Source organism: Phaethon aethereus (genome assembly GCF_964289735.1).
Source record: "Phaethon aethereus genome assembly, chromosome: 2".
Taxonomy (NCBI): Eukaryota; Metazoa; Chordata; class Aves; order Phaethontiformes; family Phaethontidae; genus Phaethon; species Phaethon aethereus.
In genome coordinates this window covers 31768742-31840830 of record NC_138582.1, presented here as the reverse complement: position 1 = coordinate 31840830, position 72089 = coordinate 31768742, and positions in this window count along the sequence as shown.

Genomic DNA, 72089 nt, shown 5'->3' with positions numbered 1-72089 from the left:
TATTCTTTGTTTCTGTATTATTCTATATTATTATGAAATTTTATTCATATATTTTTATTACCTTTACAGAAAGAGTTGTAGAAAGAGCTGTCAAGAACCTGAAGCTGAAGCTGAAGCAGTCTTATGCCCCAAAATGAAAATTTGTCCCATAGATTAGAGCAAAAGACGATTATATTGTCCCACAGCACTGGTCAAGATTTCAAATGTTTTCCTATTCCATCTTGCAATGTCATCAAAATCTTTAATAAATCATAGAAAAAATAGTGGCTATAAAGTCACTACCAACTGAGGTACTACTGAAGATTAAGAAAAACAGTCCTCAAGACCTATTTTATTTTACCCCACAGGAATAAACACTGAAGTTTTGCCTGGTGTCATGGTTTAACCCCAGCCAGAATCTCGCTCCCCCATGGTGGGACAGGTGAGAGAACTGGAAAAGTAAAATTGCAAAAACACATGGGTTGAGATAAAGAAGATTTAACAGGTAAAGCAAAAGCCTCACACACAAGCAAAGCAAAACAAGGAATTAATTCACTACTCCCCATGGGCAGGCAGGTGTTCAGCCATCTCCAGGGAAGCAGGGCTCCATCATGCATAACAGTTATTTGGGAAGATGGATGCCATAACCCCAAACATCCCCTCACCCCTTCCTTCTTCCTTGTCCCAGCTTTATATATGGAGCATGACGTTGTATGGTATGGAATATCCCTTTGTCCAGCCTGGGTCAGCTGTCCTGGCTGTGTCCCCTCCCAGCTCCCCGTGCACCCCCAGCCTGCTCGCTGCAGGCCAGCATGAGAAGCTGGACTGTCCTTGACTGCTTAGCAACAACGCAAAACATCTGTATGTTAGCAACAATTTCTCATCCCAAATCCAAAACACAGCCTCACACTAGTTTCTGTGAAGAAAATTAACTCTATCCCAGCGGAAATCAGGACACCTGGTTTTCACCAAGGATACCTGGGAGGAGTCATTCACCCTATCCATACTAGTGTCTACTGTAATATTGCACATGGGAATAGGCTGCAGCAATAAAAGCAGTTTTAATCCATAGATCAGTAACTCTCACTTGCCTCAGAACTGCTTTTAGCGAGTTACATCGGCCCCCAACAGCTCTCCTACTCCTGGCTGCCTTCTAAGATCTAGGAGAAAACTCTCCATTGTCTTGAACCTCCAAATTATCTTCATGCGAACACTCCATCTCCGCTAACATTAATAACACTCACCTCTGTGGGATCCAGGCACTTCAGTTTCACAGCAGTGATTCACAAGGCTACTTTGTCTCAGAAAGGTGGATTGAAAAGGTGGACAGAAAGGATGTGCTGAAAAAAGCTGTTTGGAGTCTCTGGAAAGGACTGTGATTCTTCTTCTGAGGAATTTGAGTTAATCATGTGGAGAAAACCACTATGTGGCCATTCTGTGACAAAACGAATTGAAAGGAGTCATGAACCTGCAGTTGACTTTTGTGGGGGAAGTAGACATGGACTCAATGAAAAATCTTAGGCATGGACAGAAGTGTGAGGATGAGATTGGAAGGCCAAGAGGAGATACTGGAGAGAGACCCAACCAAAAGCCAAGGTATGTTACCTGAGTGAGCCCTCCTGGGAAAAGGCTAAGTTGAATATATTTCAGGAGGACTTTGCTAGAGATTTTCATGCAAAAAAGTACAGGTTAGTTTACTATGTTTGGTGGAAAGGACTGACAGTATGGGACCTGGGGTTCACAGGTTTTAAAGAAAGTACTCACTGGGGAGTCAAGGCAAGGAACCAGGCTGGAAAAGGAAAAAAAGTTCTCAGTTTAACAACTAACAATTCACTATTGAATCTATTGATACTATTACATATCAATTCTGCAGTGCTGCAGAAGGCAGAAAATAGTGGTCAATGAAGCTTTCATGTCAGAACAAATAGAAGAAAGCTGTTGCCCTTTTGTACAAGACTAAGTTAATAGTTGTTAACTCCAGTCACATCACCTGTTTTTATTGTTACACTTATTTTTTATTGTTACTGTACGGTATCAAGAGTGAACAGTAAATAATAATAAGATTATGCGGCAGCACAGCGAGAGAGTGCCCCAGCTTCCTCCCCCACCCCCGGCCGGCGGAGCGGGCTCCTGACGAGCGGCAGCTCTGACTCAGCGTGGGCGGGGCCCAGGGCGGCGGCGGCCAAAACCCCTCGCCTGCAAGAGCAGCCCCCGGGAGCGCGAGCGGCCCGGAGCGCGGCGAACAGGGCGTGGCACGTCAGGAGAGCGTAGCCCGTCAGTTTGCGCGGCAGTTCGCGCGGGCAGGACGTGCCGGGAGGGCGTGCGGGCGGGGTACAGTACAAGTGGCCATCGTCCTCCCAGAGGAGACTCAGCCATGGTCGCCACTCGGCTGAAAACCAGGGCCGGAAAGAATGTGGCGACACAGACGGAGCTCCCGCTCAGGCACGCGGCTGTCCAAGTATCCGGCTGCAGAGAGTGCCTGAACCTGTCAGTTGTTCCAGCAGGGGAGGTCCCAGATGACTGGAGGCTTGCCAATGTGATGCCTATCTACAAGAAAGGCCAGAAGGAGGATCCCGGGAACTACAGACCTGTCAGCCTGACCTCGGTACCGGGGAAGATCATGGAGCGGTTCATCTACAGAGTGCTCATGGGGAATATGAAGGACAACCAAGGGATCAGGCCCAGCATGGGTTCATGAAAGGCAGGTCCTGCTTGACCATCCTGATCTCCTTCTATGACCAGGTGACCCACCTAGTGGATGAGGGAAAGGCTGTGGATGTTGTCTACCTGGACTTTAGTAAAGCCTTTGACAGCGTCTCCCACAGCATTCTCCTGGAGAAACTGGCGGCCCGTGGCTTAGACGGGTGTACTCTTCGCTGGATAAAGAAATGGCTGGGCGGCTGAGCCCAGAGAGTTGTGGTGAATGGCGTTAAATCCAGCTGTTGGCCAGTCACAAGCGGTGTTCCCCAGGACTCGGTTCTGGAGCCGGTCTTGTTCAAAAAATTTATCGATGATCTGGATGAGGGGATCGAGTGCTCCCTCAGGAAATTTGCAGATGATGCCAAATTGGGTGGGAATGTTGATCTGCTGGAGCATAGGAGGGCTCTGCAGAGGGATCTGGACAGGCTGGATCGATGGTCAGAGGTCAACTGTATGAGGTTTAATAAGGCCAAGTGCAGGGTCCTGTACTTGGGTCACAACAACCCCATGCAACACTACAGGCTTGGGGAGGAGTGGCTGGAGAGTTGCCTGGCAGAAAAGGACCTGGGGGTACTGGTTGACAGCCGGCTGAACATGAGCCGGCAGTGTGCCCAGGTGGCCAAGAAGGCCAACAGCGTCCTGGCCTGTATCAGAACTAGTGTGGCCAGCAGGAGTAGGGAAGTGATTGTGCCCCTGTACTCGGCACTGGTGAGGCCGCACCTTGAATCCTGTGTTCAGTTTTGGGCCCCTCACTACAAAAAGGATGTTGAGGTGCTGGAGTGTGTCCAAAGAAGGGCAATGAAACTGTTGAGGGGTCTGCGGCACAAGTCTTATGAGGGGCGGCTGAGGGAACTGGGGTTTTTTGGTCTGGAGAAGAGGAGGCTGAGAGGAGACATTATTGCTCTCTACAACTACCTGAAAGGGGGTTGTGGTGAGGTGGATGTTGGTCTCTTCTCCCAAGTAACTAGTGATAGGACAAGTGGAAATGGCCTCAAGTTGCACCAGGGGAGGTTTAGACTGGATATTAGGAAAAATTTCTTTACAGAGAGAGTGGTCAAGCATTGGAACAGGCTGCCCAAGGAGGTGGTGGAGTCACCATCTCTGGAAATATTCAAAAAACGTGTGGACGTGGCCCTTCAGAACATGGTTTAGGGGACATAGTGGTTTTGGCTTGATGGTTGGACTTGATGATCATGAAGGTTCTTTCCAACCTTAGTGATTCTGTGATTCTGTGACAAATCCTTTTAATCCAGGAAGCCTAAGCACAGAGAGAAAGGGAGCAGGGAACTGCAGGTACCTTGCCTTGAAGGCTGTACAGTGTCTTATTCAGGCTGCTAATGTGGATGGTTGATGTCATTATTTTCTGCCCAAAAGTCCTCATGAAATCCGGCTGTATTATATTTGAATTGGTTAAACACAGTCCTAAAAGTGAAGTAATTCAGAATGGAAAGTCTGAAAAACTTAAAATTAACTTGCTGTTAGGGAGGTTTTGTGGCTAAAGTAGTTCTGAGTCTAAACCAAAAAGTTTGGACTTCAATTTGGATTTCTTTTTTGCAATTTTATTTATCTGATAATAATTAATATCACTATTATAGTATAATGAACAGCATATAGTATAATATATACCCCGTGTGTGTATATACAAAACAGTACAATACATACCATATATATGTTGTATACATCTGCACACACATGTAATATAATGTATATATGTATATAATAAAAAGAAACAGTATGATTAACTCACTATTCAGAACAAATGATGGTCTTTACTGTATTTATGATTAAGAAATCTTGTAACTACATCCATCTCTGTTTTGTCAAACCTCAGCTTTGCAACTCTAAATCTTTCTCTGGGCCCACAAGGCAGAAATTTTGCCATTGAAAGATTTTTCCATGCCTAATAGAGGCATGGAATAGACAGGATATTACTGTTTGAAATCATTAAGAAATGGCTTATTAAGGTCCTGAACTTCTGTGATCTTGATTTATGTGATCGAGTGAAAAAGAGAAACCTGTGAGTTAAGGGCAGGCTCGGTGCTAATCAGGGTGTTCAGATGAGAGTGAATACTGCAGAGATGTGAAACTCCATTATATTCTGTTGCTTTTACCCTGTGAGAGTGTCATTATCTATCATGCACTTTCCTTTATAATCACTTCCAGTCACATCTACTAATGTTTTTTGGTTTTTTTTCTTTTTTAAAATATCCCTTTCTTGCATAATGCTGATGCTACTTCACTAACCACAGGAAGACACAGCAGTAACAAGTACAAGCTGGTATTTTAACTGTTATTGTAGACCTCTTTCTAGTGAGAATAAAGAGTTGTTACTGGTAGAGGGCACAGGTAACAACAAATCTACACTCTGTCATCACTGTTGGGACAACTGCAGTACTACTGGTCACAAAATAGACTAGTGAAAAAAAAGATGTTTTATACATATACATATGTACACATATGTATATAAATATAGTGACCACGTTTGGGAATGGAGGAAACTGAATAGCTCTTCTGTAACTCCATATTCCACTTTGATTCTGCACAGTATAGCCTTGGCTATATCAAGGATAATCAACCTCTGTCAGTCTGTCATTAATCTCTACAAATGTTCTGCAATTGAGTAATTACTAAGCAATTAAATGCAAACTTCTACTTTTAAATAACAGTAATGTTGTGACACAAACCTATAAAAATAGGAAATTAGAAGATAAGAGCTGCAATAGGTCCTTTACTTACATTAATATGAAGAACCAACAACCATATGAATTAAAGAAGTAGTGATGACTTTAAAGGCATTTTCCTCTAGCTCAAATGATTATTTTTCCTCCATTATTAATATCTAGAGGCTTTTTCTAAGTAAAATATTATTTCCTTTAAAAATAAAAAGCACATATCACTTGCTTACCAAAAATGGCAAACATGGCCTGTTTGCAATTTTTAATTACTGACGGCCTCCCTCCCCCAGTGGAGGGAATAACTTCCAATGTGTTGGAATAATTTATGCCCGTATTCTGTTCCTGTCTTTGAAATTATGACAAGTCTTACAGGACAGCTGATACCTCAGCAATTTCCAGTGAATTTGAGGAGATGGTAAAGTTTTTAATTTCTAAATAACTTTGAAGCATGCTGCCCATTAGCAGTAATAGAAATTACAGTAATTCACAAGTTCTTTACACATCTTACAGTTGGCTAAGAGCCTAAAATTGGATATAGGAGCAGTTTGTGCTAGGCATTTTACAAACATTTAAGAGTCCCTTTTTCAAAATATTTACTGTCCAAGCAAATCAATCAAACAATACATGTCAGAGGATAAGGATAAGGAAAAGTAAACTATACATTCTTGTACAGGTTTATAACTTCACTGACATAAAAAAACGTGAAACCCCCCTTCCAAAGCACTGCTAAGACTCCATATGAAAAATTATGTTTTCATTTGGCAATTAAACTTCAAATGAGATGTAGACCAACTGAATGCGTCAAGAGGACCATAGTGAAAAATTATCTAGGAAAGCTTAAAATGTTTTTTAGCCTCAAGAATGAAGGAAAAATGAAATTATTTCAGACCTCAAGTACATGAAAGACTGCCACAAAAACAAAGAAGGAAACAATCTGTTTTCTATGGCTACTTGAAGCCCTTTTCAGTTCTCCAGCTCTGTGATCATTGTAAACTTCATCATGGTACTCAGGTCTTCCTGGTGCGAGACCTACTGAGTGCCAGCCTGGCAAATCACACCATCTTTCTTTTAAAGGCCTCTGTGAAATGACAGAATAGCTTCTATTTGTCCCATAGCAATTGGATACTTCAAATCAGATTATTGGTGATTACAGAAGCAGAGAAGACATCTAGTGTCAGTTCAGTCCCTTCCTACCTCAAGCACCATAACATAAAAATTCCACTTGGAAGGTTATCTCCAACCTAAAGGAAATATTCAGGACTTTTTTCCTTGTAATATCCTTGGGATGTTGCCCTCAAGATTTTATTGGTAGTAAAATCTGTCAGGAAGAGAGTAAGATTTAGAAGTGATACAGCAACAATTTCTTTTTTTTCAACATATGAACTCATTCATGGCACGTTCATACCTGGTATCGGCTTTTAGTTGCAGTAGCTCTTCGCTGTCTGTCGTGCCTGCTCTGTGTGTGACGACAATAATCATATATATTCTTAACCTTTTTATTTCCTTTGTCTAGGCAAGACTATCTTTTTAACATCCTCTTGTGCCATAAGCTTTCTGTTCCCTCCATCCCCCTGTGCTCTCATGCCACATTTGTCAAGTCAGGCCATTGTCCTGAAGGAAGTGCTGGTTGAGCATGGACAGCCCTGTGCAAGAACAAAGGTTGCCAGCATAACCTGACTGGTCTCACTGCCATTGCCACTGCCTTTAAATTTGTGCTAGGGCCTAGGTGAGAAGAAATCTCTCTGGTCATAGCTACAAGAAACTCAAAAAAATAGGAGATTGTCTTGAGCAGTTAAATGCCTTGCTACAGCCCTGAACAAGGGAACTTCAGAAAACCTTAGCAGTTGTGTGCCACTGAAATCTCTGATGGTCATAAGTGTTTGGTGATTTCAGTGAGTAGCTTATCTGAATACAAAAATAAATTAATGAATAAAATTACAAGAAAAGGAAAACAAAATCCCAAACCCTATTACACTCACTACTGAATGATGCCTTATTAGAAATATTTTCTTTATCTGGTTTTCACATGGGAAAAAACTTAGACTGATTTTTTGCTCTCAAAGCTAAGAAAAAAATTGGACAATAAATTTTTTGGATAATAAATCATGTTTGGATATTAATTAAGGTATCGTAAAAGATGCAACAAATTTATAACAGTCTCTGAGGCCTCAGTAGAAGTCCATGTATCTTTACAATGAAATATGAAAACATAGAAAAATGTTTTATAGTTGTAAGACTATAGCAAAACTAACATAATATTGAAGAATATGTGACAGAAGCTGTATGACTTAAACTTAATTATAGTTTAACAGTAAAAATATAGAAAATATAAAAAATATAGAAAATTCAACAGTAAAAATATAGAAAAAGCTAAAATGATGGAAAGACCCAAAGGGGTCTTTAAAAATAGAATATATTGAAATAGATTGATCTGTGATTATCATGTATATTGGGATAAACACTTTATTATAATTGGTGTTAACACAGAAAAAAAGCAAAGTAGTTTACAGTTTTAAATGGGAGTAATTAAAATGAAGATATATCTGCTTGCTCTTTTAAAACCTTTAAAATTGTTTTCCTATTCCACTGGGAAATTGTTTAGAATGTTGAAAATAAGCTCCTAGTTAAACAGATTTATTTTAATCTTTAGGTAAATTCATAAATAAAAATAAAAGGACAAGCTTCACAATTACTGTGAAAGTTAGTTTCTATGAGTTTCATTAGTGATATGCTCTGTATTCATTTGTGGGGTTTTAGGCTCATTTCCTCTTAGACCAAAATAATATCTATGCAGCTAGCTTAGTCAATAGCTACTCTGATATGTAAATCTGTTTGAATATACTAAGGAATTGTAAGAAAGTTTAGTTTACACATGTGAATATTTACTTGATTTCTTTCTCAAAAAAAACAGTGTTAGGTAAGACAGAATGAAAGTTGTATCTCAAAAAATATATGTGAATAAACCCAACTGAAGATGACCTTAAAAACTAAAAATTAGTTCTGATAGTGTGGCTGAACAGTGTTTTGAACTGTGACAATATTGAGATTTTAGCTGCACTGATTTAAAAAACATAGAACAGAGCAGAGCATGGAATACGGTCTCTGCTACATCATATTCCCATGGCTCATATTTTATAGCCCTATTTGATGATACACACAATTTCCTTCCATTCATAGAATCATAGAATCCTAGAATCATGGAATAATTTAGATTGGAAAAGACCTTTAAGATCATCAAGTCCAAACTTTAACCTAACACTGGCAAGTCCACCACTTAACCATGTCCCTAAGCACCACAGCTACAGGTCTTTTAAGTACCTCGAATGATGGTGACTCCACCACGTCCCTGGGCAGCCAACTTGCTTGACAACCATTTGGGTGAAAAAATTCTTCCTAATATCCAGTCTGAACCTCCCCTGACACAGGGGCTTGAGGCTGTTTCTTCTTGTCCTATCACTTCTTCCTTGGGAGAAGAGACCAACACCCACCTCACCACAACCCCCTTTCAGGTAGTTGTAGAGAGCCATAAGGTCTCCCCTCAGCCTCCTCTTCTCCAGACTGTACAAGCCCAGTTCCCTCAGTAGCTCCTTATAAGACTTGTGCTCCAGACCCCTCACCAGCTTCGTTGCCCTTCTTTAGATATACCCCAGTGCCTCAATGTCTTTCTTGTAGTGAGGGGCCCAAAACTGAACTATTCGAGGTGCAGCCTCACCAGTGCTGAGTATAGGGGCACGATCACTTCCCTACTCCTGCTGGCCACACTAGTTCTGATACAGGCCAGGATGCTGTTGGCCTTCTTGGCCACCTGGGCACACTGCTGGCTCATATTCAGCCGGCTGTCAACCAGCACCCCCAGGTCCTTTTCTGCCAGGCAGCTCTCCAGCCACTCCTCCCCAAGCCTGTAGCATTGCATGGGGTTGTTGTGACCCAACTACAGGAACTGGCATCTTAGCCTTGCTGAACCTCATACAACTGGCCTTGGCCCATCGATCCAGCCTGTCCAGATCCCTCTGCAGAGCCCTCCTACCCTCCAGCAGATCAATACTCCCACCCAGTTTGGTGTCATCTGCAAACTTACTGAGGGAACACTCAACCCCCTCATCCAGATTGTTGATAAAGATATTAAACAGAACTAGCCCCAGTACTGAGCCCTGGGGAACACCATTTGTGTCTGGCCACCAACTGGATTTAACTCCATTCACCACGACTCTCTGAGCTTGGCCATCCAGCCAGTTCTTTACCCAGCTAAGAGTATGCCCATCCAAGCCATGAGTATCCAGTTTCTCCAGGAGAATGCTGTGGGAAACAGTGTCAAAGGCTTTACTAAAGTCTAGGCAGACTACATCCACAGCCTTTCCTTTATCCACTAAGCGGGTCACCTGGTCCTAGAAGGAGATCAGGTTGGTCAAGCAGGACCTGCCTTTCAAAAACCCATGCTGACTTGGCCTGATCACCTGGTTGTCTTGTATATGCCACATGATAACACTCAGGATGATCTGCTCCAGAACCTTCCATGGCACTGACATTAGACTGGCAGTCCTGCAGTTCACTGGATCCTTCTTCTGGCTCTTTTTGTAGATGGGCATCACATTTTCTAACCTCCAGCCAACTGGGACTGCCCCGGTTAGCCAGGACTGCTGCTGATAAATGATGGCTTCTTGAGGACTTCTGTCAGCTCCCTCAGCACCTTTGGGTGGATCCCATCTGGCCCCATAGACTTGTGTATGACTAAGTTGTGTAGCAGTTTGCGAACCATTTCCCCTTGCATTATGGGGGCTTCATTCTGCTTCCCATCCCTGTCTTCCAGCTGTGAGGGCTGGCTACCCAGAGAAGAACTGGTATTATTATTAAAGATTGAGGCAAAGAAGGAATTAAGTACCTCAGCCTTTTCCTCATCCTTTGTCACTGTTTCCCCTGGCATCCAACAAAGGATGGAGATTCTTCTTATCTCTCCTTTTGTTGCTAATATGTTTATAGAAACTGACTGTGTTTTATGGCAGTAGCCAGATTAAGTTGTAGTTGGGTTTTGGCACTTCTAATTTTCTCTCTGCATAACCTCACAACATCCTTGTGGTCCTCCTGACTTGCCTGCCTCTTCTTCCAAAGGTCATAAACTCTACTTTTTTTCCCGAGTTCCAACCAAAGCTCTCTGTTCAGGCAGGCCGGTAGTCTTCCCTGCCAGCTCATCTTAGGGCACATGGGAACTGTCTGCTCCTATGCCTTTAAGATTTCCTTCTTGAAGAACATCCGTCCTTCCTGGACCCCTTTGCCCTTTCGGACTGTTTTCCAAGGAACTTTCTCAACCAGTGACCTGAATAGACCGAAGTCTGCCCTCTGGAAGTCCATGGTAGTGGTTTTGCTGACCCTCCTCCTTACTTCTCCAAGAATCAAAAACTTTATTATTTTGTCATTGCTATGCCCAAGATGGCCTCCAACTGTCACACCACCCACAAGTCCTTCTCTGTTCACAAAGAACAGTTCCAGTGGGGCGTCTTCCTTAGTTTGCTTGCTCACCAGCTGTGTCAGGAAGTTATCTTCCACACACTCCAGAACATCCTAGACTGTTTCTTCTCCACTGTATTGTATTTTCAGCAGACATTTGGCAAGTTGAAGTCCCCCACAAGAGCAAAGGCTAGCGACTGGGAGACTTCTGCCAGCTGCTTATAGAGTATTTTTTCTGCCTTTCATCCTGGCTGGGTGGTCTATAACAGACTCCCATCATGATATCTGCCTTGTTGGCCTTCCCCCTGATTCCTACCTATAAACACTCAACCCTATCATCACCATCATTAAACTCTAGACAATCAAAACACTCCCTAACATACAGGGCTACCCCACCACCTCTCCTTCCTTACCTACCCCTTCTGAAGAATTTATAGCCATCTGTTGCAGCACTCCAATTGTACAAGTCACCCCACCATGTTTCCATTATGGCAACTATTGCATAGTTTTCCTGCTGCATAGTGGCTTCCAGCTCCTCCTGTTTGTTGCCCATGTTGTGTGCATTGGTGTAGATGCACTTCATTTAGGCTATTGATCTGTTAACCTTTTTGGGTGCAGAAGCCCTAATTCTTACATGACCATTCTCAGGCAGTTACATCACTTCTAACACATTAATATCCCTTGTGTCTTTGCTGCCACATGGATCTCCATCCCCTACCTCCACTGGTCCACTAGACCTCGCTAGCACATCATCCTTCAAACTTTGACATGCTGCCCCCAGGCTTATCTCTAGTGAGCCTGGTTTTCTCCTTTTGCCCCTTCAAGTCTAGTTTAAAGCTCTTTCAATGAACTCTGCTAACTCCTGTGCAAAGATCTTTTTCCCCCTTTGAGACAGGTGGACCCCATATGTTGCCAGCAGTCCTGGTGTCATGTAAACTGACACAAGAACAAAAAACTCAGAATTCTACCAGTGACACCAGGCTTGGGGCCAGGTATCGATCTGCTGGCTCTTTCTGTTTCTTTCTCATTCCCCTGCAACTGGAAGGATAGAGGAGAAACTGCTCCTGATCCCTTATCCAGCCAAATCAGTAGGTGGTCTGAGATGAATTTTTAGTGACCTGGCTATATTATGTATTCATTAGGGAGATCTGAGAAGACTGCAAACAAGGAAGTATGGGTAGAGATAAAACTGATAACAAAACCTAAAAATCTATCCTTTTTCTTCTTAACTCATATATAAATTTGCTTTTAAGTGTATGTCAGGCCTATGATACATATTTAATGCTTCTGTGAATTTATATCCAAAAGAGACAGTAAGAAGGTAGGGTAGTCAGATTATAACATTAGTCTCTACATCAAATCTAAGAAATATTCCCAGTGAATGCAGATCTGATGTCCCTGCTGCAATAAATGTTAGTCCCCCAATTATATTTTTTAAATGAAAAAAAATGTGAAACATTAAGAACAGATAGGTAAATCTTTGATTTTAGACCATAACCATTGAAAAAATATGTAACTAACACTGTAAGATAACTTCATGTGAATTACATGAATAACATCACTTTCCTTTTTAATGTTCTCTTTCTAGCAGTTATCAGTTGATACCATTTAGAATTTATTGTTACTCAAATTGGTAAAAAAGTGTTTTTTTCCTCATAAGCTTATTTAGTATTCATATATAGTTCAACATGTATTTATACTCTGCCCAGTCAAGGGAACATTTCTTCTTAAAGAAGACTTTGTTTATCTTGTACATAAAATTCTAGGACCAGGTTATACATAAAAAGTCGGAGACTTAACAGAACTCAGCCATGTGAAGAATTTGTTTTCCCTCAACAGGGTCTTTAAAATCAGAGTTAGTTGATTAATTTTCATGTTTTATGAATTATTCATAATTTAATCATTAAAAACCAAATACAGACAATTCTGAATCTAAAACAATATTACAGAATCCATTAACTGGTCCATCAATGCAATACAAATTCCAAGTTGCAAGAAATACAGTAACATATGTAGAGATTTCCTTGGTTTTTATCCAATTTTCTGTTTCTGCTGGTGGGTTTGCATCATGAAAATAAATAGAAAACTTGTTATATTGCTTTGTTTTGTTACAATTACATAGATACATTTTTGAATTTCATGTTTCAAACTCCAGCAGGCACATATTGCCTGAACTGATTCAATGATAAATTTAAATATTTTTCACTTCTATTTTTGTGTATCTTTTACCACATTTCTTTCATTTTCTCTCTTTTAAGGGTTTGGGTGTTGGTTATCTTTTTTTTTTGACAGAGCAAATGTTATTTAGACAGAAAATATGGCTGTCTATGAAGAAGATATACTTAACACCGTCAGCTTTATGAAAAATATTCAGTGCTTTTATAATAGGTTTAAAGGGCTTCGGGAAAGTGTAGAGATATGCCAGATAGCTTGAAGACATATAGCTCTATAAGCAGAGCAATATGGAGCTAACTTACCCTGCTCCTTGTCACGTATATTAACTCACAGCCAAATCCTTACCTCTGTGGGGAGGGTGCTTACCAGCCCAGGAGCCAGCTACTTCCTGAGGAATTTGCATTGGTATCTGCAAAGTTCAAGCTTTTTTTCGTTAAATTTAAGCATGTGCACTTTAATCTAACTGTCCATAGTGAAGGTTAAGCTGGATATTAGAAGAGGTTTGACTATCAGAGGAGAAAGGTTCTGAAGTGTATTAGCAAGGGGCTTGTATTAGCAAGGCAAGGCAAGAAATCTAAATGATTATAAAATGGAGTTTCATATATTTAGATGTAGCTCCATTGTATGGCTGCCTAAAACAGAAAAAGGCTAAGCTTGATAGCCCAGTAAGTAGCACCTGTATTATGTTCCCAATCACTTATTCAGCCTCACAGGCTAGCATGGATTATCAAATCAACCTTATAGCTACACCTAAACTGTACCTTCACCAAAGCTCCTCTGTGTATTATGAAAAGCATATATGTGTGTCTGTGTGCATGTATGTCTATAAACAAAAATGCAAAAATTATAGATTTTCTATAAGTAACTGAGAAATCACTTTTAAAGGTAAATTCCCTTGCTAGATTCTCTAGAGTTAACTAGGGAAGGCTATTTTGAGTAAATGTGTATTTCACATATGCATTTTAAAGTATAACTGTAGTACAATTGCCAGTTAACATTAGTTCCTTCAGTTGAATTAACTGGGCAAGCAACTGAGTCTAGGGTGAATGGTACATTCTCATTTTCTAGGCCCATAACTTCTTTTCCTTTAATACTTAGCAATATTACTGGTCTTCCTTCCTGCAAAATTAGCATTTGAATATTTGGACAAAACAGTCTGTGTTATATTAATGTACTTGTTTATTAAGCACACTTATCATCAGGGTATGATTTTGATGTGCAGCAGTCTATGAGTTTGACTTCAAAGCATCAGGGTTTGACTGTACTATGTCGTGGTAGTACAGCCAGTTTATGAATGCAGACTAACACAGATGCTGTTCACTTTCCTTAAAAGTGGAATCAGATTTTAGCTGAAATCCTCAGAAAGAATATTTTTCACAGCTTAAACACGTTTGCCAATGGTGTGCTCTTGTTAGCTTTATGAAATTTCATAACGCAAAGGCTGACTGGAAACAGGAAGTCTGTTTAGTAAAGAATATCAAAGTTTTGGAATTCAGCGTTAGTCTTTATTGGAATGTGAGCCCTCTCAAAATAGCCAGAAGACATTGCTACCAATAATTGAGAGTTTAGTATTTCCAGATCTGCCTGGAAGTTAAAGCTCTTGCTCCATGTCATCTAAATCTGACACTTCAGTGTGGTCATCTGATATCCTAGAATCATGTTGTAATAACTAAAATGTGGAATTTTCAGTGTCAGAATGCTCCCTTCCACCTCCCTTCTTCCCTGACGTTATTGGTTGAATTAATAAGCTTATGTTTATGTGTTCAAGAAAGATTCCAGTCCTTATTAGCTAATCGTATACTGATTTGAGAACACATAGGTCAACATCTCTTCACAACTTTTTACCTCCAAACTGATTTTTTTTCTTGAAATCTGCTTCGGTTTTTCTTTTATGTTCATTTATTTAAGGGGAGTTTGTTGGGTTTTTTTCTCAATGTGAGGAAAAAAAAATATGCTAAATTCCTTTCCCAAAGTTAAGATGATGAAAATGATGACAAAACAATAGTGGAAAAGTTTGATTAACATTATTTCTTCAAAAAGAACTTAAAGAATAGAACTGAAGAGATAATTGTTTATCTCTTGTTCTGGGCGAAAAGACTACAAATTACTAAAAAGGGAAGCCTTTGGTTATCTAAGTTATGGAGTTTTTTGCAGTCAGATGCACCCCTGCTCCCTCTCTCTTCACAGAATCACAGAATCACTAGGTTGGAAGGGACCTTCAAGATCATCAAGTCCAACCATTAATCCAGCGCCACCATGTCCCCTAAATCATGTCCTGAAGCGCCACATCCACACGTTTTTTAAACACTTCCAGAGATGGCGAGTCCACCACCTCCCTGAGCAGCCTGTTCCAATGCCTGACCACTCTCTCGGTGAAGAAATTTTTCCTAATATCCAATCTAAACCTCCCCTGGCGCAACTTGAGGCCATTTCCTCTCGTCCTATCGCTTACTTGGTTACTTGGGAGAAGAGGCCAACACCCTCGTCGCCACAACCCCCTTTCAGGTAGTTGTAGAGAGCGATAAGGTCTCCCCTCAGCCTCCTCTTCTTCAGACTAAACAACCCCAGTTCCCTCAGCCACTCCTCATAAGACTTGTGCTCCAGACCCCTCACCAGCTTCGTTGCCCTTCTCTGGAGCCCTTGCTCCAGCACCTCAACATCCTTTTTGTAGTGAGGGGCCCAAAACTGAACACAGGATTCAAGGTGCGGCCTCACCAGTGCTGAGTACAGGGGCACAATCACTTCCCTACTCCTGCTGGCCACACTATTCCTGATACAGGCCAGGACGTTGTTGGCCTTCTTGGTCACCTGGGCACACTGCTGGCTCATATTCAGCCGGCTGTCAACCAGCACCCCCAGGTCCCTTTCCGCCGGGCTGCTCTCCAGCCACTCCTCCCCAAGCCTGTAGCATTGCATGGGGTTGTTGTGGCCAAAGTGCAGGACCCTGCACTTGGCCTTATTAAACCTCATACAGTTGGCCTCTGCCCATCGATCCAGCCTGTCCAGATCCCTCTGCAGAGCCCTCCTACCCTCCAGCAGATCAACACTCCCACCCAACTTGGTGTCGTCTGCAAACTTACTGAGGGAGCACTCGATTCCCTCATCCAGATCATCAATAAAGATATTGAACAAGACCGGCCCCAGAACCGAGCCCTGGGGAACACCACTTGTGACCGGCCGCCAACCGGTTTTAACGCCATTCACCACAACTCTCTGGGCTCGGCCATCCAGCCAGTTCCTCACCCAGCGAAGAGTAAACCTGTCTAAGCCACGAGCCACCAGTTTCTCCAGGAGAATGCTGTGGGAGACGCTGTCAAAGGCTTTACTGAAGTCCAGGTAGACAACATCCACAGCCTTTCCCTCATCCACTAGGTGGGTCACCTGGTCATAGAAGGAGATCAGGTTGGTCAAGCAGGACCTGCCTTTCATGAACCCATGCTGGGCCTGATCCCTTGGTTGTCCTTCATATTCCCCATGAGCACTCTGTAGATGAACCGCTCCATGATCTTCCCTGGTACCGAGGTCAGGCTGACAGGTCTGTAGTTCCCGGGATCCTCCTTCTGGCCTTTCTTGTAGATAGACATCACATTGGCAAGCCTCCAGTCATCTGGGACCTGCCCTGCTAACCAGGACTGCTGATATATGATGGAGAGTGGCTTGGCAAGCTCTTCCGCCAGCGCTCTCAGTATTCTTGGGTGGATCCCATCAGGCCCCATATACTTGTGGGTGTCCAGGTGGCTTAACAGGTCCTTAACTGCTTCCTCCTAGATTAATGGGAGTTTATTGTGCTCTCCATCTCTGTCTTCCAGCTCAGGGGGGCTAATACCCTGTGGATACCTGGACTGGCTATTAAAGACTGAGGCAAAGAATGCATTAAGTACTTCAGCCTTGTCCTCATCCTTGGAGACAATGTTCCCCGCCATATCCAGTAAGGGATGGAGATTCTCCTTGCCTCTCTTTTTGTTGTTAATATCTTTGTAGAAGCATTTTTTGTTACCCTTTACGACTGTGGCCAGATTGAGCTCTAACTGGGCTTTTGCTTTCCTAATTTTTTGTCCTAAATTGTTTCATTTGCAAACAGGTTTTAAGGATCCTAGAGCAAAGTTTATTACTGAAATATCAGGGTCCAACCTTCTTCCACTGTTAGAACTTAAAACAGATATGCTAGCAGTGAACGTAATTACAATGAGGGTTTGAAGGAAAAAGATTTCTCAGTTCACACCTGGCACAGATTGACTCTCACAAAGTTGTATTTCTGTTAACTTCCAAAGAAATGTTCCAGATTAACAGATACAGAAGTGAGGCAGCAGGTAAGAAATATCTCCTATCAGATTCAAAGGCAACCTTTCTGTCTTTGGTTAAAATTATGTTAATGAAGGAATGTAACTGGGACTCTCCTTTGCCATTCTCCTTTCAAACCTGTGTTGGAGTAATATAAGAATAATAGTAGCTTATTATTCTTTCACATACCACAATTTATGCCCCCAGTACTCCTTTTACCTGAACATACCTAAACATTTTGACTAAGAGGTTTAAAGAGTGTTAAAAGAGTTTTGTTTATGGTCTGTTTGTATTAGCAAACAACAAATGAAAGGCCTTTGACGTGGTCCCCCACAACATCCTTCTCTCTAAATTGGTGAAATATGTATTTGATGGGTGGACTGTTGGTTGGATGAGGAACTGGTTGGATGGGCACACCCAGAGGATAATAGTCAATGGCTCAATGTCCAAATGGAGATCGATGATGACTGGTATCCCTCAGGAGTCTGTACTGGGACTAGTATTCTTTAATATCTTCATCAATGACATAGACAGTGGGATCGAGTGCACCCTCAGCAAGTTTGCAGATGACACCAAGCTGAGTGGTGCAGTTGACACACCTGAGGGACAGGATGCCATCCAAAGGGACCTGGACAACCTCAAGAAATAGGCCCGCATGAATATCTTGAGGTTCAACAAGACCAAGTGCAGGGTCCTGCACCTGGGTCGAGGAAACCACTGCTATCAATACAGGCTGGGGGATGAAGGGATTGAGAGCAGCCCTGCCAAGAAGGACTTGGGGGTCCTGGTGGATGAAAAGCTGGACATGAGCTGGCAATGTGAGCTCACAGCCCAGAAGACCAAGCGTATCCTGGGCTGCATCCAAAGAAATGTGGCCAGCAGGTTGAGGGAGATGATTCTTCCCCTCTCCTCCGCTCTGGTGGGACCTTGCCTGGAGTATTTTGTCCAGCTGTGGAGCCCTCAGCACAGGAAAGACATGGACCTGTTGGAAGGGGTCCAGAGAAGGGCCACAAAAATGATCAGAGGGATGAAACAGCTCTCCTATGAGGACAGGCTCAGAGAGTTGGGGTTGTTCGGCCTGGATAAGAGAAGGCTCCGGGGAGGCCTTCTTGCAGTATTTAAAGGGGGCTTGTAAGGAAGATGGGGACAGACTTTTTAGTAGGGCCTGGTGTGACAGGACAAGGGGTAATGGTTTTAAACTAAAGGAGGGTAGATTTAGTCTAGATAGAAGGAAGAAGTTTTTCACAATGAGGGTGGTGAAACACTGGCACAAAATTGCCCTAAGTCATGGTAGATGCCCCATCCTAGGAAAAGGTCAGTTTGGATGGGGGTCTGAGCAGCCTGATCTAGTTGAAGATGTCCCTGTCACTGCAGAGGGGTTGGGCTAGATGACATTTAAATGTCTCTTCCAACCCAAAGATTCTATAATTCTATGATTCTATGAAAGAGGACTTGATTGCTCTAGATGAAATCTTGTTTGTTTATAAAAAACTTACACTGTCCACCTGGCTGGTGACATCAGGTGGCTACTGCAATGGTGGACAACAGATATGGCCAACTACAGCTCTGTCTGGCATTTGGGGCCTCTGGCCTGAATGAGGCTTTGGGAAGAGCAGGGGTCCGGGGTCCGAGGGTGCCCCTCGTTGCTTCCGCCTGCACACCCAGAGCCTTCTCTTCAGAGCTGCTCCTCCAGGCTGGCCCCAGCCTCGTGGTTGCAAGGCCTCATGCTGCAGTGGTGCAGGGTTTTGCATGTCCTTCTGTCCACCTCAGGGAGGTTTCTCCAGCTTGTGGTCACCACCCTGAAGGGCTACCTTCCTCCTCCTCAGTATCAGCTCCCTTCCTGCCAACTCTGAGCTGGAGTGACCCCCAGCTTGGCAGAGGGGCATGTTTTATAAGGCATGAGTCTTGTCCACAAATCTATAGCAAAGTGACAGCGTTCAGGATTTAGCCCAACGCTTCTGCTCACAGTGCTCTTACTCATGATAAGGCTGCATTTGGTTGATTTTGTGATTGCCTACTCAAGGAAGGGCTGGGAAGAGAGGAGCAACATTTGTCGTGATTTTAAAAGGACTTCTACTGCCACCAGCTCCAACAGGAATGTAGCCATCTTCCAATGTTACATTTCATTCATACAGAAAAAGGACGCTAGCCTAGTTTTCTTCCCAGTGACTTAAGCTCTCAGTTTTCTCAGATAAAAACAAGCTCTAAACAAAAGCAGTGGTATGCACATGATATTCCCCCAGCCATGCAGATGACATGTTGAACATGAACAATGGACGCACATATATCAACCTCTCTGGAAGTGTGGGCCGCAGGACCATTGTAGCAGCACATGTAGAAGAAGTAGCAGCATGTTCTCCTGGGGAATGCGCAGGTGCAAAATGCTGTTCTCTGTCTTCAGCAGTTTTTAAATACAGCTCCAAAGTGCGGTCTCATACCTCAGTCCAGGAAAAACTGGATTGTCCCGCTTCTGGATTTGCACTACATTCAGCAAATGAATGCTTTATTCTGACAGAAACAGTAGGAAACTAATCTTTCAGTATAACTACAATTAAACATACCAGCTTGCAGAAAATGAGCTGTGTGAGTGACCAAATAGAATATATGGATGCTTTGCTGAATCAGGTGTTGGGATTTTAGTCTTAAATGTTCTGTTAATGTTTCAGATTAAAACAATACCCACCATCTCTTCCACTCCAGTACAGGAGACAGAAACTGGTAAAGGTATCTCAATATGCTTCCAGCATTTGACAAAATGGCTATGAACAGACATTAACACAACAGGCTAGACTGACAATTTTTTTAAAAGGAATACCTTCAGGAATCACTGACCTTCTGGAATTAACAGTCACCTTCTATATGGCTTCAATGTATTTAATGTTCATCTAAGCTTAGTTTATTATGTCCCCTTCCATTATATTCTGAAGAGCAGCTGCCATATTTTTTATTTTTACTTTTTTCAGTGAGTTGCCTAATCTTCAGAATTGTCATTGTTTCAGTATTGTTGATTTTTCTGTCTGCTGTTTTGCGTACAATTCATCTTACTGTAGCTACATCCATGATCTATGAGGCAAATGATTTCACTTGTCAGCTTGCAGCGCCTCACAGATCCACTGAAAATGAACACATGGGAAGCTGAGCTCAAGGAGTACTCAGTGATTTGCTTGTTTCTGGGCTGGATCTAAGCTATGCACCATTTTTCTCCATTTATATTGAACACTGTTGTTTCATCATCTGGTCCAATAAAACAAAATGCCTGTATGAAGGGTTAGTTTGCTACTGTGTGGCATGCAGTGCTGAAAAGAGAAAGAGCATGAGAAAGCAACAGAAAAAGAGATTTCTTTCCTATATATAAAGGTTACAGGAGTGATGCTGTGCTAAACATAGCTGAAACACAGTGACAGTCTTAGTATGATCACCCTGTTGTTAGGGGCCACATCTGAGAGGTGTCTGTGTTTAGTTAGAGAACATATGAGCTGCTACTTCAGGTGTTACCAGTGACATGACTGTGTGTTTACATATATTGAACTAGGTGAAAATGTTCCTTTCCATCCCATAAAATATTTTCAAATTATGTCCTGGGCAAGCCTGGAACTCTTCTCTGAGGAAAGAGACTTCTCTCTCAAACTAGCTAAAAGCATGGTTTATGGGACATTAATGTGGGATGTGAAAGATGTGTATCAAAATCTCTTCCTTGCCAATCCACCAAGCTTTTCTGTGGTAGGTAGATATTCACAGCAAAATTCCCTTAATCTTCACTCAGAGCTATTCTATTTCATAAAGCTAATTGAGTGTTCATTGAATCAAGGGTACAAACTTTGTTCTCCCAAATCCCCGCAGAGCGTCTTACATCTCCCCCCAGCTTCTGGACTGCAGAGCTTCCTTGTCTCTCTTGCATGATGAATGTTTTACTCATGGAACAAAAGCCAACACAGTATTCTTTTGGGCTGCTTACTACATACCAGGCATCCTGGTTCAAGTACTTACTGTGAAAAAAACTTTTCTCACTGGCTGTCCTGACCACAAGCCACTGATTTTTTGTTTACTTTTTTTTCCCATTCCTGTTTTGAAAAGTAAGTTTGTTGAGAAGCTAAGAAAAATGAATAGAAGTTTTTTTTAGAGCAAGAGTGGTTTTTATGACCAGGTAAAGCAATAAAACTGCATTACAGAAATGTTGATTAGCCACAGTTATAATTTAAATGCATTCAGGGAAACTGTTGTAGTTCTACATAATTTAAGCAATGTATTGTGCAGTATATGTCATTCCAGTGTGGCATAGATTAGACTGAGACATTAAGCCATAATTCCGATACCATCTAGTGCCTGCTGATTAAAAAGATGATCAACCACTGATAAGAAATGTTGATAAGAAATGCTTGCCAATGTGACGCTCATCTACAATAAAGGCCAGAAGGAGGATCCTGGGAACTACAGGCCTGTCAGCCTGACCTCTGTACCGGGGAAGATTATGGAGCGGTTGGTCTTGAGAGTGCTCACAGGGCACCTGCAGGACAACCAAAGGATCAGGCCCAGCCAGCATGGGTTCATGAAAGGCAGGTCCTGCTTGACCAACCTGATGTCCTTCTATGACCAGGTGACCCGCCTAGTGGATGAGGGAAAGGCTGTGGATGTTGTCTACCTGGACTTTAGTAAAGCCTTTGACAGCGTCTCCCACAGCATTCTCCTGGAGAAACTGGTGGCTCGTGGCTTAGACAGGTTTACTCTTCGCTGGGTGAGGAACTGGCTGGATGGCCGAGCCCAGAGAGTTGTGGTGAATGGCGTTAAAACTGGTTGGCGGCCGGTCACAAGTGGTGTTCCCCAGGGCTCGGTTCTGGGGCCGGTCTTGTTCAATATCTTTATTGATGATCTGGATGAGGGAATCGAGTGCTCCCTCAGTAAGTTTGCAGACGACACCAAGTTGGGTGGGAGTGTTGATCTGCTGGAGGGTAGGAGGGCTCTGCAGAGGGATCTGGACAGGCTGGATTGATGGGCAGAGGCCAACTGTATGAGGTTTAATAAGGCCAAGTGCAGGGTCCTGCACTTTGGCCACAACAACCCCATGCAATGCTACAGGCTTGGGGAGGAGTGGCTGGAGAGCAGCCCGGCGGAAAGGGACCTGGGGGTGCTGGTTGACAGTCAGCTGAATATGAGCCAGCAGTGTGCCCAGGTGACCAAGAAGGCCAACAACGTCCTGGCCTGTATCAGAACTAGTGTGGCCAGCAGGAGTAGGGAAGTGATCGTGCCCCTGTACTCAGCACTGGTGAGGCCGCACCTTGAATCCTGTGTTCAGTTTTGGGCCCCTCACTACAAAAAGGATGTTGAGGTGCTGGAGCATGTCCAGAGAAGGGCAACGAAGCTGGTGAGGGGTCTGGAGCACAAGTCTTATGAGGAGCGGCTGAGGGAACTGGGGTTGTTTAGTCTGAAGAAGAGGAGGCTGAGGGGAGACATTATCGCTCTCTACAACTACCTGAAAGGGGGTTGTGGCGATGAGGGTGTTGGTCTCTTTTCCCAAGTAACTAGTGATAGGACGAGAGGAAATGGCCTCAAGTTGCGCCAGGGGAGGTTTAGATTGGATATTAGGAAAAATTTCTTCACTGAGAGGGTGGTCAGGCATTGGAACAGGCTGCCCAGGGAGGTGGTGGAGTCACCATCTCTGGAAGTGTTCAAAAAACATGTGGATGTGGCACTTCAGGACATGATTTAGGGGACATGGTGGCGCTGGATTAATGGTTGGACTTGATGATCATGAAGGTTCTTTCCAACCTTAGTGATTCTGTGATTCTGTGATTCTGTGAAGAAAGTCCCCAACAGATAGCATCAACTATATGGATATGTCTGTGCTTATGGCACTTCACTGCTTTCTTCAGGGAGCCAAATCTTGTCCTCAAAATACAAAGAGGTACCAATGCTTTGAGCAGTACAAAAATACAAATATGTTTCCCATAACTGTACTGTGAGTGATGTTTATTACATGTGCCTACCGCCAAGCAAAATCCAGAAGTTATCACTTCTTTTTCAATATTGCTTTAGTATTTAAGTGTCAATGGTATAATAATCAAGTGAAATTATTTTCTTAGTACATGATGCTAAGGTGTAATAATAGATTTAGTTATAATGAAAGAAGAATATTCTTCACAAATCTTTTTTCCTCTAATTTGCCTTTTTGTGTGATTATGCTGTCTATCATTCAACAATAAGTTCTTACCAGTCTTAACCAACTACCAGCAAAAAAAAATCTCCAAGATAAGTCTTTCCTTGTCCCCTTGTTCCACTCTCCTCAATAGGTTATTGAAGAGAGAATCAGTTCCTTGTTCTTGGAAATAAAAATTGTGAGAACTCTGGGATTATCCACTTTTTCTTCTAGCAGCGAGTTAGCCAGTTACCTGGGCAGATCTATACAGGAGCGAAAATTAACATGAACCAAGGAAGTGTTCTGTCTCTTAGCAAGGATGTCACACAGTATAGTAGTGTGAATTATTGGGAGTTTAGAGGTAAGGAACCACAGATCTCTAGGACCCTAGGGTTCACTATTTTGGCTACTTATGGAAAAATCACATTTGAGCAAGATGTTTTCTTGAAGCCAAAACATTTTTCAGAAACATTCCAGAGGCATTTATTTTGACAAAACTTTCAGTGTAAAGGTTTTGATCAAGAATGAACACTCATGAGAGAAAGGCTTGCATCAAAATGTTGACCTTTTCAACATGAAGCAGATATTTTGGCACACTTCCATTTTGCAGTAGTATTTAAATGGCTTTGTTTTCATGCCAAAGCAGAATAAAACAAATTTGGAACTTGAAAACTGTCAGGAAACCAAATTGTTATTCTCTAGCAAGCTCTGCTTATTGCCGTTAACTAGAATAACTTACTTAACTCAGTGCTGGCTTCACCAGGCAATAATTTACCATCATCCAAAATGCATTGCCATCAATCCCTTATTATCATACCACCTTTTCATGACATGGTCTTAGCTTGCTGGTATGTTTTGTGTTTCTTTCCATGCAAAGATATTGTTTCGCTCTTAATTATACCAGTGAAACTGAAAGCAACATTTCCCTGGTTTTGAAATCTGCCCTTCCAAGGTCATTAACATCATGTGTTAGTTACTTTCTGAAGTTGCAAACAACAAACTCATTTGCCTGACTGCACATAATGACAATTACCACAATAGGAATTACCAGAGAAATAAAATAATTGGTCGTAGCTTGACTAAAATAATATTCAATTATATTTAAGTGTAATAACACACAATTTGAATATTAATATAAAACTTCTGTATACAATTTGTCATTTCAATACCAAGCATTGCTTAGAGTATATCAAGTCACTGATCTATTTCACTCCATCATTAATCTTTATTTCATATTTTTAAAAAGCAACATTTGTTGTTTAGATTGATGTAACACTGAGATAATATAAGCAGGCATATATTTTAGAGCATTGAGTGACAACTCAAGTATTGAAGTGGACAGATACATAACCTGAATAATCATTGTTCAAATCCAAAAATATTTGTTGGAAAAAGGGTTTTGATTATTCTTTTGTAGTTCTACAATAGTAGCTGAAATCCATTTACTGAAGTGGATAGTACTAAGCCTTTAAAAAATACATCAGGGTAGACTCAGCTGAATGTAGCACTTGATCATTGTTGATTTCTATGCAGGGATTGTCAGAATGTATGGGAGCGCTCCACTGAAAAGCTCAGTTTGGAAATCTTACCTGGAGCATGCAGGTGCACAATTAGTGTTAATACAATGAAAAAAAAAACCCCAATGTTTCAAATGGTTTTCATAGGATACGTAAAAGTGCATTTGAATAAAAAGGAAATCTCATACAGTCATGTCTCCACATATGTGCTTCTCATACAGATTTTTTTCCTTCTTTTTGTCATAATTTCATATATTATATTATCAAGTTTCTACGTAGTTCACGTTACAAAAAGTGTGAAGCATGAACCTTGATTTGGACTTTCAATATGAGGATGCATGGTTCAATTAAGTGAAACCTTAAATAGTGTTTTTAAAGCATTTTATTATTATCCTTAATGAATTAATTTATTATGTTTTCATCTTGTGAGAGTATTGAGAGTCTTCAATTCCTACTGTGGACCCAGTTTTGTAGATGCTGCTGAAAAAAAAAAGTGGCTATGAAATATGGAGTGATAGTTCTAGAAAATGAAGGCTGGAAAGCAGGCACAGGCAATGCAATAAATACTTCCTTTTGCTGATCTCTCCACATGCTTGGTATTTAATCCAACTAAAAGGAATCACTCATATAAACTTTACATAGACTTTGGTCTACATGAAATGCTTCCATATCTTTCTGTATATAAAATTTGGGTCACCAAACCATTGTTGTCAAGATGCATCAAAGAGATCATGGGTGCAGAGACACTTCAACAACATGTACGTGAGGAGGATATTCTCAGGTGCGAAGATCTGGCCGGTGCAAAGACCAAGAGCAGGTGCCATGAATCTGCTAAAACCCAGCAGCAGCAGCAGCCACCTTTGCAGGCCCTCAGCTCTGCGAGTGAAGTGCTATGGAACCAGTACACTCATACTGTTTCTACAGTCCATCTGGTAAATTTGGTTCTCTCTGGTGTAATGCAGAGCAGTTTAAAGCTTTTTGTTTTCATAGTTGAAGTTTTCTTTGCCTGCCTCAAGTGCCTGTTTGGAGGGAACTATGCCATCAGGCAGGACCTGCCTAAACTTTCTTTGGCTGTATGAGTTAAATATTTCTCAGCCTTTCTTGCTTGCAAGACTCTTCCCGCTGTAAACATGCCCAGACTTTAAGGCATCCAAAGCATGTAAAAATCAGTAGTAGTCTTCTATCAGTCACTTCTAAAATAAATACTACAAGACATTGAAGCAATATTTCACACAGGAAAGAAATTGAAGACAGTCTGACACTTTTCACTTAGCACTTTTCAAAAACATACAAGAAAAGAAACTGAAAAAGGCACTAATCTTTGGAAACTAAGAATCCACCTGGAAAAATCTGGTGACCCAAACTGTTGCACTGAATGCATTTTAAAGATAAAAAGGGTTTTACATAGTAGTTGTAAAATTGTTCCCTACTATGTTTTTTCTGAGACAACAGCTGGACATGTCAGAAAACACTGAATGCTTTTTGGAATTGTGGATGTCAAGCAAAGCAATCTGAACCACAGTTTTATTGTGCTTTTTAAGTTCTGTATTAGAAACCTGCATAAGATCAGGTATTTTTAACAGCAGTTTTTACATGCTAATGTGCCTGAGATTGAAGTCTCTGTGCGTCTCTGTTGCATTTTATTTATTTTTAGGCAAGCTACTTAAGGAAAAATTACAGTTGTCAGTCTCAGCCATTTAATCCGTTGCAGTACCTAGACACTCATAAAAGGGACCATACTATGGCAAACAAGCTTTTCTGATCTTTAACGTTTTATCACTTTTAGAGAGCTTGGCTAATGAATGTTTATGCTTGATGTAAAACTGAGGTCTTTAAACAATTAATAGAAAAGATTCAATATAGTATTTTTTTAATTTTTATTTTAAATAAGTAAGAAAATAGATTTTAGCAGGTTTTGCAGGTAGTTTGTTTATAACTGTATTTTCAGAATAAAATCTTTTTCAACTGTCTATAAAGGGTTTGGCAGAAAATAGGCTGGCTAAGAAGCAAAAGCTGATACACAATTTATAATGTTTGTGGAAAAGGTTTGTACAAATTCCTGTCTCGCAATATTTTTATGTGTTTATTTTTTTAAGCGAGGCAGTGACACAAACAATACAGTTAATATTATACAGAGCCAGTGGTCTCTTTCAGATCCTAAAATTTCTATGGCATTTGAGTGAACTTTGAGCCTTCATAGTAATTTTGTAAAAGGTAAGCACCAGAATTCAATATTTAAATCAACTGACTCACGAGCAGCAAATAATCAACACTGTTGTTTATTGTTAAAAAGAAGACGACAACTAATGTCTCTCCCATACATCTTTTTGAAGTGATCCTTGTTCTTGAAAGATTCAGAAAATTTAAAAATAAATTTGATGAATAACAAAGGGACATGGGTATGCAGGAAGATGTGTGTTGCAGAATACGTTCCTCCCTTTGTCTTCTGCTCATTTTCCAGTTTATCTGCTGCTGGACAATCATGTCTACTCGCATGTGTGAGTTGAGGAAATATGCTCAGCCTTATTACTGACTGAATCTTGAACAGGGAACCACAGCAGCTTCAGACCTTCTTGGGTCCTGAGGTTCACTGGGTTCAGTTTCTTTTAGCAGGCACCATTTATGTTGCCTTGGAATGGTTCAAATATTGTTTATCTTGAGTTTGTATTTTTTTTGAGAAGTATTACACCTCTATATGCTTAGACTGAGGATTATTTTTTTTCAACAGAGCGATGCATTTTTACAAATACTGCAGTGTTACACATCTTACGATGAAAAAGGTTTTTTTTTGGCTTGTTCTTTTTCTTTCTTCTGTGCTCCTTTTTCCAGATTTGTAAATATGGTCCGTGTTTCCCTCATGACAACTTGTTGTAATTTTCTTGTTATTTTGGGACTGTGGTGTTCCTTTTAAGTATAATCTAATTCTTTCCCTTTCCTATTAAATTATTACTGATCTAATAACTAAATAGAGCCTTAAGTGTAGGTGTTGGGAGAGCTGCTTTAATTTTTCTTGCATAAATGTGGTTTTGTACAAATGGAATAGCAGAACTCCTTTTCAGAACATAATGGATTGGGTATTTTTCAAAATGCATGTCATGTCAAAGGTTTCATATAAGCTTAGATATTTATATAGTCAACATTTTGCACATGTGAATAACACCAGAAAATTATGTTTGTGGTTACCTGTTTTCCTGTTCCCATTTTCCACAGGATGTTGGCCCCATTCTTCTCATTTTACCACTGATTATGAGAGTATAGAGGGATTATTTTGTGCTGGCAGTCACTCAGTGATGGAAAGGAAGTGATGGTGTGTGCAGTGTAGGAGATATCTGCCCAGGAGTCATCTCATCAGAAATTGTGTTTCTTATTTTTCTTTTATGTTCTGTGACTTACCTATTTTCATACTACTTAGCATTTCACAGAGACTAGTAATTTCCCCTTTAAGTCTGCCTTTTTTTGGGGGTCTTTGCAATTTGTTTTCACACTTGGACATGGATTGCTGTGTGTCTGTCAAAATTGATGATATGTATGGAAATCTTGTCTCTGAAGGTTGTATTGTTGGGTGAGCTGTTCACATGATCCCAAGTCATAAATCTGTGAGAGTTTATCTATGTATGCGAGTCTACTTGTTTCCATTTAACTCCGGCCTTGGAGAGAAAGAGACCCAAGGCAAAAAACTGTTGAAATGCAGAAATATTGAGCAGCTCAGCTAGAATATTCCTTTCTTAAAGTGTTTTTGACTGAATGTGGGTTATTTTAACCAGGAGCTAGTTTGAATTTATGGGTGGATATGCAGAAATAGAAAGCTGACAATTCACGATGTGCATTAGGATTTAGTTCCTCAGAGCCTGGTTATGTGTGTCTACAGAGATGGCTACAAATTGACCCAGCTTTCTCTACTCACATTCTGAGCTGACTAAACAGAGCCAGTTTCATGGCTTATGTGTCCATGCAAATATATTCTGATAAGTGACGTATGCTGAAATACAATGCATATTGGCACGGTCATAACTCTTACCCAGCTCTGGGTAAAGGCAGATGAGTCCAGATCTAACTGCACAGACACAGGTAGATGCCATCCTTTGGCAATACATCATTTAAAGTGTTGGAAAATACTATCACTTAAGTTTCAGGTGTTTCTCTATACATATGTCATGGCTTAACCCCAGCCAGCAACTAAACACCACGCAGCCGCCTGCTCACTCCCCCATGGTGGGATGGGGGAGAGAATTGGAAGAGTAAAAATGCAAAAACACATGAATTGAGATAAAGACAGCATAACAGGTAAAGCAAAAGCCTCACACACAAGCAAAGCAAAGCAAGGAATTAATTCACTACTCTCCATGGGCAGGCAGGTGTTCAGCCATCTCCAGGGAAGCAGGGCTCCATCATGCATAACAGTTATTTGGGAAGATGGACGCCATAACCCCAAACATCCCCCCACCCCTTCCTTCTTCCTTGTCCCAGCTTTATATATGGAGCATGAAATCATATGGTATGGAATATCCCTTTGTCCAGCCTGGGTCAGCTGTCCTGGCTGTGTCCCCTCCCAGCTTCCCGTGCACCCCCAGCCTTCCTCACTGGCAGGCCAGCATGAGAAACTGGACTGTCCTTGACTACTTAGCAACAACCCAAATCATCAGTACGTTACCAACATTTTCTCATCCCACATCCAAAACACAGCCTCACACTAGCTTCTGTGAAGAAAATTAACTCTATCCCAGCTGAAACCAGGACAAAAGGATATTTCTTTCATTTGTTTGTCCTTTAGCACTTTTCTCTTTGCCTCGTCTAGGGTTAGAGACTATTTCTTTGTAACAAGTAGTGTGAAGCCCAATGAAGTCGCAGCTTCATAGAAAACTTCTAAGAACTGCTGAAATATGAGCAAACTGATTGTTCTGAGAGCAAATTTTCCAGTTTTAATTGAAGCAGGTAGGGTCATGCTATTAATAAAAATTCATAATCTAATGCGTGCTTAAAAATTCGTAAAGCCAAACAACATTCAAAACGTTCACTGCAGAACATTTTAATATTTCAGTTCCTGCTTTCTTCTAGCAAGGGAGAAAAATGTGGACATCTTTCAACTGCTCAGAAGAGAATGAAATAAAGAATTCTTTATATATTTTCATAACTTAGTATATACACATTCCCAAATAAAAACAGCAATTTCTGAATTATTTATATGATCTGAAGTGTTTGCTTGAGTGAGTTCACCTTTTTGCTGCATATTTCCATTGCTGTTCAGCATTCCAGGGGAATGGTGATTTTGATTGCAGAAGTAATTATTGCATCACCATGATTTCTGTCCTAGACAGTGTCAGAGGTCCATAATGCAACTGAAGTCAACACACACAAAAACATTTTTGGTGAGTTAATGTGAAACATTTTCATGCGGCTCTAATGAATTTGAAGCAATTGCTGGATTTTTCATATTAAAAATATATTTCTTTTTGCCATGCTATACTTCCATTGAGTATTTCAACACTGCAGGAACAGCCTTTTCTGTTAGGAAATTCCTGGAATGATCTGTTAGTAGAAGTAAGTTACAGTAATACAGATATGAGATCTATTTTGGCTTATCAAAAATCTTACCTTATTTATTCATTTTAGAATTAAATGCTTTAAGGGCAAAGCATCAAAATTTGTACATAAGGGAAGTTATGTTTTAGCATGACATGGATGAACACTGCATATCGTTAACGTCCTGAAGTCAGTTACAATTTATAATCACTATCACTGTAATTCTGGATTGCAGTCCTTACCTAAAAAACGTATCTGAATACAATTGCTTTTTGATGTAGAGAATTGTAACCTAGACAAGCAGATCATCTCAGAGGATTCATATCTGAGCGGTCCTAGGCAACATTTGCAAAAGCATACAAGTGCTTTAGGAGCTTTAGGCTGTTTGTTTTCATCAGGATTAGACTCCTAAATCATATAGACATGTTTATGTAGAGCAGTTTTCCACTCAAGACAAACATCCTGGCATATAGTGATCACATAGTGATTCTGTGTGATTCTGTGTGATATATTTTTTGTTTATTTATTTTTACATTTTGGTTGAATTTATTTAAATAAGCAATCCATGGTGTGGGGAGGTGGAGGTTAAACCCTAGAAAAAATAGTCAGGTATTTCTTAGCAGTCTCAAAACAGTAGTATATATTAAGTCCATTGAGACTAGTCAAGCATATTTTGCTACAGCACAATAATCCAACCTCAGTTGGCTCTCAGGTTTTCCCTGGTAGCAGACGTTGGACTAGCTACTCTAATGTGTTGTTTTATATAGAAATCTGATTTATGTCTGGAATTGTACTAACCTACACCTTTTACTAATGGCTAGTGAGAGTTCCTCCAGTAAATTAACCTTTTGATCTCTCCTCTCTGCAGTAAAACTCTTTATAAGCAGGATTGGTAAAAGTTAATTTAATAATATCACAGGAGATTACATTTAATATTGTCAGTATGGACAAGCAAGCCAGTTTAAAAACACAGAATTCCTTGACTAAACCACAACATTCTGGAGTAACTAGTTATAACAGAAGTGTACTTTATATATATTTAAACTACCAGCACTACTGGATCAATTCAATTCCTTTTGGGTCATCTAAACTATGAACCTCTGTTGATGTACTTAAAGCTGTTTGCCTGAACTGAATGACAGAAGAATGCCAAACCCAGCCATCCTGTAACATTTAGCCCTGCTGGAGAGAACACAGCGTGTGCACTGTACTGCAGAAGGGTGCGCAACAGGCTTTTATGAGTGAGACAAGGGCATCCCTGAACTCTGCTGTGAAAGTGTTATGAGAAAACTGTTGACTTGTGTGTGAAAGACTGAAGGTAAGAGTACCTAGCAAATGAGTTCTCCAGGTAATGAATAACTTTGTAGCAAGAGAAATACAATCAAAATTAAAATAGGCATGCAGACCTGTGTTTATTTACATCTGTTTAATTTGCCAAAAAGTACCCCAAAGTGACTATTGAAAAAAACAACCAAACAACCGAGCCACAAAAAAAGTAGTATGTTCTAGTGAAGTAACAGTAATGCAGAACAGATCTTTCTTGCATTTAAGAGAGACATCAAGATTACTCAGTGTCTTTTTCTTCAATGGAATAGAACAGCCAATGCATCAAACTAGATGTCTAACGCAGGACTTATCCAAGCAGCTCTACTCTAACCCTTTTGTCTATAGGATCCAATTATTTTAACAGAATAAACCAGAGTGGGATAGGACAGAATTAAAAAAAAAACTCCATGTACTCATTTTACCTCCAGTACCCGGCTGGCCTTAGAAAATTATTTTGTAGGCATTATTCAGTTCATTCTGGTAGATCCTAAGATTCATGGCTACCACAGTCTCCTGTGCTCTTGCATAGCCCTTCCTGATATTTTTCTATAGCCACATTTGCCAAACATGCACAGTAGCGCCTGGGAATAAATGCAGGTCACTATCTATGGATAAAAACAGAAGACAATCCAGCAAAACTATGAATATCAGAAGATTTTCAACTTTTATCTTTCCTTCTATTGGATCTTGAATTCAGCTGTGAAAGTTTTGATTTCAAAGTTGATTTTCTTTTATTGGTTTTACATGGAGAAGAGACATTAAAAAACATTAAACTATTGAAAATAATTTAGAATACATTTCCAGTCCAACCCTGAAACACAGCTTTAAAATAAATTTGAAATGTTAGTCTTTAGTTCCAGATCTAACAAGTGGGCCCTGATCCCCTGTGTGTTTGAGCTTTGTTTTCTTAGGCTAATTCCTTAGGAGTTATGAGAGTTCCTCACCAGAAATGAAGGTAAGCATAAGAACTGTAAGACTTTAAGAGAATAAATGTGTTCTTTACTGTACACACACGACATAATCTTTCTAATGTTCCATTCCTTCATATTTGTTACAAAATTTCTTTCAGTTATTACAAGGAATGTCCTTCAGTATAAAATCAAATATTGATTGTTTTGAACTTATTTTGAACTTATATTTTAACCTGAAATAAGGATAAATAACCACCAAAATAGAACAGTTAAAAGTAATTATAGACTTACTTTATTGCATGCTGTCATTTCTGTGTTTATGCACAAGCAGAGACCAGAAAAAATAGACCTATCAAAATATTTGAATCTGTTATTTAAATATAGATGAATATTTTATTTTACCATACTCTGTGAAGATTGATTAGGTTTATCTTGAAGTACTAGCTGTAAATTCTTCCATCCATTAATCCTTTATACTAGCATATTGAAGCCCTGCAAATAAATTTAAATATTTAAACTTTAACACTTTTGTCATGTGAATGAATCATATCCTGATGTTTCCTTTACTTAAAAATATTTGCATGTCATTGCTAGCTTAATGCTAGCAAAAGCTTTCCTGCAGAAATTTACCAAACAGTACCTTAATTAAACAGAATTGTTCACATTAAAATAAATTGTATGCGAAAGGTTTCTTAAATCACAACTACTTAAAGTTATGTACCCCACTTCCCAAAGCTGCACTGAGTGTGTAAGATAATTAAAACTATAAAGTTAAGACTTTGCCCCAGCTGATCATTTCCATACAGCTTAACATTTAAGCATGTCTAATGTAAAATATGTGCATGATTTAATGGTGCATTTACTGTTATGATGAAGTTAGGTTAATGTTAACCTTTCTGAAAACAAAGAGTCCTGCCTATGATTAAATGCTTTTCTGGAATTTGGAGGGATTATGGGCATAATCTTCCACTTCAGAGTAATTCAAAAATTTTTCATGATATGAAAGGACTTTTTTCCTAAACTAATAAGAGAAGGAATAGCGCTGGCAGATCTTGTACTCTGATCTACTATGATAATATTTTGGCTAGTTATGTTTTTACTCCATAACATCAATTAACAAGAAAAATATTTTACCTTCATTAAAACCTCAAAGTCTAACTCCTGTAAAGGCTAACTAGATACACAATGAACTAAGAGTGCAGAGCATTCTTTTAAACCCTGTCATAAGTTTGCCAAAAAAGCTAAACAGGTTTACACTGCTAAACAAAATTGGCAGGATTTACTTGTTTGTTTTCTCAATGAATAAATGATTCCATGAAAGAAGGAATTCTAGAGCAGCCCAAAATTTTCATGAATTCATGTTAAATCTATGACAATAATTTTGCTGAAAAATAAATGAGAGATAAAAAGTAATGGAAATGAATAAACTCAATTGCTGACTGTTCCAGAGTTTGTTAGCACAAAAATATCCAAGGGGGAAAAAAATCCAACCAACCTATCAAACAAACAAAAAAACAACCCTAACAAAATAACATCAAAAAAAAAGACAAGTACTTGGAAAGGTAGTTTGGAAATTTCAGAAATTAGGTTCAAATTCCCAAAGACAGGGAATAAAGCTAATTGTCCTACATCCTGGCAAAGAAGAAAGGTCACTTGAGTCAAAGGAAGAGAGTTAAGCTTTGTAATAAAAGCTCGTCTGCACACACACACGCAAAGGAGCACAGAGCAAAAATGGAGGGCAGGGGGTAGCCCAAACAATACCATGCTAGGATACTCCCAGGCCCATCACTGGGCACAATGGCAGTCAGGAATCCAAATTAAGGATGCTGGAGAAGCAAACAGCTTGTCTGAGACCCTCCCAGGGCTGCCCCAGGGGAGCCTGAAGTCCCAGGGTCCAGGTGTGAAATCCATCACCATGAGTCCTCTAGAGCAGCTCTCCAGATCACCTTTGGCACCAAGTGGGATTTGGAGCCTGGGGATAGGACACGTGATGGGATGCAGGGGAGGAGTGTTTTGAGATTTCACAGTATTTATTATGGGACATTTAGGGGAGGAGCCAAAGGTCAGAAAAAAGGGAAGGATTTAGGTGACTTGTGGAGAAGCAGGTATGGGAAATAGAAGGGTAAAGGCACAGTGAGGGACAGCCATATGCAAATAGTTGTCTGGTCAGTATGCTTCTCCGGCTATGGCCTGTGCCTATCCTCTTTTTAAGTTCCTCTCTAACCTTTTCCTGGGTGAGGGCTCTCTGTTCGGCGTGCCTGTGTATATGTGGGCATCTGAGTGCAGCAACCAGAGCCAGACCATGGGTCAGAGGGCCCATGTGTCTGTGGTGCAGCAACTGAAGTGAGTATGGGTGTGCGAGTGCAGGTGTGATCACCAGCAAAGATGGAGACAGCGAGTAGGTCAAGTGGCCTTGGGTACCAGGGGGATGAGTGAGTCCGTAACGGTGTGAGAGAGCCTGTATATTGCTAAAGGTGAGAGTTCAGGGACATTAGCTATGGGGACCGGGGGAGTTTGGACCATCTGTGTGCGTGTGTGTGTGTGAATACAGTTGCACATATAAGGTGCCAGCAACAGGCCTGGGACATCCACATGACGGACTAAGTGTCTGAGTCCAGCTGCTGATCTGCCTTGTACATAGGTATATGCATTCCCACTAACGGATCTCCATCCTGCTCAGCCAGACAGAAGAACAGGATGAGGTCATTGTGCTGTCTGTGTTTGTGTGAGTGATCTGAGTGTCTGCCTGTGATCTGTGTGCCCAACCATGCATCTATATCTATGTATCTGCGTAGTCTGTATGTGTGAGCTGTGTGCATGTGCCTGCTGGGAATATATCTTCAGCTTCCCTACTGCTTATACATGGGCACATGGAGCTGCAGCAGCCTCGGCTCTCTTGGGCTGATGGATCCCACAGTATGAACTTGCATCCCAGAAGACCAACTGTATCCTGAGCTGCATCCAAAGCAGCGTGGCCAGCAAGTCAAGGGAAGTGATTCTGCCCCTCTACTCTGCTCTCGCCTGACCCCATCTGGAGTCCTACACCCAGCTCAGGGGTCCCCAACATAAGAAGGACAGGGACTTCTTGGAGCCTGTCCAGAGGAGGTTCACAAAAATGATCAGATGACTGGAGCACCTCTGTGTGAAGACAGGCTGAGAGAGTTGGAGCTGTTCAGCCTAGAGAAGAAAAGGTTCCAGGGACACCTTACAGCAACCTTCCAGTACCTAAATGGGCCCTACATGAAAGCTGGAGAGGGACTTTTTTACAAAGGCATGTAGTAACAGGACAAGAGGTAATGGCTTTAAACTGAAACAGGGCAGATTTTTATCAGATATAAGGAAGACATTCCTTCCACTGAGGATGGTGAGGCACTGGAATAGGTTGCCCAGAGAAGTTGTGGATTCCCTACCCCTGGAAGTGTTGAAGGCCAGGTTGGATGAGTTTATTTCTCCATCACCAAATTCAAATGTCTTCAACAAATCCTCCTCATCAAGAAATTGCATTTTGATGGGATTTTTTTTTTGGGTGTAGATATTGTCTTTCCAAAATGTTGGACCTATTTTACCTAGTAAATACCATGATACTCTCCTGTGAATTCTTATTTAGGTGTCCAGCACTGAAATTACAGCTGAATGTGCTTTTCCATTATAAGCTCATGTTTTGAATCACACGTAATTTTACAGAAAATTTATTTATAGAGAAAAAAATTAACAGAGAAAATTTGTTTTTCAAGAAAGAAAGGCAAAGGGCCTTTTCTTTTTCCTTTTTTCTGTGTGTCTAGAATATGATGAAATCCTGTTTTGTCATATTTGATCTGCATTAACATGAAATGCATCATGTTCCCTGCAGCTTTTGAATTCCCAGGGTAAAGTACTGCTTCTTTTATGAAGCAGAGCTTAACACTGCTTCTGCTTAGTCGAGCCATTGATGTGCATATTTAACTATCTAGGTGAGTATTCAAACTTTGAATGTCCTTTTATGGGAATTGTTTCAAGTTCTGAGGAGCTTTGAATGTCTCCAAACGTTGTGAAGTGTTTCCTTTTTAGCTGTGTATTTTACCTCTGGGCTGCCACGTAGGGAGGAGACGGCAGTGTGTGACTAAATGTGGATGTAATAGGACGTCTATGTTAACTGCTGATAGTGATATTTCCACATTCAGCCTGATGATCAAAGAAGGCTACAAGGAGATGGAAGCCAACATGAAGTTCTTTCAGGCTGCAAATGCATAACTGAGGTTAGTCTCTCAAGTTATCTCACTAAAGTCTTTACTAAAGATACAAAGAAAACACATATTTAGAGGCAGGAACTGTATCCTTCAAGAAATAATGAATTTAAAGCTTAAAATTAAAATGAAGCCTATGAACACAGAGATGGGAAGGTAAGCGATGTGCTGTGAAAATACCACCAAACTTGGAAAAGGGTTGAAATTTAGAAGGGTGAAGAAGCTTGAATTTCCAAACTGAAGTCTTATGAGATACATTCACTGTCAAAACAAAATAAGGAGGGTATAAAGACTTTGCATGCTCAGTGAGAGATCGCATTTTAAATAGTCCCAGTTATATCTCCCAATCTGAACACATTTTCTAGTAAAAAGAGTTCACTTTGCTTCTGACAAGATGGACAAGAGAAGGCTGAGGGGAGACCTCATCACTCTCTACAACTACCTGAAAGGGGGTTGTGGTGAGGTGAGTGTTGGTCTCTTCTGTCAAGTAACTAGCGATAGAACAAGAGGAAATGGCCTCAAGTTGTGCCAGGGGAGGTTTAGGCTAGATATTAGGAAAAATTTCTTTATGGACAGAGTGGTCAAACATTGCCCAAAAAACGTGTGGACGTGGCGCTCCGGGACATGGTTTAGGGGGCATGGTGATGTTAACAGTTGGACTTGATGATCTTAAAGGTCTTTTCCAACCTTAATGATTCTCTGATTCTGTGATTCTGTGAAGTGCTCCATGTCTGATGTTGCTGTATATACTACTTTTCCTTTGTACCTATGTAGTTTGCAGTGAAATGCATTTCTCCTTGGTGAAGGGACTGTGCCATCTGCAATCCTTCATGGCCACAATCCCTTATACAACTGCTTTGCAAAATAGTGGCAAAGTTGATTTTGCATAGCACTTGAAGTATAATAAGGTAAGCTACTAGAGGATAGAGAATTGTATATTCCTGCAGCTCTGAGATGATTATCATTATGAAGACAACTTCTTTCAAAACTCCTAAAAATGAGAGTTTGTAAAAAGACAAAATAACATGTCTTATCCTTCTCACCCTGTCTACAGTATGTACTGTATAAGCAAATAGCACATCTGGCAGCTGACAAATATATTTTTTCTCTCTTTAATTATATGTATTTTCATGAACAGGAAATGTCTGATTGCAGCATATGCTTCTAATGATGTGAATTTTAAACCAAGTGTTTAATACTTTGTCATCAAAAAAGCTTGCATGACTGATTTGGGATGGGTAACACCCCCAAAATACAAGGCCTATAGAAATTTGATCTTACATATCTATATCTGTTGGCTATGCAGAGCTGGGTTTCCAAATCCCAGAGAAGTTGCCTGTTTTATATGAATTTATTTTTAACTCTTTCATGTGCATTTAGATTCTGGTAAAAAGAGCAGATTGCTTGGTAAAAAGAGCAGATTGCTTTCCCCAAGTCTCTTGATCAACAAAAATCAAATATTAAAGTTTGATATCTAGTGCTTTTTACATTTTAGGCCAGATATTCAAACATCATTGTCTCATTTATTTAGCAGCACTTGTATTATTGATGCATGCTAGATAATGTTAATCATAAAACCTAATTGATCACATAACATAAAAAGTAATAAACCAGCGTGTATTTATTCACTTATTTTGAATTTGTGAAAAAAAAATCTTATTAAAACATTGGCTAACTAATATGTTCAGACAGTACTCAAGATAAATGATTTAGATAAATGAAAATCTTTTCTGGTACTCAAGATAAATGATTTAGAAATATCTCATCTCTCCACACTGTATTGTGCAGCATAGTTATATTACATGATGCAAAATTTGAAATACATGGACATGAGGGAAGTTGAATGAGGACTAAACTATGCCAGACGATATGCAGAAATGCTTCATGTGCATGTTGTCACTTTGCATTCAACAAAGACAGCAAGGGGCAGGGAGGTAGTTCCTATTTTCTGTTGAAGGCTAAGTCACTCCCAATTAAGTCACCGTCTCTTTTAAGACCTTCTTCATGTGGTTTGTTCTACCAAAGTCTATATAAATGCATTTTATTAATAACAATGAGACTACCACTTTAAAAAAAGAGGCAATCTTTTCTGAAATGTAAAAATCTAAAGTGAAAGGTCCTTAATCTGTGTTACTCACTTCAAGAAGTTATTCAACTCTGACTAAGAGATGAACCCTTGGACCCCTGGGTAAATTCCTCCTGATGTCAATGTTACTGATGTCAACTATTACAAGCTTTCCAGTAGCAGGGAATATTTTACCACAAGAGAATTGACCTTTGCTTGAAAAATCAAGACCATCATATTTCTCTTTAGATTTTTAACATATCAAGGACTGAGCAATATAATTATTATTTATAATGTTGATGCAATGGCAGTAATAACTTTCAAGGTCTGGTTATGTGCCATAAAGTGATACTTATTTCTAAAAATGTAATTTGCTTTTCAATTACTAGTAGACATGCCAGTTCTGACTGATGTTCTAGTATTACAACAAATGCCAATGTCTGTGGAAGATCTTATTTCTCAGCCCACTTCAGAAGCAGGGACATTATAGACATTAGATCTACCAGCTGAGTTGTTAATATGGTCATGGGATACAATCAAATTAAGGCATCAAATTCCAGGGCTGGTGATGCCCTTGCTCTCACTCTTTTTTTTTTTTTTTTGTATGGATCAAAGTAACCTCACTGTTGAAGTTGCCCTAGAAAGCAAGTCCTTATCATATGAAATAAACAGGTACATCTTCCTTTGACCTGTTACTGTAATATAACTGTATCTTTGTATACCATGCCCATTAGGACATGGCCAGGCATCAGGCACTTCTACTTCTCGTAGTTTTCAAGATAATTCACCATGATTTTCTCCCTTCTCCATTTTGGCCATCTGCTTTTTATTGTTCTTGGCAGTCTTTCTCAAGAGATTATTCATTGTCTGCAGGAGATCTACTTTTGAGAAATATCTCATGGATCCTGCCTGCTCTAATGGTTCATTAAAATCCATGTCTCCTTGCAGCACTTGGTTCAGCAGCATTTTTATGAAAATCTTGTTACACTGAAGAGGAGGCTTGAAATAATTTGTCTTCCTTTCTCTTCAACTAATATTAAAGGTATTCAAGGAAGGGAGGGAAAAGGTAAATGGGAGAGGGAAGAGGAAAAGAAAAGGAAAAGGTAGGAACTATCCCTTATATAGTCCCATATACTAAGGCCATATATAGAGTAATTCTATATCAGTTATTCTTATAATTAATAATTTCATGAGTTCTTCAGTAATCTACATTACAGACTCAAAAGCAAAAAATAGACTGGCAACATAAAAACCTGTCTTTTAGTAAGAATTATTTAACAGTTTGTGTTACAGAACTTCCACAATAAATCAAACCAAAGCTCCATCTAGCTCAGTATTATGTGTCTGACTTAACGTTGTATTGTATGTTTAAGACAAGCATAAAACAAGGCCAGGTGTAGCTTAAGACTTCCCTTGGTATACCCTCTGTCCACTAGCCAAGTTTTGTGACCTGAAAATTGCACTCAGCCAACCATGCTTCGTAGTGATCAATACAACCTCTTCATTGAATATGTCTAAAACTATTTTGAATCAATTTATACTGCTGATATCAAAAAGATTTTTTGGCAAAGAACTTCACAGTTTCATTAAGAATTGTATCAAAATGGGTTCTATTTTCCTTTGGTTTAAATCTGCTACTTAATTACTTCATTGAGTGTCCCTTAGAATAGACTAGACTAGACTAGAGCAGAACATAATACAACAGACTATTTCAGTTGGAAGGGGCCTACAATGATCATCTAGTCCAACTGCCTGACCAATTCAGGGCTGACCAAGTTAAAGCATGTCGTGAAGGGCACTGCCCAAATGTCTTTTAAACACTGACAGGCTTGGGGCATCAACACCCTCTCCAGGAAGCCTGTTCTAGTGTTTTACGACCCTCTTGGTAGAAATGCTTCCTAGTGTCCCATCTGAACTTCCCCTGGTGCAGCTTTGAACCATTCCCACATGTCCTATCACTGGATACCAGGGAGAAGAGATCAGCACCTCCCTCTCCACTTCCCTTCCTCAGGAAGCTGAAGAGAGCAATGAGGTCACGCCTGAGCCGCCTTTTCTCCAGACTAGACAAGCCCAAAGTTCTTGGCTGCTTCTCATAGGACATTCCTTCCAGCCCTTTCACCAGCTTTGTTGCCCTCTTCTGGAGGCATTCAAGCACCTTCACATCCTTCTTAAATTTTGGGGTCCAGAACTGCACACAGTACTCAAGGTGAAGCTGCACCAATGCTGAATACAGCAGTATAGTTACCTCTGGCTGTAGTTACCAGCTGGTTGTACTGTGTTTGATGCACCAGGACGCTGTTTGCCCTCTTTGCTGTCAGGGCACACTGCTGACTACTAATGACCCTGCTGTCAACCAGAAGCCCCAGATCACTTTCTGCAGGGCAGCGTTCCAGCCACTCCTTTCCCAATTTATACTAGTGCCTGGCATTACTCTGTCTTAGGTGCAGAATCTGGCATTTGGACTTGTTAAATTTCAGAATCACAGAATTGCAGAATCATTAAGGTTGGAAAAGACCTTTAACATCATCAAGTCCAACCTTCAACCCAACACAACCATACCCACTAAACCATGTCCTGAAGTGCCATGTCCATATGTTTTCTGAACACCTCCAATGATGGTGACTCCACCATCTCCCTGGGCATCCTGTTCCAATGTTTGATGACTCTCTCAGAAAAAAAATTTTTGCCAATATCTAGTCTAAATCTCCTCTGGTGCAACTTGAGGGCATTTCCTCTTGTTCTGTCACTAATTACCTGGGAGAAGAGACCAACATCCACCTCACCACAAACCCCTTTCACGTAGTTGTAGAGAGTGATAAGGTCTCCCCTCAGCCTCCTCTTCTCCAGACTGAACAACCCCAATTCCCTCAACTGGTCTGTCTCTTCTCCCAGGTAACAAGTAATAGGAGAAGAGGAAATGCCTCAAGTTGTGCCAGGGGAGGTTTAGATTGGATACTAGGAACAATTTCTTCACCAGAAGGGTTGTCAAGCATTGGAAAATGCTGCCCAGGGAAGTGCTTGAGTCACCATCCTTGGAGATATTTAAAAGATGTGGTGGTGCTTAGGGACATGGTTTAGTGGTGGACTTGGCAGTGCTAGGTTAACAGTTGGGCTTGATGGTCTTAAAGGTCTTTTCCAACCTAAATAATTCTATGATTCCATGATTATTATTTAAATACCTTTCAATAGTACTCAGCATAATCTTCTCTATAATTTTTCCAGGAACTGAGGTTAGCCTAGTAGGTCTGTAGTTCCCTGGGTCTTCTCTCATGCCCTTTTTGTACATTGGAATACTATCAGCTAGCTTCCAATCAGCAGGGACCTCCCCAGACACCCAAGACCTCTGATAGATGATCAAAAAGGGTTCTGCCATAACGTCCACTAGCTCCTGGGATGAATCCCTTCAGGCCCCATGGACTTATCAAAATTCAGATGATACAGCTGGTCTTTTACAATTTCAGTGTTCATAAATGGAAAGTAACTATTCCCACACTGAGAGTCCTCTGACTCAGGGGACTGGGCAGCCCAAGGACTATTAATATTACTAAAGACTGAGGCAAAAAATGCATTGAATGTCTCAGCTTTTTCTTCATCCTTATTAGTCAGATGACCATCTTCAACAAGTATTGGCCCAATGTTTTCTTTAGACCTCCTCTTGATATTAACATACTTAAAAAAGCCCTTCTTGCTGTCTGACACACACTGGCCAGTTTCAACGCTAACTGAGCTTTGGCCTTTTGTGTCTTCTCCCTGCATACATGAACCACAGCTCTGTAATCTTCCTCAGAAGCCTGACCTTGCTTCCAGAGGTCATACAGTTTCTTTTTCCTCTTAAGCTCCATGAGGAGTTCCCTGTTCAGGCAAGCTGGTCTTCTGCCCAGCTTGCTTGAGTTCTGACACAATGGAATTGCCTGCTCCTGTGCTTCTAAAAAGGTGTTCTTGAAGTCTGACCAGCACTCGTGGACTCCTAAGCCCTCAAAAGCAGATTCCCAGCATACTCTGCTAAATAGCTCCCTGAATAGCTTAAAGTTTGCTCTCCTGAAGTCCAGGGTAGCAACTCTGTTGTCCTTTTTTCTTATTACACTAGTGTATATAAAAACATATAAAAGATTTTTGCTAAAACTTGCTCCCGAGCAAACACTAACAACTTCGATGAATGGCTAAGAAAAAACATTTTCTCCCATTTAATTTCATTCCACTACTTTTTTATTGGAATTATAATTTTATTTTTAGGCTGCTTAATTTGCACCTCTCAAACAACTCAAGAATGTAAAAGAGCAGAAAAATAATTTAAAGTCAACCTGTACTCATGCTAGCTCTCTAGCTCGTGCCCAGAGGATATGGCTAGGAGTTTGATCTCTGTACACTAATCCAAAATCTGGTAGGAGTTAATGAAATCTGATAACTATATATTATTTTAATGTTTCAGTGGGTGTGACAAGCAATTCATGTAATTGATATTTGTATTGAATAAATCTTGTCACGGATAGTCCGAATGCTTTACTTTTGACAAATGTCCCACTTACTTGTTCTCAAATTGTCCTCTGTACTGAAGAAAATCTTGTTCTTTGAACAGTATGTTTTGACTAGACATGCAGGACTGATTATTCTGACTGTACTCATCACCTACAGAATAGCAATATTGCTATTCCACTATCTGAAGTGTTTATTAATTTGGTTGCAAACTGGTGTTGGATTCTCTTTTTATGGAGAGATGAATCTAGTTGCCTAGCAGATGAATAAAAAGCTTTAAGTATTTGTGATGACTTTTTTGGAATACAGTGTTTGAAATTTTATGGAGATACTTTTCTTAGAATCACCTGTAACAACTTAATCACCTGGTGGAAACTGACAAATTTGATTCATATATAAATACATTAATAGATAAAGAACTCTTTGTCTTGGAACGGTATTATACTAGAAGTCTTAACCATGCTGTGAGTCTTATCTGTCTGGCAGAGCAGTATTACATTTAGTAGTATTAGTAATTCTGATTTATTAGGACCAATACCATACCAGAAGAGATCTGCATCTTCAATCCTGCCAATAAATTTCTCAATGATTCCAAAGTGGAATATTCCCTGAGGCTTTCCATTTGTTTGTTAAGACACCTGTATTTTGATGTCTGGATAACATGTCAACCTATATATGTTAAATGATACCTGAACTCCCACTGTAGCCCATAGAGACCAGTACTGAGACTCAGTATTGTCGCTAAATACAGAATCTGAAGGCAATGGAAGCTGGGGGCTGACTTAGCTCAGAATCACAGAATAACACAGAATCACAGAATCACTAAGGTCGGAAAGGACCATCAAGTCTAACCATTAACCCAACGCCACCATGTCCCCTAAACCATGTCTTGAAGCGCCACATCCACAGGTTTTTTGAACACTTCCAGAGATGCTGACTCCACCACCTCCCTGGGCAGCCTGTTCCACTGCTTGACCACTCTCTCGGTGAAGAAATTTTTCCTAATATCCAATCTAAACCTTCCCTTGCGCAACTTGAGGCCATTTCCTCTCATCCTATCACTAGTTTGTTGGGAGAAGAGACTGACACCCACATCACCACAACCCCCTTTCAGGTAGTTGTAGAGAGCAATAAGGTCTCCCCTCAGCCTCCTCTTCTCCAGACTGAACAACCCCAGTTCCCTCAGCTGCTCCTCATAAGACTTGTGCTCCAGACCCCTCACCAGCTTCATTGCCTTTCTCTGGAAATGCTCCAGCACCTCAACATCCTTCTTGTAGTGAGGGGCCCAAAACTGAACACAGTATTCAAGGTGCGGCCTCACCAGTGCCGAGTACAGGGGCACAATCACTTCCCTACTCCTGCTGGCCACACTGTTGCTGATACAGGCCAGGACTTTGTTGGCCTTCTTGGCCACCTGGGCACACTGCTGGCTTATGTTCAGCCGGCTGTCAACCAGCACCCCCAGGTCCTTTTCTGCCTGAAAGGGTAGAAATGCTGTGTAAACACAAGAGCTTTCAGATCTGCTTTAATTGAAGATGCCATGTAGGCTGCAGGGAAAGTGTTGTTGGTTTTATTTGGGTTTTTTTAATACACATAGATATTGTCTGGGAACTCTTGGAGAAAAGTGGGGTGCTGAAGAAGGACCAAGAACTTGCTCAGGCCTATCTCATTTTCTCCTAGTGATGGTGCATCCCCAAGCACCATATGGAAACAAACTCTGACATTTCATGGACAAATGAATGTTTGTTTCTCTAGGCTCTAGCAGAACTACACTAAGTATGTTTACACTGCTAAAGAAAAAAAAAAGGCAATGAATAACTCGTGCTTTTGACTGTTCATGTGTTTTAGACCACTTCAGCTTGCACTCTCAGTCATGAAACACGAACATTGCTTGGGAGATTTTCAGAATGAATCACTCCCAAAGAGCAGGCAACACGAGGCAGAGCCAGGTTTTGCTCCCTCCAGCTCACACAGCAGAGTTTACACACCCAAATGCTCCACCTGTTTTCCTGCCATTCCACAGAGCACACTAGAGGCACTCTAATTTCACACTATAAAAACTACAATATAGAGTTTGCATTGCTTCAAATAATTTAAGCAGAGGAAAACATGTCTAAGCCACTTAAATTATATGTGGAGGTTATAGAGAAGGCCCCAGAACAAATTCTATGTTGTGGATGCAACCAGTCCACTAAAAATGTAACCAGAAGTATTCAGTGGGTCTGTAAGCCAGTCCACACCATTTGGTCTAGAGCCAAGGTCACCCAATACCCCTTTCCTGTTTAGCACACAAGTTTTAGTACTGCATTTATGGTTATGTTTTATGTGCTTCCTTGTATAATTTTTAATCAAGCTTTTAGTCACCATAGTCTTTTTTCAGTATCCAATTTAATTAAAAGAAATGTTCAGAGAGGTTAGCAAACGGGCATCCTTTGTCATTGAGGGTTTTTTTGTGCATATGGGGAAAATTGTATTTCTAATTGCATAAACAAGACAACTTTTTTCTTGAGGTTTATCATACAGAGCAGGTGTGTCTTTACTGCAGTTAACAATTTGGACTCACTATATTTGCATAAGTTGATAACTTTTTCTTACCCTGATATAATTTTCAATGTTGATATGATATTTGTTATCATCCCACCTGCTGGAGTCAAACTTTCATGTTGGAAAGTCAAGGGACTGTTAAATAATTTACTTATGGGAGGAATAACATGTGGCAACCCTTATTCAAAACTGCAGGTGTTATATGTGCTATAAAATGAAGAAAAAACAATTTGTAGCAGTTTATTTATGTTTATTATCCATTCTATTAAAATTAAGTGTTTAAGCTAACACAAAGGAATATAAAATAATCCTGATAGCAAACAATTTAAAGCTACAGTTGCTATTAACGTATCAATGCATATCTGCTAATATTTTCACTCAGAGGACGGGATTTCTCTCACCATCTGGCTATTCAAAATTTGGTTTAATTTAAGTTAGTAGTTTAGTCTCTCTTTATAAACAAGAGAGAAAATAGGCAATTCCAGAGGATGAGTTATTCCGTCTCAGGATAGCAAATGCATATATCTTTCATAAATGCCTAGAGGTTCTCTCAATTAACTTGACATGCAAAATAGACCAATTAAGACTTTTTGCCTAATTTTTAGACAGCTGAAGTCGGCTGAGATTAACCATGGCCCTTAAAATATACATGTTTTCTTTCTTACTTTTAATTTTTCTTTTTCTCCTTAAACAAAGGAACCTCCCTCATACCCAGGCAAATCAGTAACATTCATTCTTGTCCCTAGCATTAGTCTATGGAAGTATTTGTCATATATAGGTCATATTTTAAAAAGAAGGAAAAAAAGTTATTACTATTTCATTGAAACACACTTATTTTCAGGGTAGAAGATAATTTCAGGTAACCCTGATTATTTATCCCATTTATACTCTTTTACATTGATCAGGGTGGTTTATTAGTAGCAGATAACTGCTCGCTCTGTGTGTTAAGAGCTGCGCAGCATGCTGCACCAGTATACTATAATGCCCTGTGCCACTGCCAAAACCCACAAATATAAATCTGATTAGGTCATCAGGTGGAATTAATGTCCACACCTTTATTTAAGATCCAGCATTTATGTCACGTTACGAGCCTGGCCCTTGGATTACATGCAAAAAGAATAATTGTTTTTTTCTATAATGGCTATACGATTTGCTTTTGACCACCACAATTCACTTTAGAAACTATCCCTGAATTGTAACTATTATAATACCATTGAATGCCTAGAAATAAAATGTGACTTTCCACTAACAAGATTTTTTATCCAACATTTCAATGCAGTTCATAACGTTAACTTAAAACTCTGAACACCACTTAAAATTGAGGAAATGTCAGCATTTGGAAGGTTTTGAGATAAGTGAACTTAAACAAATCTCTTGTTGATGTTCATTGTCTTACATAGACTGATTATTCTTGAACTTAGACTGTGAGATGCCAGAGGAGGTGGGAAGGGAAAGGATAGGAAAGGATACAGGTTTGATAAATGCAAACTCTGATTTACTAATATGAATTATTAGGGAATAGATGGAGATTTCTTTTATTTTGTTTTCTGTTCTTAAATGTTATAAAGCACTAAGTGAAATAGCATCATATTTTGTACATTTTAAGACCCATCTAGATATGAGGTTTCATTGTGTATGAAGCATTTAATAAATATATTTTTAAAGTGTTATAACAAAATTGCCTTTAACCCAGTGACTTTATATTAGAGTATTTTCACAATTTGACACTAGCTCTGACAATTTCCATAAAGTCAATCAAAATTTCACTAAATTCACAAGCATAGTATAAGCTATATAGTAATTTTTTAAAAGATAGAGGTTGTTTCATATTAAAGTGACATGAAAAAATAATATAGGCCTCTTCTCTAACTTTCCTAACCTATCTGAATATTATGAAAAGAATTATATTCAGGAACACTCTTTCAATGATTAAGTAAGTTGTAAATTTTACTAATTTTCAGAAAGTTAAATACTTAAAATGATTATTCCAAATTATTCTTGCCCAAGGTGATGAGAAAAAGTCAGTATTAATACATTTCTCATCATCAGTACATGTCCTCATTAATATGAAGTAAACCGCTATGGAAAACTTTCACATAAAACAACAGGAGAATAAGTGCTGGGGAGCATGTGGGTGAGGACAGAAAGAAGGAGAGAGAAGGTATGCAAAAGTTGAGAGAGAAGGTATGCAAAAGTTAAGAGAGAAAGTAAAGCTCAGCCCAGGTCTATGCAGCTGATAAAGGAAAGAATCAGGTGGGTAAACTATTTATATTTAAATATTTGCATACCCAGGTGACTGCCGGACCATTAGCCTTCAGGTTGTACTGGGAAATACATATATATGTTGATATCACTCTATTTTATTTTTTGTGGTCTTTTGCTGTGATTTCACAATTTGCACTTTCAAAAACAAGAATTTAACAAAAAAATTCCAACCAGTTCCAATGGAAATCACCTGACAACCTGTACAGAAAAAAAAGTTAAAAAATAGAGAAAAAAATAGAGCATTGTCTACTTTTGTTTAATTCCTTGATTAATCTGATTCCTTTATATGCAGGGTCAGGTAAAGATGACAAGGCCAGAACTGCTGCACAAGCAGGGTGCTATTACTGGAATAAAGAAAAGGAAAGCAGTTAGAAAGAAGAGGAGAAAAATGTCTATGTCTCCCATTTCCCTGAAACATGCTATGACTGCTACTCACTGGTAGCTGTGAGATTTTTTTCAGAAGTTGCAACACTTCATCATCAATTCATTACTGTTTGCACCTCTAGAATTCAACTTTTCAAGCAATGAAAACCAGCTTTTTCATAGTTTATTTCCTCACTAGTCTTGTTAACAATGTTTTTGTCACAGATTAACTCTTTTGAAATGTCATTCTCATCCAGGATGCTACAGGAGGTGAGAGGAACACAGCTCAGAGCAGAGCAGAAGAAAAAGCCATCATGTTTTAATACCTCCTTTAAAATTCATTGCTGTATTTACAGCACCCAATTAATGTAGTTTTGTCTGGAAAATGACCAAAACCTAAGTTTTTATTTAAAACATAAAGCTTCATTTTTATCATGGTCCAAGCTAAATTACATTAGTAGAGTATTGTAAATAATGCAGTGTGTTTTCATGGAGGCAGCAAAACATGACAGCTTTTGATTCTGTCCCTTTCTTTCCATTACATCATTGGCACTTCTGTAGAATCCACAAGCTGGAGTGAAACTGCATTCTTCAGGACGTCAGCTTCAGGATCTCTTCAACTTAAAGTTCAAAGGAACATTCTGGCAAGTGAACAAGTGTTAATATGTGATACAAATGTTAAAAACAACAATGATAAGAGAGTACAGAAGAGCAGCATGACAATGTGACGCTGCCAGTCTTCATTAGGCTGAATCCTCAGTGGGTTTCGAGGGTTGAACTACAGGAGATGCATGAATTTAGCCATCTGCTTTGAATTTCCCATTGCATGTTTTTAGAAAATCACTTAGCACAGTGTATATATTTCTGTAATTTTTTAACTTAAGGAGATACAAATGCACAAGTCTGTTAGACTGAATTGGATTTCTGCATCAATAATTCTTAACTGCCTTCAAAATACCAACCTCATTGAGGGGAAGTGCATCTGCTTGTGTGACACATAGGGCTATACAATGTAACTATGGGATATCTATATTTCTTATGTCTGAAGAAACAAATTACCAAAGTCATTTTAGATAAATACTGACAAACTCTCTACAATACATATTTCCACTTTGGTTTCTATATGCCATATTTTATAGAAAATAATATAACCATAAATTGCAAAGATTTGTTTTGTTTTAATTTTGGTGACATTGTATTTCTAGTCCTTCTAGCTAGAAATATCTGCAATGCAGCTGGGATATTTCCACAACTAAGATGATTCATGCAAGCTAGTCTTAAGCCAGATAGTTGAACATTGGGAAATGGGAAAAAAAAGCCCAATCTACACAGATCCAAGGGTGAAAGTGGTTTACTGATTTATTATCAATATATAATTGATCAACAATCAGTGAACTATAAATTTAGGATCAATATCAGCAATACAACAGATAGACCACATTACCAGATAGTTGTAAAACATTATACACATAAATACTTATCACCATAATCTGGTATTGAAAGGGTGGCTACAAAGACGGAGATTCCATTTTCACAAGGAGTCACATAGAAAAGATGAGGGGTAATGGATACAAGTTACTCCTGGGGACACTCCAATGACACAAGAGGAAAATTTGTCACAATGAGATCAACCATTGGAATAATATCCCCAGGAAAGTGGTGGATTCCCTAGCGTTGGACATTTTAAGATTCAGCTGGACAGGGTGCCGGGACATTTTGTCTAGACTATGCTTTTGCCTAGAAAGGTTGGACCAGATGATCCTTGAGGTCCCTTCCAACCTGTTATTCTATGATTCTATTATTTCAAAAAACCCAAACAGGTTCTCCCCCCAACCACAGGCCATAGGGTGTGCAGTCCCCTCCTTGTCTGGGCCTGTGGGACCCTTTGCCTGCACACACCAGCTCTAGGAGACCTGAGTGCTCTGGCTGCCCACCCAGGGGTGGGTGACAGCCCCCAGGAAGTGACCCGCATCCCCAGGTCCTGGGATGTTCCTGTGCTGGATGTGGGCAAGCTTGAGGCAGCGTCTGGGGACACCTGTGGGGAGGCCATGCTGCCAGGCCTAGACAGAGCCTACGGTGCTGCGGGGCCACATCTGGCAGGGCCACACCAGCCTCCTTGCTCCCCTGCTCCTGTCTTCTCCCACCCACTACATATCTGTGTGTGTTGCTTGTTTGTGCTGACTCCTCTGTTTTGAAAGTATCTGTAGCTCCTTGGATAGTTTTTAATACACTTGATGGTCATCTTCCTCTTCAGCGTTATGAGCCTGGGGTGAAATGCCCTCTTCAGGCAGTTTGATGTCCCACCCACCCGCACTGTTATACACATTCCTGTCCCGCTGGCTGCTTTTTCCCAGGTGGACCATGCAGACGCCAGTGGTGGTGAAAACACCCCAGCATGAAGCACAGCATGAAAGCTGTCCAAGAAGCAGAATAAGTGCTGCAGTGAGCACCTTACATAAGGCAGCGTGTCATAAACATTTATCATACCAGAGATTTTAATCTCACACAGACGGGCTTCAATTTACCTGAAATAATTCGGGTTGTAATTGCCTGTGAACCTTTAGGCACTACTGTAACACAGGCAACTAATATTAATATGGAAGCAAAGCTCATGCAGGGAATTTACTGTGGGTGTAACAGATAATGCACTTGCATGCAATGAATGGGGTCAGGTGCATTTTGCTTTTAAAAAAAAAATTTAAGTGGTTGTTACTTTTCGTATCTTTGATAGCTTAACCGTAGGCCTATAGCACACTGCTGGCTTCATAAGCAAGTTTACATTGATTTCATATGCAAATAAGGCGATACATACCTACCACTTTGTTAAAATTATAGAATCATGGATTTGTTTAGGTTGGAAAAAACCTTTAAGATCATCAAGTACAACCTTTAACACTGCCAAGTCCACCACTAAACCATGTCCCTAAGCACCACATCTATACCTCTTTTAAATGCCTCCAAGGATGGAGACTCAAGCACTTCCCTGGGCAGCCTTTTCCAATGCTTGACAACCCTTTCTGGTGGAGAAATTTTTCCTAATATTCAATCTAAACCTCCCCTGGTGCAACTTGACGCCATTTCCTCTCATCCTATCACTTGTTACTTGGGAAAAGAGACCAACACCCACCTCACCACAACCCCCTTTCAGGTAGTTGTAGAGAACCATAAGGGGTGCCCTGAGCCTCCTTTCCTCCAGGCTAAACAACCCCAGTTCCCTCAGCTGCTCCTCATAAGACTTGTGCTCCAGACCCCTCACCAGCTTTGTTGCCCTTCTTTAGACATATCCCAGGGCCTCAATATCTGTCTTGTCGTAAGGCACCCAAAACTGAACCCAGTATTCAAGGTGCAGCCTCACTAGTGCTAAGTACAGGGGTATGATCACTTCTGTACTCCTGCTGGCCACACTGTTTCTGATACAAGCCAGGATGCTGCTGGCTCACATTCAGCCGGCTGTCGACCGACACCCCCAGGTCCTCTTTAGCTGGGCAGCTCTCCAGCCACTCTCCCCCAAGCCTGTAGCGTTGCATGGGGTTGTTGTGACCTCAGTGCAGGAACCAGCACTTAGCCTTGTTGAACCTCATACCACTAGCCTCAACCCATTGATCCAGCCTGTCCAGATCCTTCTGTAGAGTCTCTTTACCCTCCAGCAGATCAACACTCTCACCCAGCTTGGTGTCATCTGCAAACTTACTGAGGGTTCACTATATCTGGACTATAAAACCTAAGATCTACTCATTTGTATTGTCTTCAGTACCAAGAAATGGATCATGTAAGATAACTATCTAAACCTAAACGTAGCTGAACATGCTAGAAAGCAGAGAACACAGACTGTTCCTATTTAAAACCCTGACTAGTGAGAAAATTTAATTGCTTTTCTATTCCTATTGAAAAAGAAAATTAAATACACCAACACAATGAACTATTATGGAAGTCTGGTGTGCTCAGGTTACACAGCAACTTTTATCGCCCTCTCCATCCATAAATAGAAGGTAGGACAAATTCAGCCTTGGTATAGGTCAGCGTGTCTTATTCCACATTTAACTTTCTTACAATAAAGTCTAATTTTGTACTTGGCCAGTATGTTACTGGTAGGCTATATGCTACAATGAGCATAGGAATGCTAGAAAAATAGTTGCATAAGTTAAAAAATATACATGAGTGATCATTTACTATTAGTAAAATACCCACGGTATATCAAATAAAGTGTCTTCTTAAGCTTCAATACACACAACACTAGTATTCTGCAACTCCAGGAGTAGGTAACGGTAACTGGAATAAATCTTTGGACAAAAACAACAAGCTTACACAGATGAGAATTCTTGCATATACCTACCTGACAACTTAGTTCTGTTTATTGCCTGGAATTCACCTTTGTTTCATGGCCCACTTTCAAAGAAGATGAAAGATATATTTTATTTATAGCTTATATTAAATGCTGGTAAAATTACAACCCTTAGCTATTGTGGAGTCATTAGAATTGATGAGGTCATCCCATCATTAAATGTAGCTGCAAAACCAGGCCGCGAGTAGCAAGTCTGTTGTAATGAATCTTAGCTACTACCATATTTTCACACATAAGGGTGTTTTACAAGTGTAATTGCTTAGATGCATGTCATATTAACTTACTTTCTCATCAAGTGACAAGGATATGGGGCTTCATTTGCACATTTAAGCAAGGTAAAGTGAAAAGTACACTGCTCCACTGTGTGACCATTTAAAAAACAGGTGTACATGTAGAGTTCTCTTTTTAAAAAAGTATTTTAATTTCCCTGTCACAGGGGAGCTCAGGTTCTGCATATATTTACTACACTTTACAGTTCTAGTGTAAATAAATACAGAAATAAGTTTTAGTCAAGTAAGATTTCATATTGGTTTTAATAAGTTTCACTTAAGTATTTTGTCAGAAAGAGGAAGATACTTGGCTCAGTGTATCTGGGTTTAATTTTTAGGTCTGATATAGGCAACCAGTAGGATTCTGAATATTAAACTCTTTGGGGGTGATTGGAAGCCCACTCAAGTCATTAAAATCTATATATTGACCTGAAATAATTCAAGTCATCAGTTCTTCAGCTGCTCTCTGTAGAAAAGGAGAAAATAATCTTTTTCTACTTCACAGTTGTGATGTGAGGAGACTTGTGAAATGCACAGATAATAAAGTAAATTTAAGTTAAAAGTGATTCAGAACATTACCTAGACATGTACACATACCATATAACCTAAACAGCCAACGGAGGGAAACAATCATGACACCTTAATTAGACCCACATAAAAGACATTGCTTGATTTAGATACTGCTAGTGCTTCTTGTATGTAGCAAACTAGGATTTGAAGTTTGGATAGTAGAAACACTATTGCTACCTTTACTGTTAATATTATGGCATTTGTAATACTTATTCTGGACACTTACTGGAAGCAGTCTGAATGCAATCTCTGCTGCAATCATTTACAATATTAGAGGCATGTAAAGCATCCTGGGTACAAATGAAGCACATCCATAAAATTTCAGCTCTTTCAAAGAGAAATAATTATCTTTTTTAGATAAAAGTTGCAGAAAAATGAAAAACTTTTCACTGGACAGAAATATATTTAAATAAAAATATGTTATTTATATCACTAAACTGTATATTTAAATATATATTCATCTATATATTTAATACATTTTTTTAATCCTACAGAAAGGTAAGATATTAAAAAAAAAGTAGTGATGTATTGAGGGTATATGAAGATTATCAAAAACTTGTTTCAAGAGAAGAGAAGTATAATCTTTCAACTTGCTCACTATCAGTGCAGTAACAGGTGTTCTGACTGCTGTCCATCTCCATAGCTTCATTACCAGACTGATGAGAAAAATCTCAAGATAGCAAGGTCCCAAACAGTGTGGGGAAATGGTCAGTCAGTTTACCATGTAGTAAGTAACTTTTATGAAATCCAGTCTTTTACTTGCTGAAAGACCATCTACCAAGTGTTTGTAAAATTAAGAGGTTTAAAACTGAGTGAAATTTTCTATGGAAATTAATGTAACCTCTTACTTCATCTTCAAAATTGTTTCAGCTTTCCAAACATGAATACAGAATTGAGTAGCTGTTTTTCTCTTCTTCTAGGGCTAGGAATGAGTATTGTGTCCCTTGCATGGTGCTGTGCTCTTTAGTCAGGGTAAGGTTTCCATGTCTGGATCCTGATTGAACCACTGCATTTATTAAATGAGATTTTTTCTGGCTCCTATGAAGTTTGATGACAAGACATTCTCAAAAGAGGCCTAAAACATTACTTGGGAACAATTCTTTCTCTCAACTGAAACTGTTCTAATGTTCTAAGATGCTGCTTTTGGCCTCATCCCAAATCCAGTTCTGTAATACATTCCCTAGCACTAAAATAATACCTAGAAAGGGATTATAAACTTTAAAAAAATAAGAGAACTCTAAGAGAAGGGAAAAAAAAAAAATCTTTGAATTAATTTTATAAGCAGGAAACCTTTTTTTCCAATGATCTTATAAAATTGTCCATAGACAGGAAGTAATCAGAACCAAGTATTATTTGTCTATATTTAGACCAAATCTTGGTCCTATCACAATCAGTAACAAATGTCAGCGAGTTTATAGTATAGATAGACTGACAATACAAGGTTGACCCAACCAAGCTAAGCAATCAGATTTCACAATTCCTAAGGAAGACATAAGGAAATATTCATTCTGTGTCTATTTTCTTCTAACCTAAGTTACTTTGCAGAAATGCTATGCATCATTATGTAAGCACCATGTTTTATTACACAGTATTTCAGGTTTTGGATTAATCAATTATTTATAGTACAACTTTATTAGTTTTTACTCCTTTTAAAGCATTTGGGGATTCTTTCAGAAACAGGCATTGGTGAACTGCTACACCTCATGATCTGAAGGCAGATCTCAGATCAAAACCTATTTTTTAATTAAAAAATACTATCTTGAAAGCAGGCTAAGAAAAATACTGACTTTACAGATTAAATAGGTCTGTTTTACAAATAATGAGAAGTTAAATTAATTAAATCAAGCCATGTAGCTAATCAGTAGCAGAGTTAAGAACAGTATGATTTGAATTTCCTCTTGTGTATGCTATGTTCCCTTCCTTGCTTGATTTACAAAAGGTATGAGATGCTGCTAGGTCCTAGCTCCCTGCAGCAATTCAATCTTTCAGCTCTGAAAGTTTTCCCATTCACTTCCTGCTGTTGGTCAAAATGTCAGTTGACATCTAGTCATCGAACTCTGGAAAATTTAAAGATAATACAGTTCTCTTTCTTTGTTATAGTAGTCACTTCATAGTTCAAAGGGAATCCATGTTAAAATGTTGTTAAAAAGCCTTAGGCCGCTAGCTGTGAACTTTCACCTAGATACTTTTGATCTTATACTGAACTCTTACTTAGTTACATGATGGAAGGTCCCAAAACTGGTGTAAATTAGAAAGATAAGATAGTCACATCCATCAGCAGAAGTTGCCTCCTTGAGAAAAGAAAAGGAACAGCCCGCCTAGAGACAGTGAAAGGATCCAATGAGGAAAAAGGAGACCCCAGACCCAAATATTACTATTGGACCAAACCATCTTGTGAGGGCAGAGGAACTTGGACTGTATGGGTATAATTGCCCAGAGATTCTTTTGGAGAGCCCCAGCTTGAGCTGTTCTACACCTCTGTACCACTCAATAAATTCATCATCTGGTGCATGTCATGTCAGGGATTCTGCTTCAGGAAACCCAGGGTCGAGCCTGAGGGAAGAGGAAGCACCCGAGAGTGAGCGTGAGTGTGTGAGGAGCCGAAAGGGGCACCCGTCACTCACTGGAGTCACCTGCTGAATAGGGACTCTGGTCCCAGCAGTTAAAGTCTCGGGTGGTGCGTGTGCGACTCCTTGACCGGTGTGTGAACGCTGAGGCAGCGGCTTCTCCCTTAATACTCTCACAAGTTTATTTCTGGTGAACAGCTCTCAGACGTTTTAAAAGACTTGCAACTGGATGTATATATAGGAATATGCAGGGAATTAGACACCACTGTGGTGAGTGTTTAAAAACCTTCAGAACAACACTTTTTTGTATTTCAAAACAGTACCAGCTCTAGAGAGCTCACATTGTCCCACAAGAGCAGGGGTCAGTAGGGAGACAAAAAAAAGATGAGTTTGTTGGAGAGAAGATATTTTACCTGTGGTAAAATTTCCTGAGACAAATGCGTAATCAGGAAGAGCAGACTGCAAGTAAAAGGTTTCCACTATATGACAAAGTATATGAATATGGCATGTATCAATATCTCAGGGAACATCCATTTGGCAGTCATGTCCAAGAAGGGTAAGCTGCAGTTTAAATGGAATAAGGTATTTAAAAAACAAAGCTGCCTGCTATTGTCTTGCGTTGCCCATGTGGCATTGGTAAAAACTGGGATTATTGGTAGGATTACACGGCAGGAAAGGCAGAGAACACTGGTGATTTTGTTTTCTCATAAATAATTGAAAAAGACACTATGATCTTCTGGGCACAGGAGGAAGAATATTTTTCTGGCAGGCTGCCGCTCTCCCTAACCCACGGCTGCTTGAGGTTTTGCCCAACTCCTCTCTACAGAAAAGACTGCTGGTTCCAGCAGTTGATGCAGAGTCTTGGCTGCCAGGTGGGGACAATCAGAACATCAATCATAGCCAGTTTATTTCTTTTGGACATTTCTGAGCTTGGAGACTATTTTAACAGAAGAGGAGGCTTGTTTACTGTCTTCAGGCTCTTTTAGTTCTGGGAAACAAGCTATGCGCCGTAGCCTTTAAAAATCACAAGCATGTATTTATGAAATAAAAAAGAGTGTCTAACTAAATGTTAATCAGAAAGTTTTGGGTTCCACCTTAGCTTGCAGATTTTATGATGGATGATGACTACTTTCTTTATTAAAAGCCATCCCTCCTTTCACTAAATCAATTAACTCTCCTTGCTGCTGGACAGTTGCAGCTGTATGGGCAACGCAACAATTTTGCATCTGATGTTGGACATTCATCTGTTGCATAGACATAGAATTTGTAGCAGAATATGTTTTCCAAGAGCATCATGTAATAAAACCTGGAGCCATAAAAGCATCTTTTTAAATTTCCAGCTGACGAGCAAAACAGAAAATGGCTGGGGAAGAAGAGTATTGGATTGAAATAGATATTTAAGAAAGCTATAGGTTGCAATCTTTTGAGTAATTAGGAGACTATGAATTTATGAACCTTTTTTTCTGAAAAAATTTGATGCTTTGCCCTGGGAACAGCATACAATTTTTTTTTTTCAATTAAGAAATATAAATCTATCCTTTTCAGAAGGAAAAAATCTTTTCTTCAATTGAATTTTGAATCACATTTCCAACCACTGGCTCTTACAAAAAATACTATAGCACCAGGGGACTATTAATTTCAGCTTGGATTTAGGGCTTTATTTCATCTCTGGCAGAGTCTGTCCAATCATCATTTTCCTTTTGACACCAGCTGCAACACTGTTAATTTAAAGGACCATAATCAAGACAGAGGTATATATTTCAGCAAGTCCTTATTTGCATTACTCGCAGCAAACCAGTAAAACAAAGATTTTTAATCACATAATTTAGTTTTCATTATTTAAACTATTGATTCACTTTTAGCATTTCATCCATCTTCAACAATGAAACTCTGCTGATCAATTTTGCATTGCTTCATAATAATCTTCCTCTTGCCCAACGTTTATGCTGTTTTGTCCTGCCATGTTGGACAAGAACTGAGAGAACCACACATTGCTTATTTCTTTTTAACTAATAGAATCATACAATAGTTTGGGTTGGAAGGGACCCTTAAAGGTCATATAGTCCAATCCCTCTGCAATAAGCAGGGACATCTTCAACTAGATCAGGTTGCTCAGAGCTCCATCCAACCTGATCTTGAATCTTTCCAGGCATGGGGTTTCTATCACCTCTCTGGGCAACCTGTGCCAGCGTTTCACCAGCCTCATTGTGAAAAATTTATTTCTTATGTCTAGTCTAAATCTGCTCTCTTTTAGTTTAAAACTATTACCCCTTGTCCTATTGCAATAGGCCGTGCTAAATAAAGCACTTCAGTGATTTTCAAGATTACGAACAAAAATATATTATAAAGCTTATGACATGTTTCTCTAAGGGCACAGTAAAACATGACAAAAAGCTCATGACACTTTTGAGAGTGTTTTTTCAAGACTACCATGGTTTAATCCCAACCAGCAACTAAGCACCATGCAGCCGCTCACTCACTACCCCATGGTGGGACAGGGGATAGAACTGGAAGAGTAAAAGTGAGAAAACTCATGGTTTGAGATAAAGACAGTTTAATAGGTAAAGTAAAAGCTGCGCACCCAAGCAAAGCAGAACAAGGAATCCATTCACCACTCCTCATGGGCAGGCAGGTGTTCAGCCATCTCCATGGAAGCAGGGCTCCATCATGCCTAATGGTTTCTTGGGAAGACAGACGCCATCACTCTGAATGTCCCTTCTCCCCCTTCCTTCTTCTTCCTCCAAACTTTATATACCAAGCATGACGTCATATGGGATGGAATATCTCTTTGGCCAGCCTGGGTCAGCTGTCCTGGCTGTGTCCCCTCCCAGCTTCCTGAGCAGCCCCAGCCTTCCTGCTGGCAGGCCAACATGAAAAGCTGGACAGTCCTTGACTGCTTAGCAACAACCCAAAACATCAGCACGTCATCAACATTTTTTCATCCCAAATCCAAAACATAGCCTCACACTAGCTTCTATAAATAAAATTAACTCTATCCCAGCTGAAACTAGGACAAAGACCTAAGAAATCAGAATATCATTCCTATACTAAAGGTTCCCCATGTTAATCACACTATTCTGTTATAAATTATCATGTTGTTGATTTAACTATCATAAATTTCAGAATCAGCTTAAAGTTCTTTTTAGCACACTCTAAAACCAGTATCACATTTTGCAATAAACATCTCCATGGTACTAACAATCTCCTAGCAAAAGGAACATTATCTATATTTTTATATATGCATATGTGTATGTTTGTATATATGTATGTATTTCGTTCCAGAATGAGAACATGTCCTTCCAAATTTAAAATCTTTTCCACAAGCAGAAGTCTGAATATGGTATGAAAGGAGGAGACAAAATAAGACAGTAGTAAGCTATTACAGTCCTTTCCTTTCTCACCACTGTCAGTTTCCATGAGAATGAAGATGTGGGGACTGTATTGATTCCAGTGTTAACTTTTTAAAAAAGTAAAATGTATTTCTTTAGGATTATGCAATGGAAATAAAGTTAAAGCTGTGGGATCTCAGAAGCTGACTGGGTAATCTGATGCAAAATACTAGTATAAATATATTCCCTGATAATTTATTCTGAAGCTAAAGAGAACACATATGTAAATCAAGATTACCAGATTCAGTTGTTATTTTGATCAATTCAGAAGACAGTATGAGGCCTGCTTGCAGTCATCCTTCTGTGTGCTTTCTGGTTTACCATATAATTTGATGTTATCTAACATGATAGTCTATCCCAAGCTGGCATTCTCACAGCAGGTTTAATGAAGGAGTCCGTAATAAAGTGAAACACAAGATGTTCAGTTACCTTAAATTGATCTTTGTATTTGCAAGTGATTTATCTTCAAAATGAATTATGGCATTTTATAAAGCTTCTGGAAGATATGCCAGTAGGATTTTTTTTCCTTGACTTACACTATTTCATCCAATAAAGAATGGGCTTCTCCCTCCCCCCATCTCCATTTCATAATTCTACCTACTGTCTAACTTTCAAAGTTAGGCAAATGAGAAAAATATACACAAGTCCTAGAACAATTTTGAATTATGTTTTTCTTTTCAATAAATTAAATCAAATGTATCTGGGGTTTCACAAATAAATTACATAATTGTGGTAATAATTGTAACATAATTGTAATCAATGTTTTGCATTGTCCCAAACTTAATGAGACGGGAATATTTTCAATAAATTATGGACAGGAGTATTTTAAATAAATTTAATTTATTGTTACTTATGAGTCACTAATTATTATCAAATCAGAGTCTTTCATTTTTGATAAAAATTTTGAATGCAACTCATCATAAACAAATGCATGTTTCACTACCTGTTTTCCTGAATGTGAACAGCTCGGGGGGAAAATAAGATACTTTATTTTACAGATAATAATTCATCCAATCTTCATTAAAAGATTAGTATATGAGATTAATATACCCAGTTATGGGAAACATTTTCAACTTCTCATATTGCACAGCTTTAACATATTTGAAAAAAAAGATCTCTTATTTGTGTCATGGCATATTGATATTTTCTTTGATAAATATTTCGTCCTATTATAGGTTACACATCTATATTAGGATAGAGATATGTTTCTCCTCCCCCTCTCTTTCCCTCTACATATATTTACATATATAAACAGGAGATTGTGCCAGTAGGAAATTTAATAGGTTCTTCAAATGAATTCAAGGCAGATAAGGATACTTTTAAGTAAAATGGGATACTTAGGATTTTTAGTTTGATTGTTAATGTAGGCCAAAGATCTCACTCCAGCAAATTCTATACCAAGTACATAACTTCTGTGTCTGTTTCAATATATTTTTTCAAGAAGAGAAAAAGAACTTCATTGCTAGGTAAATTATTCCCGTTAATTTATTTTTACTATCTCAGTTTACTAGCTTCAGCTCTAAATGAGACCTCCTTGTACCTCTTCTTTATGGATTGTCAGAAAAAAATTGCTATGAAGGAGTTGCTGTCAATGATCAAGTTACAGTTTCTCTCTCCTTAACAACTAATCTGCCAGAACCGTGCCTTGTACCTTTAGGATTAAACTACTGTTGTTGCTAGTAACTGAGCAAAAGAAGCACCAAGACTGAAGGCTTTGCTGGCATGCTTGTGTCTGCCGTGGGACTTCTGCTGTAGCAAGTCTGAGCTACCAGAGCTAAAAATCTCTCTTCTTTTCACACCTGCTGAGCACAAATGGAGCAGTAGGTAGTAATAACATCAATTCTATACCACAGCAGATAGCTGTGGATAACTATGGACAGTTTACACCCTTGGACTTTTGCATAGGTGGAGAACACTGTTACCTCTTAATTTTGTAGTGATTCTGCTTAAACTGGTACAAGCCAATCAATCCCTTTCACCCTTGCTTCCACACTGGTACGTATGCCACCGCGACAAATATGTCAGCATAACTTTTCCTACGATCATGTCATGAACCAGATCCAAGCACAGATCCACTAAAAAACAGTACTATGCCATGGGTCCTGCTAAAACAGCAGAAGGCTTCAGAAATGGGCATTACAAGGTTGATCATAAAGCCTCTTTGCTGTTCTCACTACAGGTTTGCATTCTGAAAGGCTCCACTACATCACTGCAGTGTCACTTCATGTAAACATTTCCACTCTGTCGATGTTGGCTAACTTCAGCAAATGGCGGCAAGCACCACATTTGAATACGAGGTGCTGTTGCAGCCTGTGAAGCATGCATGGTGGTGTGCTGTGTTTCCTGCTCTACATAGTCTAGCGGATACTGGCAGTAACTGCAGCGGTGCCTGGATTACCCACACAGCTTGGTTTGACAGCCTGCTGATCCATCACAGCCTGTCAGCGCTCTCACAGCATGCCTAACGAGGGGGTCTGTGGTAATGTGGAAGATAAACTATTTCCTTCCAATCAATTGATCCTTGCACTTCTGGGTGATTTGTCTTTGATGCTTCTTGCAGCATCTTACAAGGCTGCAGGCTAAAGCGCCAACAAATTTTTCTTCCTTAACTTAGAGGATGCCTGGAGTCAAATACAAAGACATATATAACAACAGATGATGTGTACAAGCTTAATGTATTTCTAGTGGGGTTTCCCTTTCTTTTATTTTCCAGTAATAAAGAATTTTAGGAGAAATAGTTATGAAATATAAATAAAATAATAATTCTGCAGAAGTCAAAATCATGACCAAAAGGAATGTCAATATTTGAAAGAGATTCAGCAGAAAGTTAGAAACTAGAACTCACCAGGAGATGTAATATGTACACTTTCAGGCTTTCTGTTAGACTTGCAAATTTTGCTCTTTACGTACCTGTGCTTTGAACTGTCACTATGGGTTCCAAGTGAAAATTAAAAAATAGTTTGCCTTGCTCTTGCTTCTCAAACCTCATCCATTCCCAGGTATTAGTAACCTTCAACTTAACTGCAATGTGATCATTCATATAATAGTTTCCTTCTTCCTTTAAAGCTCTTACAGCTGTGGGAATACAAAAGTTTTCATAGGAAGAACTTTGGTTTCAATAATGAATTAATTTAATAAATTAAACTGGGAAAACCTAAAGACTATTTTGCTCAGAACTTATTAAGAGCTCCCTCTAACCCTTAAACTGCCTCAGGAATATAGTCAAGGAGTAATAAAAATGGCTCCACAGGCTTTTACCATATATTCTGAAACTGATGCCTCTTACTCCCAGGAAGACATGTCACCACTAGTTTCACAAAGTCATCTCTACCATCTTGGCTGCTCCAGTCCTGAGAAAGAGAAATGGTCTCTCTGCCATGTTTTTTTCTGTCAGTGTAGATTCTGCAAAACCACTAAGACAAGATGCCAGCCTGTTCCGCTGATATCAGACCCTGCTTCTCAAAGTCGATTTCATCATCTTAAACACTGCGAGGTTCACTTCTGGAGTGGCATATCTAGGCAGAGGTCAGATTTCTCATTAGGAAACACAGAACAGAGCAAAGAATCTTGATACAGATTTTATCATTTGTTAACAAAAATCTTTGTTGCTTTAAGTACTGTGCAACTCTCATTGGGAGTTCAATAGCCATTAGTTCTGTATGATCTGTTTTAATAAGCTATAAAAGGGTAAGATTTTAATTGCTAAACAGCAATAAACATTGATTTTTTTTTTTGCCTTGCTGCTCTCCCCAGGATGAGCCACAACAGTTCTTTAGCCTGGACTGTCAGGTTTTAATTTCTAGTTGTTTCAGCTGTTATTTCCTTCCCTGCTCTCATATTTTTTTTCATCATCTAACTCTTGTTCCAGCCTCCAGTTATAAACCGGAAACCTTCCAACATCGAAATTCATATGTAGAGAAAAAGCTGAAGTGGGGACAGGAAGAATGGGAGACAGAAGCTGAAATAAAAGACTAATGAAGGATAAGTGTCAACATTCAAAATTCAACTTTTATTTTAATCATGACTTTTCAATAGAAAATATGTGTTGAATTTTAGTTATATATTCACGTCAACTTTCAGAAATACATATACACATCCTGTACCATTTCATCACATTCCTTTCTAGAACATACAAAATCTTCACAATGCAATACAATACTAAAGCATTGTAATGATATTTTCTGTTACAAAACTATAATTTAGCTATATTAGATATGTAATAGCTAGTCTTTAGCTGGTCTTTGGGGAAGCAAAGAGTTCCTATCCCTGGGACTCACATTTCTCAGCTTTTTTTGACAGGCAGCCATTATCACACTATTTGAGCAACATTGCATAAAATTGCAAATTCTCAAATGTATATTCCAGCAGTTAAGAGGCTTTGCTCTAGAACACTATGCATAACCTTAAATACTATTGTGGTGGGTTGAGCCTGGCTGGATGCCAGGTGCCCACCGAAGCCACTCTATCACTCCCCTTCTGAGCTGGACAGGGGAGAGAAAATATAACTAAAAGCTCTTGGGTCAGGATAAGGACAGGGAGAGATCATTCAGCAATTACCATCATGGGCAAAACAGACTCGACTTGGGGGGAAATTAGTTTAATTTATTACTAATCAAATCAGAGTAGGATAATGAGAAATAAAAACCAAACCTTAAAACACCTTCCCCCCACCCCTCCCCTCTTCCCGGGTTCAAATTCACTCCCAATTTTCTCTACCTCCCCGCCTCGAGCAGCACAGGGGGATGGGGAATGGGGGTTGAGGTCATTTCATCAAACGTTGTCTCTGCCTCTCCTTCCTCCTCAGGGGGAGGACTCCTCACACTCTTCTGCTCCACAGTGGGGTCCCTCCAACAGCAGACAGTCCTCCATGAACTTTTCTAATGTGAGTCCTTCCCACAGGCTGCAGCTCTTCATGAACTGCTCCAGTCTGGGTACCTTCCATGGGGTGCAGTCCTTCAGGAACAGACTGCTCCAGCCTGGGTCCCCCATGGGGTCACAAGTCCTGCCAGAAAACTTGCTCCAGTGTGGCCTCCTCTCTCCATGGGTCAACAGGTCCTGCCAGAAAACCTGCTCTAGCACAGGCTTCCCAAAGGGTCACAGCCTCCTTTGGGCATCCACCTGCTCTGGCGTGGGGTCCTCCCCAGGCTACAGGTGGATATCTGCTCCACTGTGAAGCTCCACGGGCTGCAGGAGGACAGCCTGCCTCCCCATGGTCTTCACCACAGTCTGCAGGGAAATCTCTGCTCTGGCACCTGGAGCACTTCTGTTATCCCAGAGGTGCTACCACTGCCACTGATGGGCTCAGCCTTGGCCAACGGCAGGTCCATCTTGGAGCCAGCTAGCATTGGCTTTATCAGATATAGGGAAAGCTTCTAGCAGCTTCTCACAGAAGCCACACCTGTAAGCCCCTCTGCTACCACAACCTTTCCACACAAACCCAATACAATTATAAATAGTTAATTACAGTCTAATGATTTATTATGTATAATAGGAGATGTGGCAGGAGAAATAACGATTAGCTAAGAAATGTACAGTGATACAAATGATACAAACAGTCCATTTGCTCAGCAACTACAGAGAAATTCTCAGGAGAGAAGTATCATGGCAGTTTTATTTAAATGTTTCCTGTCATCTCAGTTTTTGAAATTTAGGGTTCTGTAGTCTCTAAACTGTGTCCAGTATATATTTTAAAAAATCACATAAGGAAAAAACCCCAAACTGTCAAGAACAACTTTTTTTTTTTTTTTTTTTTTTGTAAGAATAACAGTATCTTGAACTTGCTTGTCCCTGAATTTTTGATGCAGCCCAGGATACAGTTGGCCTTCTGGGCTGCGAGCGCACATTGCCAGCTCATGTCCAGCTTTTCATCCAGCAGTACCCCCAAGTCCTTCTTGGCAGGGCTGCTCTCGATCCCTTCACCCCCCAGCCTGTATTGATACCAGGGGTTGCCCTGACCCAGGTGCAGGACCCTGTACTTGGCCTTGTTGAACCTCATGAGGTTCACATGGGCCCATTCCTCGAGCTTCTCCAGAGCCCTCTGGATGGCATCCTGTCCCTCAGACATGTCAACCACACCACTCGTTAAATTCTGCCTTTTCTTGCTGACATCAAGACAACGTGGACTCCTAATGGAATTTCATTGTTAAAGTGCCTTTTTAATTAAAAAAGAAAAAAAGTTACTTTTCTGTAACTTTTAAAAATCACATTATTTTCAACTAAGTGTTCCATGGAAATTAATCATTTCCTTCGGTAAGAGCTTCCTTTCTTACTTTTTAACAAAACTAAAATTATTTAATGGTTTTACTACTATCATATGTTCTATTGCAACTTGACAGAATATTTTAAAGCTACAGATATATGAGGAATAGCATTATAAGAGAACCAGTTTTACAATAAAGACATGTTAAAAAGATAAAATAAATTTAAATCTTTATATTTTAAATTAACCAATTTTTAAGATTTAAGTCAAATATATTTTTTTCTATCCAATTTTTGTTCCACTTTCAGAAACCAAACCATGATTTAGTTCAAATTTAGAAATAAAAAATGTTTCAAATTATCAACATGTCCAGCAAAATGCAAATATTGACTTTCAACCCACTTTACCAGCTTCTCCTGCATTCTGTTTGAGGAACCTTCTCTCATCTCGCTCCCTGATCTTGGGCAAATCACTTTGTGTCTCTCAGATTCCCCTTTTATAAAGTGAGTAAAATATTTACTTACTGTTCTTGCCTCCCAAAGGGCTTTCTGTGGGTTAATTAGTTAATGTTTGTATAGCACTTTGAAAATCTAAAGCATTATATTAGTGCCAAGCATTATTGTTATGAAACCTATTAAAAACACAATGCCTGATCAATTAGCTCAGATCAAAGGACATGTAGTTGCAAAGGATCTAATTAAAAGTTGATAAATAGAATTATTGAAAGCAGACGAACTTTTGTACTACCTCACACTTAAAGTGCACAGAGACCTATTAGTCACCACCATACACTGTATTCCTCATGTCACAGACCAAACAGCTAGAGATTTGAAAAAAACCAGTATTTTCCGTATTTGTTTAAGAGCTCATTATGCAGACTGAAAAGCCCTGCTCTACAATGTAAAGGTCTTTATTTAAAGTGTTGTGAATATGGCTAAAGAGGAGAACTGACTTTGAAATACACTAATATCAGTTATAATTGATATTTTAACTAATCAGAATGCCATGCCATTTTCTCTAAGTCTAAAACCTATGGTGGTGACTTGAAAATTAAGTGACATAGATTTTTAGTGATGATAGAAGCTCATGTGATAATGTACCATTTAGGATATTATTGTCAGAAAAATTTCATTGTTTAAATCAGGTTTTTCTTTGGCTTCAGAGATAATAGCATGGTATATTTGGCTATGGTTCTGAAGTTGAAAAAAGACATTAATATCTTTTAGCATTTTTTGCCACACTGATTTATTGATACAAAATGAAGGAAGCTATTCATAAATATGTAGCTATACCCTTCATTTTTTGAATTGCATCAATGTATCTATCAAGTTCTTGGCAGTTTCTTCATCTGCCAAGATACCAATTAGTCAGTGTGCATCCTAGTAAAACATACTTATTTTAAACAAGTTTAAAATTACAGCTATGGTAATAAAATCAAAATATGTTACTGAGGTTCACATTTTCCTTTTTGACTTGTCATGTTCATTCCTCTACATGTGCCTTTCTTTATTCTCTTTGATTAGCAAATTATCTACCTTATTTTCTTTTCTTTCTCACTTCTTTATGAATACACCTTGCAGCTCTGGACATCTGAGTACTGCATGTTATATAATATTATACTTAAAAATTAATTTATGTGAAGAAAACTTATTTCACACTTTTTAGCCTACTTCCTCACCTCTTTCTTGACATTATAATGTTTAAATATTGGCTGATGTAGTTGCTAAGCCACTCTCCATGATATTTGAAAAGTCATGGCAGTCAGGTGAAGTCCACAGTGACTAGAAAAAGGGTAACGTTGCACCCATTTTTAAAAAGGATGGAAAGGAGGACCCTGGCACCTACCAACCTGTCAGCCTCACCTCTATGCCTCAGAAGATCACGGAACAGATCCTCCTAGAAGCTATGCTAAGGCACAATGGAGGACAGGGAGGTGATTCGAGAAAGACAGTATGGCTTCACCATGGGCAAGTCCTGTCTGACCAACCTAGTGGCCTTCTAGGATGGAGTGACCACACCAGTGGGCAAGGGAAGAGCTACCCATGTCATCTGTCTGGGCTTCTGTAAGGCCTTTGACATGGTCCCCCACAACATCCTTCTCTCTAAATCGGAGAGAGATGCATTTTAAGGGTGGACTGTTGGGTGGATAAGGAACTGGTTGGACGATCACATCCAGAGGATACTGGCGAATGGCTCAATATCCAGATGGAGACTGGTGATGAGTGGTGTCCCTCAGGGGTCCGTACAGGGACCAGTACTCTTTAATATCTTCATCAATGACATAGTGGGATCGAGTGCACCCTCAGCAAGTCTGCATACGATACTAAGCTGAGTTGATATGCCTGAAGGACAGGATGCCATCCAGAGGGACCTGGACAAGCTCGAAGAATGGGCCTGTGTGAACCTCATGAGGTTAAACAAGGTCAAGTGCAGGGTCCTGCCCTGGAGTCCGGGCAACCCCCAGTATCAATACAGGCTGGGCATGAAGGGATTGAGAGCAGCCCTGCTGAGAAGGACTTGGGGGTACTGGTGGACGAAAAGCTGGACATGAGCTGGCAATGTGTGCTTGCAGCCCAGAAGGACAACCGTATCCTGGTCTGCATCCAAAGAAACGTGGCCAGCAGGTCAATGGGGGGGATTCTGCCCCTCTACTCAGCTCTGGTGAGACCCCATCTGGACTCCTGCATCCAGCTCTGGAGCCCTCAGCACAGGAAAGACATGGACCTGTTGGAGTGGGTCCAGAGGAGGGCCACAAAAATTATCAGAGGGATGGAACACCTCTCCTGTGATGACAGGCTGAGAGAGTTGGGGTTGTTCAGCCTGGAGAAGAGAAGGCTCCAGGGAGACCTTACTGCAGCCTTCCAGTACTTGAAGGGGGCCTATGAGAAAGATGGAGACAGACTTTTTAGCAGGCCCTGTTGCAATAGGACAAGGGGTAATAGTTTTAAACTAAAAGAAGTTAGATTTTGACTAGATATAACAAAGAAATTTATCACAATGAGGGTGGTAAAACACTGGCCCTGGTTGCCCAGGGAGGTGATAGATGCTCCATCCCTGGAAACATTCCATGTCAGGTTGGACGGGGCTCTGAGCAACCTGATCTAATTGAAGATGTCCCTGCTGATTGCAGAGGGGTTGGACTACATGACCATTAAAGGTCCCTTCCAAACCAAACTATTCTATGATACTATGATTCTAGAATTCCATGATAATATTTAAAATTATTCCAAGGCTTCAATTCAGCAAATGTGCTGCTATTTACAATATTCAATGTACATTTGTATGTCTACGCCCATTTGCATACCTACTGTTTTGTATAATTGAAGGGGTTTAGCTGCAGTCATCTTTAATCCTGGATTTTCACAAAAAAAAGCCAACACTCCTACAAATTTTTAGCTTCTCTTTAAATTCAAAGTAGTCATAGAAATTCTAGTTGGAAGGAAATTAGGAGATTACCGATTTCAATCTCCTGTTTGAAATGGGAGTACTGCCACTATCAGATTAGCAATAATTTTATCTAGGCAACATAAAATGCTACAAGCATCTGTAATTTTGTATTAAATACATTACAAGGACATATAAACTTTCCAAAATAAATCACCACAAACTGAAAAAATGAAAGATCTTAAAAGTGACATCCTACATGAAAATACTGATGAGACATTAAAGCAGCTTTTTTACAGCAATGATACCCCAGAGGGATTGAAAATGTTTAGTGGGGACATATCTCTTATCCTTCCCATTGATTAGTGCCCAAATTATATGCTCTGGGGCTTTTTACCTACAAAAATCATTCAAATACACTAGAGAGCAAAACTGGACTTTTCTTTTAAAACAAGATTATTGCATCACTTTCATTATATCACTGGCCTGGATTGCTCATCCCTTTAATTTTTTTAGAAGCATCCTTATTTTCAGGATGAAACCTTGAGTGGTCTGGAAGAACAGGATGAATCCTTGTACATACCAAGTCATTACAAACTCTGCACAACCATAGCATCAGTTTCCCCAGCACTTCTTTGTTTCTTACACCCTTATAAACTGGATATTCCTTAGCCTACCATGCACTGTACTTTTTTTATTTTTTGTTAAGTACTTTGAAATATGTTTTACATGGTATTTGACATAAAATATAAACAGTGGCTTACTATCCCCTTCCTTGATTTATACTATATTCTTCCAATAAAAGTTAATGTCCTGTTTGCTCTCTTCATTGCAGCAACATATTAGGTTGAAAGCTTTATGTTTTGGGGTTTGGTTTTTTTTTTTTTAATAATTACTCCTTAATCTCTTTCCTGCTAAGTATGATGAAGTACCCCACAATTTAGCAGATAATTTTTTCATTGCATTTTTAGTTTAAATTCTATTGCACTTATATCTTACTTGAAAAACATATATCCTTTATTAGTCAATGCATTAGAGGTCTCCAAAGCTTTCAGTGCACATATAATTTTTGCCTTTTGGTATCTATATTGAATGAGCATACTGTGTTTAGTACCAAAAAAAACCCCAAAGCAAAGGCTCAAAGTCCCCTTATTCTTATTATTATAACCCAAAACACTGACATAGTTTTGTAATAAAAGTTATATAACCCCCTTGGCTGAGATTTTTAATATTATTCTCATATGATATTTTGGCAACTTTTTTTTTTAATAGATTTGCCCTGAGCACCTTAAATCACAGAGCTTCTGGAAAGGTCTGGGATATTACAGAGGAACTTCTGTGGGTTTCACATTTTTCTTCTCTGTACATATCTGCTTTTGCTTTAAAAGCATCAAATTACAGCAGAATTTAAGATTACTTTATTAATTTATTAAGAAATTTTACCAGTTGGATTGTTTGAATGTTTTCAGTGCTAGGTCTTTAGAGTTCTAAAATAATGGCAGTTGGAGTACTGGTCTTCTTTGGGTTATTTGGACGACTACAGCATATCACTGTTAAACACTGGGGAAGATAGCAACAGTAACCCTGGTAGCCCATTCTCTCCTGATCATTTTACCTACAGGTTAATGTATTTTTCTCATTAAATGTTATTCTTTAGAATGAGAGAAGACAACTTTTTCTCTAAATAGATTAAAGTTTTGAGCATTAGGTATATTGCACAGAATGTCAAGATAATCTACTATGATCAGTAGAACTATGAAAACACACATAGTCATAGTGATCTACATGAATTGGTAAAATACTGACTTTTCACAGCTTCTCTGGAGGTCACCTATTGTTTTAAAATGTGGTAAATTTTTACCAAGAATATCCACAGTTATGTAATATATGGTATGTCATGTTCTACACTTCTCATGTAATTTATCAGAATGCAACTAAGTATATTTAGTCTAAATTATTAGGATCCTGAAATGAAGCAAGCACTATCCAAAATCCAGAGTATATTCATAGAAAAAGTCAAATCACAAAGGTTTCCAACTGAAATAACCCTGGTTAAACCACCTAATATGTCATGGTACCAATGTAGATTTTTCTTGTCTCTTTCAGTCAGTTTTAAGTAGCTCTGTTCTGCAATTAATCTGTTTGAAAGTCTGTTGAAACATAATTCTTGTAAAGATTTTTTCTGCTTCTCTATCCCAGTATTTACCAATAAGGCTCAGTGTGTACTTGTTTGCTTCTCATAAATCTGCAAAATAAAATGTCATTGTTTGCTTGGCATGTGTGATCATCTAAGAAACTTTTGTAAGAAGCCTTATCTTGCCCTTTGGTAGCAAGCTTGTTTTTTCTAAAAGAATAGTATTAACAACTGTAACACTGCAGAAACTAGTAGCTTGTTTACTTTGTCAGTAAAGACAAAGTTTTCTTCAGGCCAAATATGTGGGTTTCCATGTGTTGAGTTTCTCTGTGAACAGTGGATGCTAAAAAACTAAAAAACTCAGGAAAATATCAAGCAGAATTGGTAAATCTTTCCTGGCTTCCAGCAACAATAAAATACCAGCCCAAGATGACAATTTATCATCAGCCAACTGAAAATTCTGCAAACCTTAGTCAGACACTCAGAAAAAAACATTTCAGGGTTTCTAAGAGGGTTTTCTTTTTATTGTTTTTCCTCCTTGCAATAGCATTTAGAAATTTTGCAAGACCTCTAACTTTCGTCTCTTTTTCATGTGGAAGTTGTATGCAATCAACTACTGATTGAAGAAACTGTACAAAATTTTTCA